The sequence below is a fragment of the Platichthys flesus genome, chromosome 2, assembly GCF_949316205.1.
Source record: "Platichthys flesus chromosome 2, fPlaFle2.1, whole genome shotgun sequence".
Taxonomy (NCBI): Eukaryota; Metazoa; Chordata; class Actinopteri; order Pleuronectiformes; family Pleuronectidae; genus Platichthys; species Platichthys flesus.
In genome coordinates this window covers 7020431-7092334 of record NC_084946.1, presented here as the reverse complement: position 1 = coordinate 7092334, position 71904 = coordinate 7020431, and the positions used below count along the sequence as shown (strand labels likewise).

Sequence of the window (71904 nt, the reverse complement as noted above, 5' to 3'; positions counted from 1 at the left end):
CAGTTCGATCAATGTTAATGTCATGGTGGTGGCTACATAGGAAAACCCAAGGGATCCCAAAGTAATTGGGATGAATCCTCTGGGCACCTCGAATGTCTGGAACTATCATGGAGGGATCTACGGATCACTATCTCTCGAGTCACACCACTACTGTGGTCACACTAGGAATAGCAATCCACTGCTTGGGGGTGGAGGGGATCACCCACTAACAAAAGATGCAGCAGTTCGATCCCAGTCGCAACCCCACAATTACTGTACATACACTGTGTGTGAGATGGCAAAAAAACTGTATAGAGCTTTGAGTTTTCATCAAGACGAGAAAAGTTCTACATAAATAGAAACCATTGATCATGTAATAGAGACAACCATGAGTTTTTAGAGAAATGTCCCTTTAATGACTTGTCTCTGCTACTCAACATTGACTTTCTATATTTCACTGGATCATTTCCACAATGGGTTCTCAACACAGTACTGTTACCACAGGGACTAAGCACAATGCTTTGATGTTTGTTCTCACACTTGGTGTCAAGATATATCGTGTTGAGAGGACGTCTCAGTGGACGTCGGGCTCTTTATCTGCTGACCGAAAGCTCTTGAGACTGATGTACAGGGAGCTGACCATGGTGGCCTCCTCCTGGATGGAGTCCTTCCGCTCCGACTGTCGCATGCACATCATAGCCACCAGTCTCTTGGGCAGCTTCCCGCTGAACAGCAGGTAGATGCAGGGGTTGGCACAGCTGTTCAGACTGGCCAGCAACATCAGGATGCTGAAGATTGCAGCTGGAAACACACAGAGATTCACAGCAGTTCCATTTTATTTATGTTTTTATTTAGTCTTACCTCTTGAATAAAGAGAATCTACTCTTGGTTACACATACTGTTTGCCCAGATTAAAAAATGTAGTTCCTTTGTGTCTTAAGGAAGTACTTTATCTCGTACTATGCCTTCTCATATAGTTTAATGTACTATTTCTTGAAATGTAATATCTTGCACTATTTCTCTTCATCTAGTACTTTGTACCTGGGTAGTTTCTTGTCCTATTTCTCTTAATGTAGTATTTATCTATGAATTATCTTGTACCATTTCTCTTCATGTAATATATTGTACTATTTAACTTCATGTAATACACAATTTGTACTAACTCTCTTTCGTACTATTACCAATTGCATGAGTGGATGTATTATGATTATCGATATTACTAAATGTGTTTTCATTAAAAAAGTCCACAGGGATCTTACATTGAGTGGGCGCCTGCACGTCCCACACAGACCACAGCTGCACTGTGAAGAAGGGCGTCCAGCAGATGATGTATGTGAGCACGATGACCACGGTCATCTTCACGGTCTTCGCCCTGGCTTTGGACACCCCAGTCACGCTGCTGGCCCTGGAGGACAGTGCCTTGGTGTGCGCCTCTCCGACGTGCTGCGTCTTCATGTGGAAGTTGATGTGCACGGTGCGGCAGATGCGCACCTGGCACACGATCACAGTGAGAATGGGCAGCACAAATATCACAAGAGTGGTCCAGGTCACGTAGGCTCTCGTTCCCCACGGCTTGATGAACTGCGCCCAGCAGTCGTACACACCGGGAGCGACCTCCACCCGGGAGAAGATGAACACCTGTGGGAGGCTGCCGATGAGAGAGACGCACCAGACGGCGCACACCGGACCGTTCCAGCGCGCCCTGCGCCTCTGGAACGTCACCATGGGTTTGCAGATGGCTTGATATCGGTCTATCGTCATAGCCACTATCATGTACGTGGAGGCAAACATCCCCACCACCTGCAGGTACTTCACTGCGCGACACAGTATGTCTGGACCAACGAATCTGTCCGTGATGTCCCACATGAGCTGCGGACAAACTTGGAAGAAGGTGACCACCAGGTCTGCGACGCACAGGTGGAAAACGAAGACGCGCATCCTGGAGAGCTGCTTCCTGCGCTTCCACAGCACCAACAAGAGCCCGGAGTTCAGGATCCCCGCAGTGATGAAGATGATAGACAGAAGAACTATTTCCACCTGCGCCAAGCGCTCGTTCCGCGGATCATCCTCAGGACGCTCAGTCTCCAAAGACATGTTACTGATGTTAACACTTGACCAAGCCATGCTCTCTGCCTTAAATACAGCGGAGTTACGCACCCCCCTTATATCACCATTTCAGGTGAATCCAGTTAAAGTAGAGACATTTTTTTTTTAAGTCAAACGCCAGGAGGCAATCTGGGATTCTATTTTAGTAATCTCAGTATTTTCTATTGTGTGGTTTAAAGGATACATTTCCAATAAAAAAAAACAATTCAGTGTCCAGGCAGAAAGTGAGGTGTTGGTAGTGGAGAGTAGGGGGCTTTATAGCTTGTCTCTCTGAAAGGTTGCTCCTCCCTCCTGCTCAGAAAGCATTATTTTCCCCCAGATACACAAGTGTACTGGATTTACACATACATAGTTATCTGCACAGCAATTCAGTTTTTTTAATTAAAAATAACATTTTTAACACAACTTAGTTTCGTCACTAAAAACAAGATATTTTCTGTAACTGCAGATAAACCTAAGAGAAAAACAACAAAAATCAAAACCAAACATCGGTTTCCCTTTTTAATGTAACTGAGCTCAGGTATTAATTCACTAGCCTCATGTTTCATCTTTCCGCACCAGTGCAAGCAGTGAAAAAGTGCTGTTGGGATCAAATCTGCATCGTTATACTATCAGCTGTTAATCTGAGGGACTGACAGAAACAGCAGCTCTGTGATCACACGTATGGTGAAATCAGCTGCCGTTTTCCATATCATGTTTTCGCATAATGTGGCAGCTGCAATGCTCAGTGCATATTGTGTGTGAGCTCTTCGGATTTCGATGGCGATGCAGATGAACAAAAGAGGCCCTCCAGTAATTTAGAATGAAATTACATTCATCAATAGGTGCGCAAGTCTATGTTCTTGTGGCGTCCTCTGTCCACAATGCTTGATCAATACCAGTGATCAGCACAGTTACCGAGAGAGTCCAGACTATTTGTTAAACGAAAAAGAAAAAAAACACAGCTGTGCTTTGTCTAAGTCTGTACGTGACTGAGCAGTTCTTCTTTGTCCATCTGATAGCGGCTTTTCTTCCAGATGTCACGGAGATTCTGTAAGGTGGCCCCAATTTCCTTGCCTGACGTGATGCCCATCCTCCTCAGATCGTGACCACTGACAGGGAATCGAGGGATTGACCATCTGCGCAGCTCGGCCAGCAGCTTCTCCTCACCTTGATACGTCAGCAGCTCGCACACTTTAATCTGAGCATCCGGCTCCCGACTCTGGAAAGATGCAGCACGTGTGAGAGTTATAGATTCTGAAATGTTGTCTGTTAAATTAAATATCCATCACAATAAGCAATAATCTGAATCAAATAAAAACCTTATTTACATAATGAAACAGCTTTTCCTAAATCTGGATTGGTTCACAGATGTGACATCACATTTGTCTAGCCAATTATCATCCACTTCAGACCAGTTAAATGGGCATAACATGGAGGAAACAGTAAAATAATCACAACTGAAATCCGGCTTTCAGGACGGCTCCCATCTATTACAATAATATGTCGTACGATTCTTGACAAATATTTTCTACCGTAATAACTCTCTCCTCTTGTCTTTCTTCTTCTGTTACATCTTCTCGTTTCAACAGAATTACACTGATGCTTAATCCAGTGTTTTATGCAATTATCCTTTCAAAACCCAATTTAAAAAAATCGATTTGAATGATTGTATTGTTTTAGTATCACTATGTTTTGAGATAAGTAAAATTCTAAACAGAAATGAAACCGAAGCACATTTTTATCAAAACACAATCCCACCTACTGATTAGTAACATTTCTGAGAATGCCTGTGAGCCTCATTAGTATGGGTGGGAACATGATGCATGCAGATGGGGTGATGGATGCAGTTCAGTGGTAAGACAGGGGGAAAGGTTTGTGTATTCAAAGTAGTGCTGTCTGTATAACTACAGTCATTTTCATGGCCGTTAATGTGCTGATTATTTTTCAGATTTAGGGTTTAATTGTTAACTGCAAAAAGTCAAATTTTCACAGAGTTGAAGGTTCGGTTTTGACCTATCTTGTTTCGTCCAAAACTCAGATACACAGTAGTGTTTCTATTACAGAAGCTTGAACCTGTGTTTTGTTGATGTTCTTAAATTCTTGCCACGCTGTCATGGGCAATCACTATCTGCTTTCACCAGCACATAACATATTACCTGCTGGAGAATAATCAAAGTCTGCCCAGAACGTGGCATGTGTACTAGGAACACTCAAGGCTAAAATCAATCCGACAATTCACAGCATTCCGCTAGGAATCTCTTCAACCCTTAATTTGAAAAACAAACAGGAACTCAGTAACATCGGTTTCTTTTGACACACTAACTGGAGGAGGCTGAAACTTACATCAAAGATGAAGTCAGTGAAGGGTTTGAGACTCTGCGGCTCGTCTTTACTCTTGCACAGCTCTCGTCTATGTTTGACCAGGAACAGAGCCAGATTCTTCTCCTCCTTTGAGACCTTCAGTCGGAGGTCCATCTTTTCCACCTCCTCTGGACAGTGAAAGAGAGCAGCCATGATGGTCATGGGCTTGGGAGAGTGGTCTTTGGCATTCTGCCACACTCGCTTCATCTCTTCAACATCGCCATCTGGAGGTAAACCTGAGGAGGATCAGGGCGGAAGGGATGAGCAGCAGTACAAACAAGAGAAATTGATTTATTGGATCAGTGCTCAGCTTTGGTATCTTGTTCAAACATGTTTTACTGAATAACCTGCTGTGAAATTATTCTAATACCAGAGGTCAAAGTGCCAGAGAGGTCAAGAGGCATCATAGTCCACTTCAACTCAGGAGAGAACATTGAATCCTTCCCTGTTTAGAACCAGCTCCAAATTGTTCAGCCCTTGAGATTTAATGACTATTGATCTTTTTCCCTGAGATAATGACTTGATAGCAGTCATTATGTGCTGGAGCCTACTCCATTTTCAAGAGGCATCTGAGTCATAACAAAGACAAACACATGTTCGGCATGGGAACATTTTTCACTGAACTTAGCTACGTACATACATTTACATACATAAGCAAAGTGCTACCATGGAGCCATAATAGTTGTTAATAATGTTTTTACCTGAAATAGGAAAATAATGGACCTATTCTCTTGTTGAAGTTGAGAGTTCAAATATATAACAGTTAACCTGCGTGACCGATTGGTCAATTTAAAAAAAGAGGCCAATTACAAGGCAGGAACGATGTGAGATGCCGTTAAGTTGCATTATGGGATATGTAGGATCGAGCCTTCTTGTTTCACATGGAAGCCAATATTTCAACGACCTTATTCTGCAGGAAACATTTTGACAATTATGATGTTCAAATGAGTTGCTGATATGTGTATCACTCAACATTACGCCTTTCTACTTGTTCACAATCAAACCCAGGACATGAGTTGTGAGGCGGTTGGCAACTGTTGTGTCTAACTCGCAAGATTCTGTAAAAACTCCAAAAGGATTTTACAATGTGATTACTATGACAACTACTTAATCTGACCAAGGCCAGGATATTCCACGTCTTAGTTCAATAATTACTTTTATTGTGTATGACTTTAGTCAGATCCAGGTCATTAGAAAATGGCACATGGTTTAACTGGCAGTGTCTTATTCAGACTGTTGACTGGTTAACATCAGAATAATGTGAGCACGTAAACCTATCTTGTGTTCCAGAAACTATAAAAATATCTTTGCATCCGTCTAACCTATGTACTGGGCCAGTTCCAGCTTGTACATCAGCTCCAGTAGATGAGCAGCATGGTTACCGACCACCATCTTTTTTAGTTCCACCCAAATCCGCTCTCCTGATATCGCTGCTAGTCCTCTGCCGTTTTCCTTGATGGCTGTCAGCGTCTCAGGCTCGTGGTCATCAGGCTCCAAAGCCACTCTGCCGTAGAACCTGGGTTGAATTTAGTGGGCTACAGTTAATACACTTAGAAGAAGATTTTATTTTTCACCCTCCAAAAGGTTGTAAGTCCCTCTCCATTTTACTCGTTTTACCCAAACTAGTTTAGTTTGATTTGGTTAAGACAAAAATGAAATGAAACAGCCCACCTGAAATATCGCAGTATTCTCAAGTAATCTTCTTGGATTCTTTGCTCAGCGCTGCCAACAAACCGAACTTTACGGTTTTTCAGGTCTTCGTATCCTTTGAAATAATCATACAATGTGCCATCGAGACCTATAAAACACAGTTAGGAATTAAGAACAGAGTCTGCACTGTTTATACTGTGCATGAGGAGGCTGGTGTAAATAGGGAGCAGATTGTCTATTCTGCATTTGGTCACAGAAAATTCTGTGAAGAAGGCACAACACTGGTCAAAGATAAGAGCAGGGACTTCCTATCTTGGACCGGAAAAAAGGTGGAACAGTTACTGGCTATAACTGTTATCAGCTCTTTGCATTCAACGCTGGTTTGTCGAAACAGCACTGCTTCAATCAAGAAGCGACCACATTATTTCTTTCAAAGGCTGTTTAGGCTGTTTTTCTATGTTTTCGAACCGTAACGGCACCAGCAGCCTTTCCAAAAGTCTCTGTTCTCGGGGCTTGAAAACTCCTGTGAACGTCAGGCGTAAATATAGAGAAAGTGATGGGTTTCAAAACTAAACCTCTTCAGTGTGAACAGGGTGTGATTGAAAATCAATCAACAACACTTGCATCTCCACAACAGAAGCAAACGCAGAGTGAAGTCCTCAACAAAGTGCATATCACTGCAGAAAAACACTTACCTAAAAACAGGGAGTTGATGGTGAGGTCTCGCCGCTCTGCATCTCTTAGCCAGTCTTTGGTGAATTCCACCTCTGCATGACGTCCATCTGTCTGAACGTCCAGTCGCAAGGTGGTCACCTCAAAGTTCTCATTGTGTAGCTGTAAAAAATATACAAAGAAAACAATGATGACAGACAGGGGGCACAGCAAGACTGACCTTCTAATGCTATGAGAAAATATAGGTTTCTTATTGATCTACCCTTATCGAGCCACATGTTCCAGTCACAAACTGCAGGCTCCTCTTACATGTGATTTACTTACATATCCAAGGAATGAATACATCAAACTAGAACTTCCTATTACTGGGCTGCTTATCTCTGGAATACCAACAATCATGCAACCTTAAGACTACTTGTCTGATCAATCAGATTAACAGGACAGTGAACAAATGTCTCACCCTTGCTGTAATGGTCCCATGCTTCTCTCCTTTATTGTTGATCATCCTGATGCCAGCCACCTGGAACATGCGCTTCATCTCCTCTGGAGTGGCTGTTGTGGCAAAGTCAACATCCTCAGGCTGCTTCCCAGACAGCAGGTCCCGCACAGCCCCTCCAGCTATCCTTAGCTCATGATTATTCTTCTCAAATATCTCTGCAAAGACCAAACACATATTTAAGAGGAGTCTACTAGCCTGAGTGGCTGGAAGCACAAGAAACTTAACTCATGAGATCAACCTGGAGGGGGAAATAACTTTCCAAGATGATGAATTACATTTCCATGAATGCAAACAAAAACATTTTCTATTATTTTCTTTCATAAAAATTCTGACTGTGTCTCTCTGTCACTCAACTTTGCCTCAAACTAAAATAATGTCTGCCTCCCGTGGTAGTAACTCAGCACCACATGGAGACACGTAGGACCAGGGGAGCTTTGTCAAGTGTCTTAATATGATGATGTCTTCAGAATGGAGGTGGCTTGGAGGCTTTTCATTTTTAAACTACCCACTTTTAACAGAAAAAAAAAAAATGTCTGATGGATTCTGTGACATGTAGGCTCCTGTATTCAGTGCTTTACCTGTAACTGGGACTAAAAGTTTAACTATTTTCTCACCTGGTTGATCAATTTTCACTTTTTATTTCCTACTCAGGCCCAAAGTACATAAACATATTATAGGTGCAATGATATAAAGCTGTAGTGCCCTTGTCCCTTCAGAGGTCCAAATAAACAAAAATGTAAAACACAACATTACAACAATATTGAAAGGACTTTACAGAACAGTTATTTCCGTAGTTACATTTAAACATGACTTTACATATGGATCTGTATTTGTTTTGTAAACTCCAGTGACCAAAACTAGAATACTGATTAGTGAATTACAAGAATCAGATAAAACCAGCAAATATCCATATTTACAACCATTGTATAAATACATTACAGCTGGGAATCTGTGGGGATGTGACAAAGGCAGTGATTCTAAAGACAGATGAATCCATATCAGACTCTGCTGACATGTGAGTGGGAGACGAGGCGGAGGAGCTGGAAGTTTCTGTGTCTCACCTACGAGTCCGTTCAGCCCCTCGGTGAACAGAGAGCGGAAGTCACTTGTCTTCAGCTGCATGGTGTACAGACTCCTCCAACAGACACCAGCTCTGTCAACCAAACGAGGACTCAGCAACCTGCTCCACATCTGCACAAACAGCGCACACGTCACGGCTTCTATTTCTGACAGTTAGCTTGTAGCTAGCTAGATAACGCTGCATGCCGGCGTGCACCTGGCCTATAGTTAATACAGAAGCAGCACATGAGCAACAGCGACGTGTCAACGTGTACGTACCAGACAGCTCACACGTGGAGTGAGCACAACACAACACCTGTGTTGGAGAGTAAACTGTAGTAGTTGTTGCTTCTGTCATTAGCCGTGCTAGGCAGGAAGTGTTTCGCTAACGTGCGGCTGCTGCGACCAATAGGCTCACGAGGAGGGGCTTAAGGCAGCTCGTGCAGCCGGTTGCTTCTCGCGAGATGTAGTAGCTGTAACTCTCCATACTGGGAGAGTGGAGAAGCTGAGACAGAGTGCGATGTATGGACAGCGAGTAAAATGGCAAGAACGATGAGATTGCATAAAAAAGGATACAGTGAACCAGTTTATTATCCTGCTCCAACATGGTTATTCTCTCCTTTGTCACTATAACTTGATATTGAAGAAGATATGAAGAGAGACAAAGGGGAAACAAAAGTTTAAGGACTACACACAATACTCTGTTCGCATTGTTTCCCAAAATACATACAAATACGTTGATGAACGTCTTGTGTAACAGCTGCAGTATAGATCAGATTCTTCTTCTTTCTGCTCCTTGTGTGTTTGCATTTAAATAGTTTTGTTTGGTGGATGAATGAAATCAACTGCTAAATAATAAAAAATAAGTGTTTTAATCAGATGTAGAATTTCATTAGGAGCACAAACTTTTCTTCATAAGTACAAAGTATGGACGACATTTTGTTCACACTTTGTGTTTTGTCACCGTGACAACAGCCTCGTGCACAGCTCCATGAAGAGATGATGGTCTCACTCTGGTGCAGAGGAAGTGGACTGGACCTCAGAGCTTCAACATCTGCTGGACAGATGTTAGAGCAGTGTCTTCATGAACATGGCGTCACAGTCACATGTTACACTGACATACGTGTGTTAAGGATCATCACAAAGTCACATGATGACCTCTCCATACAGTGAGAACTTGAGAAATCCTCATGTTGAAACAAGTGTCTCCGAAAAAAACACAAACTGTTCAACACAACAGGCCCAAAATGTCTTTCTTCAGGACATCGTCTCTCAGACACTTTCTGTCACTTATCTCTGCTTCGAACCTCCTATTATCAATTATTTCCCAGAATGCTGCTTTCCCCGGAGGCCTGCTACAATCTCCCCCTTGTGGTTGTTCTGAGGTGGTGGTCGAGAACACACAACAATAATCTCCATCTACGTTTATATAAAACGTCCTCGGGTCACTTTTCTATTAAATATGGTAAAATATTTATTAGTTTCCGCAGAGATTTAAAGATGCTCTGCTCTTCATTGATTCTTGTTCATACTTTAAATGTGACATTCCCTTTTCTTCTGGTTGTTTCATTATGTGAAACTGGTGATTTTATTCTCTTACCTGCACCAAGGACGTGATGTTTCCACCTGTTTGTTTGCAAGAGGAAAGAAAACCAGAGTCATGATTCCAGTGAAGTCGGTGGAAGGATGTTTATTGTGCATTAAAGCAGAGACAACAGAACTTTTCTCTCTGAGATGTTTTTCTTCTCGTTACATCTGGTTTGTCACAGAGGAAATGATCTATGTGTTTGACTCATAGACTGAATATAGAGGCTTTGACTGGGATGTTCCACTGTTATACTACAGCGCCACCTGTGGGGCAAAAGTAGAAAATCGACCACCGCCCTGCACCTGAATCAGAAACGAAAACTTTCCATTTTTAAGTCCAGAGTTTTGATCTTTTTTTTTGTCAAAGAAAAAACTCTGATTTTTAACTCAAAGTGATTCGATTGAGTTTAACTTTGTGCTGAACTAAATCAATTTGTGACATGAATCCAGGAACTTTCAGCTCATAAACAAACAGAATGTGGTTACACACATGGAGACATACTGAGGGACAAAGGTAAACAAATAATAAAGGAAACACATATATGTGAGTCTTTATAGTGGGTTTATATATTCTGCTTGTGTTGTGTCATTTCAATAAACACATTATTCATGTGAATAAACCAAATTGGTAGTTAGGGCCGTCTAGTGGGGAGATTACATATTACAACAACCTCTTCTGATTCCTCTGGAGCTCTGTCTCAACTCTGCCTCCCAGCAACAAGGCCCAGTCAGAGCCGCTCTACACACAAGCTGTTGCTGCACTCTCACACACTGTCTCAATGTCTTTGAGGACACACACTGTCTCAATGTCTTTGAGGACACACACTGTCTCACTGTCTCTGAGGACACACACTGTCTCACTGTCTCTGAGGAAACACACTGTCTCACTGTCTCTGAGGACACACACTGTCTCACTGTCTCTGAGGACACACACTGTCTCACTGTCTCTGAGGAAACACACTGTTTCTGAGGACACACACTGTGGTGGAAACCTCTGACATCACTACTCAATAAAAATACATGGACCTATTTTGAGGAAGAGTGCATTTGGTGTATTGGTGACAAAAGGGAAAAACACCCGACCACAAACAGTTATATCAAGGCTAAGAATAGGACACACAGGACTAAATAAAACAATGCACTTAACAGGGAGACATCCATCAGGACAGTGTGCATGTGGCTTAGGGGAAACAACTGTGGAACATGTCATCTGTCACTGTCAGAAATATAACACAGAGCGAGGAAAGATACAGAAGGAGCTGGAGAGAATTAGTTCAGTATTGGGGAAGGGAAATATAAAGCCTAGTCTGAGTTTTTAAAAGAAACTGGATTAATGATAAGGATTTCAGTTTAAGTTGTTGGTGTTTTATTTTATTTTGTTTATTGTTTCTGTTTGTTTTTTATTATTGATGTATTTGCGCAGACCAAACCGACTAAACACTCTGACACACACTCCAGTATAATAGGTGGCAGTAATGCACCTTTAACGTTAGGTGCCTCCCCCCCGTTAAACTAAAAGAAGAAGAAGAAGTGCATGGATGAGAGGAGCTGCTGTCAGATCAGAAAACACACTGAGGAGTAGGCTAATGGCGAAGGTGGAGCTGACGCCGCTCAGGCCGTGGGACGACTTCTTACCCGGCTCCGAGAGATTCGCCAAACCGGATGTGAAGGATTTGACGAAGTGGAACAACAGGGTGGTCAACAACCTGCTCTACTACCAGACCAACTATCTGGCTCTGGCAGTCGTCGTCTTCCTCATTGTCGGGTCAGTAACACACGGGAAGTTAGGGTGGCAACACAGCAGCTGTGTTTGTTTATTTGGTGAGAGCATCTAAATGCTGCTCACTTTTTAGGATGTTTGTTTTCTTCTCGTCTCTGTTTGTATCTCTGGGGCTGTGGAGTGAGAGCTGGGATGTCGGCTGCCACTTTAAAGGGATTTAAAACGAGGGGACAGACTGGGTGCAGGCTGCTAACAGGAGAAAGCGCTGAAGCCAAACCCATAAGAATGAATGGACCGTTATTATTGTTTCTGCCACCACGTGACGCAATGTTATTGTTATGTTGTCAGATCTCGAAAAAAAGGAGACTATCCAGCATTCAATTCAGTTTAATTTACATAGCACCAACACATAGCACACATTTACACAGTAAGGTTGAGACTTTAGTATTGAGGAGAAACCCAACAGTTCATAAGAAAAGACTCGTTAACAGGAAGAAACTGGAGCCCGACTGATCATATGGATTTTTGGGGGTTGCTGCCGAGACTGATTAAAGAGAAAAAAGAAAAATTCTGATACAGATATTGTATCCAACATATGAATGGAGTTTCTTCACCTGAGCTTGATTTGGATTAGTTACTTTCCAAGTATCCATCCCCAAATTTCTGTCAAAGAAGAGATCAAATATAGAAGTGTATTTTAACAACTCCCTCTCCTGGATGAACTTTGAGATAACTTATTGGTTGGGGGAAAGAAAAGTCTCCACTACTGTTACAGATAATACTTTGAAATGGATGAAGTCTGCTAGTTCGGCCCCGATGTCGCAACTCACTGATATGACTCTGAGAGGCTAATATTGATCGATGATATCGGCAAACTGATCAATTGTAGATAGATACCTCAAGCAGAACTAGACTCAATGTGGTTGAATCTAGTTCCTCGACAGGTACGGGGGAGTGGAGAGAGCTAAGACTGGTTTGTTATAATGTAAATAATAATAGTGATATTTATAGATGTAGTGATATAATGATAGCAGCACAAGTTAATAATGATAATAATATTAAAGTTTGTCCTGACTCGTTCTGTACCATGAACCATATTCAGATTTCAGCCTCTGACCACTGCAAGCTTCTCCATGAACCAGTCTATTATCTGATGAGTCCATAAAAGGCAGATTCATCACAGTCTCCACGTTATGAAATATCTTGGCTTTAGTTGCCACTTTGCTCCAACTTAAGCCTGGTTTACTAAAAATAGTGATGCCCTCTGTCACAGTCTGTGAGCTGAGCTGTGTGATGACATATCGTTGCTATGGTTTGTCCTATCAGCTGCTGCACTGCAGATAGCTCAGTCATGAGAGCAGCAGCTTACTCAGCTGGATGGACCCTGTATTTTTGAGGAGGGGAAACACAAGTATTGAACATTTCATCATTGAGTCCATCCCGACTCATGAGGCAACAAGGCTGAACTTTGACATGCTCCATTTGGCTGGTTTCATTAAATCATGACATTTTAATCCAGTTTGGAAACGGCTCACCCACATCTCTGCGTTAACATGAACATTATTACTAAACTTTTTTTTACTAAAAAAGTTTTCTCAACAAACCTAACTGCACACACTGACCATTCTCTGGGTTCATCGCTGCCCTTATAACACTGCAATTGTGTCCTGTTGTTTCTGACTGATAACTTTGGTCTAAAGGTCTGAAAATGCTGTGATCACAAATTCATTTGTAGACGCAAATAAATTTGTGATAAACTCAACTTTAAATGAGTTGGTGCCTCTTAATACATTTATTTTTCTTCTTCATTCAGCTCTTACAGCAGGTTTTTCCCTGTTAGACTTAAATACAGTTAAAGTTCACAGTTAAAGTTCACAGTTCAGTGTTCAAAAATAAACCACAGGTTTATTTATTGTCAGGAGAAAATACAATTTCAATTGAATAGTTATATCCTTGAATTGTAATTCAAGTAATTGTCCACCAGAGAGCATTGGAAAGTAACTTGAACTGTTCAGAATTTAAGGATTAAAGGAATTTAAGGATTAAAGGAATTTAAGGATTAAAGGAATTTAAGGATTTAAAGGGACACGGATTCAGTGTTTTCTTATTTTTTTCTTAAAACATTTAACTGTGGTGAGTATATTGATATACAATTAAGGAAACTTTATCCAGTTAACCAGGATCACGACTGTTAATGTGAGGCTTTAAACCTCAAAGAGTGGCAGAGTAACTGTGAGACAGGCCTTCGATCACGCACTAAGGTCATGAACTTGACCTGATCAGGGCCATCACTGCCGCCCGTATTTTCTTATTATTATATAGTCATAATAGTTTCAGATTAATCTTCTGCTAAGGAACTAATAAATAAATTCACTTCTGTTAAAAAATGTTCTTTCAGTTGAGAAAAAATAATCTGTGATACTTTAAGGGGTGCTGTTGTTGTATTGACAGCATCTAAACACTAGGTGGAGCCAGTGACCACACACATGAACCCTGCCTTTGCTCATGCTGTAGACTGACCCCCTGCTCTCTGCGGCGTCTCGTGTTGCCACCCTGCAGGTTCCTGAACCCTCTGGGGATGTTCACAGCGATGGCCGTGGTGACTGGGGTGTTCCTGGGCTCCGTGTGGACCGGGGAGAACCGAGCAGTGATCAACAACTTCAAGAGGCAGAACCCAACAGCGTTTTTGATCGCTGTCATGTTTGCCAGCTACCTCCTCATCTCCATGCTGGGGAGTGTCATGGTGTTCATGACGGCAATCACTTTACCTTTGGCATGTAAGTTCAAGACAGGAATGCTTGAAGGTCACATCTTTATTTTATACCATAAATGACACATAAAGTTAATATATGCATGTTACTGCAATATCATTTCAGGCATTAAAGTGATGAGAGACTAAAAATAATTTAATAGCTGAATAAAAGCCTTTTATGTCTGGGTAAATGTCTTTAATTATAAAATGATCTTAGCTCTTTTTAAATGAGTCAAAGGTGCTGTCACAGATTCTCACAGACTGATCATAGTTTGAAAAGTTTATTGGTTTGTTTTTGCCAAACGTTTCAACTGTAACCAGTCCCTCTCCCATCTGTCTTTCAGTGATATTTGCACACTCTTCATTTCGCCTGCGCAACATGAAGAATAAACTGGAGAACAAGATCGAGGGCGCCGGCCTGAAGAGGTCACCCATGGGTATTTTGCTGGAGGCCCTGGGTCAACAAGAGGAGAACTTTCAGAAGATCCAGAGCTTCCTGGAGGGAAAACTGAAGGATTGAATGGACTTGGAACAGAGCCACACAAATATGCACCAATCCACACAAACGTCCATCTTTTTGGCCAAAGATTTTGACTTGTTTCTTAGATTTAACAAATGTCTGTATCCTTTTGTTTAAACCTCTTAAATGTTTGTTTCCTACATAGTGGTTTTACTCGAGTCTTTTTTGCAAAGCAGCGTTGTTATCTATGCCTCTGGGTTATCTGTCTCTCCACATAGAACTTGTCAGGGCAGTTTTTCTGAAAGACAGCGATGAGTGCACCTCTACGCTGCCTCACATCTGTGCAATGCAGTGTGTCAGTACTGCACACGGCTGCAGACTCCTCTCCTTGGTACAGAGATCTGTGTTTAATCAGAGCGTCAGCACTGCCTGTTAACCCTCGATTAAAATTGTAAAAGCGCTGCAAGTGTTGCCTTTTTAACAAAGAATTCAAAAGTGCACAGTCAACACACATCACTGCCAAGGCACAGAGGGCTGGGTTGTCTGCTCACATAAAATGTAACAGTTTACTCGAGCACGGAAACAGAGCGACCTCATGTTCACGCTAATAAAGAGAGCGAGACAGAAGAGAGAAGGGAGTGAGTAGCAATATTTAAAATGAAAACTTCAAAGCATTGTGACGTCTTCACCCGCACCCATCAGTATTCCTCCCGCGCCTCTCTCTGTTTAATCTTGACAGTGCCCCCTGGGTGATGGATTGGCCAACTTTGCTTTCCTCTCCACTTACCCCCAATGCTAATCAATGGGCTGCAGTAGATTATAGTGTGGAGAGCTGAACACGCCGCGCGGTGACAAAGTGCATCTGCAGTCACTCTCCTCCAAATCCGAGTTAGTTTTTGCAGCGTCAGCTGCTTTGGCTGTTTCATATTGGATTCCATTTAAAATTGACTGCAGATAGCGAGAATCCATCTGGAACATAACGTGCTGTTATTTGGTTTTAAGGGGCAGAGTGAGGATGTGAGGGGAAACGTGAAGATAAGAATGATGGGCATTAAAAAGAGAAAGCTGTGTTCATGTTAACCCTTTGCCTTGTAGGGAATGTGTGATATTGTTGAAGCGAGCTCAACCGATGACCTCTGCACACTCAGGTGAAACAGTATTGCAGTGACTCTTCGAGGGTTAACCCCCCCCCGCCCCGGCTGTGCTACAGTATTGATTTATGTCCCCCACTACGGTGCCTCATCTTCATCCATATTTTGGAACTTGGAGGAGTGAGCACGAGCACTGGTGGTGATAAACTAGAACAAAAGTCGTGTCCCTGAAGGCACAGTGGAGGCCCTTGTTCTCTCTGCTTCAGCTGCCCTGAGGATCGTACGGACACGTGTGTGCTGCCGCTCGCACAACAGGTGTGTGTGTTCTGTGTTTTTAGACACAGTTGCATGGTGCAAAACAACGCTCATGCTTTCTTGGTGTTGTTGCATGCGTCAGCAGCAGTTCACTAACTTGTCATTTGGAAACAAGAAGGTAGTGTGACAAATAAAGCTGTGCACTGTTTTGGCCCCAGCTGCTAAGTAACAACTCTACTCCTTATGCAGGATTTTAGGTTACAACATCCTGCACCTGTTTAGTTTCCACAACACATAGGTGTGGGTCAGGGACTCCTTTTTGCATCATATAATACGTAACTGTGTTTGGTCCCTTTGAAAACACACTGCCTTCAGGTTGACCCTGTTCAGCCCCCGCCCCTCCTCCTCGGCCTGCCTGAGAGGCTTTGGCTCTTTCCTGGCTAAGCTGGTTAACTAGCTTCAGAACTCAAGACGACTTGTCATTCAGCAGATCCGGCCGCCTGGGCCAACACTGCGGCGGCGGATCACGTGACGCGTTAACGATGACCCGCTGTGATCTTTCCGCAGTCTGCTGCATCCTCATGTGATCTCCTCAACCTTTCCCATAAACCCACATTGCTCTCCTCCACCTCCTGAGAGCTCACCCATGTTAGCAGATGAACCCGGGCCTCGGTGCATGTGACAGGGCGGCTAATCCAACCATTCAACCGGGATAACTTGTCATAGCCAGTACTGCATGGATCAAGGTGCAGAGTGCTGATCCGTGGGATGGTTTACTCTCACTCTAATCTGATTTTGGCTTTTCATCACTGACACCTACTGTAGGTGCTGTCATGACTAGACCTAGGTTTGGGTCTAGTCATGAAAGTTTTTGACCAAAGGGCAGATTTTATACCTTAGCTTCTGAGCCAGTGTCCAAAGTACATATATTTCAATATCTTACTTTGAGAAATATAGAAAAAGACTTATTTTAGGAGGCAACGCGAATACAATCCATAAACACTGAACTGAGCTCAGAAAGGCAATATGATTAACTTTCCCTGTATAAATAGCTGCTTTAAGCTTCCAGCAGTCGCAAATCAACATTAGCTTAAGCCAAAGGATTAAATGTAATTTTCATACTATCGCAACTAACTCCTGAAGGAAATATCTGGCTCCTTTCCTGCTAGACGCTATGCCTTGTTTACTGGGTATTGTTGCCAGGTTCTGCAGAACAAAACCAGCCCAATACCAGAACTCAAAATATACCCCTGCCATACCATATGTTGTGTTTAGAGTCCTTTTTACATAGCAGATCTACTCAACCCTCGGAACAAATGCAACCCACTGCAACACAAGGACAGCAGGCAACCTAGGTAATCTAGGTAGCTGCGAACATTATCTGTCCATGTGCAGTTTGGTGCTGGAACAGCAAATGGTTCATCTGAGCCTTTTTGCTCAATACAAAGACTGTTTATAAAGCTTGGCGACATGACACCTTCGCAAAAGTGAAGCCAAATCATCCGGGGTTAGCCCTCTAGTGGCTGGCTGCGGTAGAGGTCATAAATCCTACGTCATTTGGTGTCTCTACTTAGCCTAACCAAAATCTGCATGTGTTTAGACTGTGGGAGGAAACTGGATTAACGGGAGAATACCCTCGCAGACAGGGTGAACCTGCACTGAATCAGGAACCTTTTTGCGGTGTTCACCACATACATTAAAATGATAATAAATAAATGTTTTTGTCATTTTTGGTAGTTATTATCACTGTTAAGTGCTAGTTTTGGTTTCAATTAATTATTTGATGCAATAAAATTGGGTAGAGACTATTATTTACAGCTGAGTTTGATTCAGGATTGATTGTGCTGATGTATCTGCGAGACCTCTGGGTCAGCACCCAGGATATTTTGGCTTCATTTTATTTTACAGTGCGAGAGGTGGAGACTTGTTAATGTCAACTACAAATGGTGGTTGGTGATACTTAACCAGAACAACAGGATGTACCATCAAACATATTTCATACAAAATAATGATCGCTGCAGCTTTCAATCTGGGACTATTTATGATCATAAACAAGGCCTACTCCTGACCAGACATTTGATACCAGTCTCAGTATTTGAAGGTTTCCGGTACTTGGTGCTCCAAACATCAATTACTGCCATCTACCTATAAAGTTCGAGACCCAGCTCTAATCGGCTCGGTACTTTCGTCTGTAGTTAAGATGAGAGGAAAGCACATAGGAGCCCATTGTTTATGTAGTGGCGTGTCCACTGGAGCAGTCGCCCTGACGTCTGGCTGCAGCTGGTGCAAGGCAGCGCAGGAACCGAGACACAGCGAGACAGCTGGATGCAAAACACTCCGGCCCCATCTCACCGCCTCGGGTACAGCCGAGGAGCTGGGAAGTATCCGAGACTTCCCCCGAGCTCCCTCAACAAGCACAACACCGAGAGGCACTGCGAGCAAGTGGAGCTGCTCGACTGCGGCCTTCTGAAGAGGCGAGTGGTGGCATGATACACACTTTCAAGTGGGGAAAAGTGGGGAAAGGGAGGGAGGGAAACGAGGTGAAGGGTTACAGCATTATCTCTAGGAGGGTGGAGGAAGCTCAATGCATGTCTACAGCAGACTTGTGTTGCCTGGATGCCTGGAGGGAGGGTTTGGTGCAATAAACACTGGCTTGTCATTCACAGGGAGGACAGAGGAGGAGGGTTTAGCTCAGGGAGGGTGTGACGGCTTTTAAAGACTGGTTTGGTCGGTTTATGGCCCTAAGACACATAGCCCAAAAATCTGCCTGGCTGCACTGCAAAGGCGGTGAGAAAACCGAGTCACAGAGCTCTGCAGCAGGGGAGCAATTTCAAAAACAGTTCATTTATTCATAATGAGCTATCATTGTGACTGATTGCTGCTCCGCTTTCATTCTTACGGGCTCCAAAAAACGTAAGAAATGCTGGGATGTAGCCAGTTATCTGTTAAACTATAATCTGTTTCGTTGAGTGTTCCCCACATGATCCATTTCTTAACTGTTCGTACGTAGAGAATGAAGCTGTCCAGGTTCAGTGACACAGGCTGCTCTTTCAGACTTAAGGTTATTCGGCTGTTTTTTCCTCTTGAGCGGTGCCACTTTTCAAGCCCTCATTTCATTAATTGAAGTGGATCAACAGACGTTCACTTATCTAATTTAAGGGATTTGGATTTAAACCCTGAATTTCCTGCACTGAGAGAAGGGATGAGGATTTTGACATATCCTGAGACGCTTTAAGTCTCTGTGACTTTATAAGTATCACCTTCAAACCACACAAATCATTCAAAAGCTGATTTTTTTTATTCAAACAAACGCAATTATACAAATGACTAAGAACCAGCTTAACAACAGTTGTTTACTATATATTACATGCTTTTCAAATACATAAAATGTCTAAAAAAGAAAGGGAAAAAAGACAGACCCAGTGTATTTACAATACCAACATTTATACACAACTTCAATCTCTGAGAGAAATTGGGAGCACCAGTCCATGATTTCCAGCATGGAGGAAATATCATGTTTAAAAAAAAATTAAATACAGAAAAGATAAGATAAACAAAATGAACTGTCTTCTTGCAGTGACTGATCAGATGTGGCAGTAATATTAAAGTTTACTTCGAGTAATACTCAAGTGGTGTGACGTAGTAGAAGTACTTGGCTCAATTGTATGGTTAAGTACTGACAGTGAGATGTACTTAATACTCAGTAAATGACACACAGGATGACAGGAAGCACAGTGGCAGTTTGAAACAACGCTGTTTGTTAAAACTGGCTCTTGCGACTGTACATCGTTCCAGGAAGTAGCCATCTGTTCTGACTCATTTTTAATGAGCTCATTCCTTCATTTTGACGATGTCCTCATCAAGCCATGTCTGATCCTTCATGGTAACAGTATTCATACATGCGTGTAAATAGGAGAACATCAGCAAAGCAGTAGTCTTTTCTCCTTGTTCATAACGGCTCAGTATCCTCTTACAGAGACAGTCTTAGTCCTTGGTTAGGGAAGTCGGCATCTCCTCAGAGAAACACTGGAGAGTTTCAGTCCACAGCAGGTCCATGTAAAGTTTCAGTGCACAACCGCCATCACCACAAACACTCACAATTCCGCACATGTAGACGCTCCTCCTCGGTTTTGTTATGAATTAAAACACAAGGATGTGGGTCGGTTTGGCAACTGTGTTTGTGACAAACAAGTTCCTTCATTCTTTGGACCCCATTTACAGAAACATGGTTAAGTGCAGTCTAAGGCACAATGACAACGTGTCAAGGTGAGAGATTCGTACAGCGCGACGACAAGTGAGGCAACTACACTATTGTTCCCGGTTTTGATTCCTCGTGCCATTGAATTTGGTCGTCTGGTTCCATGTTTGTTTGCATTTGGCTGCTGACATCTATGTAGGATCTGGAAGAGGCACAGGAGATTGAAAGACATTAGACAGCTGGCAAAATGAATGTGACTGGTGAAGAATGGGTTTAGAATGAATTAACCCCAGGCTGTGATTATCCAACCCAATACCATGTTCAGGAGCTCCACTTTAAGTAGGAATGTAAAAACACACACAAATGTAAAATCTGCTCAAGGTGGAGTAAGAGATTCTAATCCAATAGACTTTTCATCCCATTCAGTGATCATCTCCTCATGGTCCACAAGCATTAGCAGAGCCAGTGATGTGCTCCTGGCAGTAAATGGAAAACCATCATAGTAGCCTGGGTTGAACCACACTAATATGATTCCATTCTGTCGGCAACAGGTGGCATTTGTGGTTGTCCACAGGACAATGAAAAGAGGTAAAAAAAAATTGAAGGGGACAAAACTTGCTGACGGAGAGTGGATTACCAGGGGTGGGGGAGGGGGAGGGGGAGGGATTGAGAAAGAGCAATGTACCCTTCCATCACCATCAGACCTTGAGTTTGTGATAGTATTGATTGAAGACGAGGGACCGGCGGCGATGGTGAGTAAAGTGTGTCGTGACGGCAGTATGGAATATAACCACACTGTCAAGAAAGAAGGATGGTAAAGCCGAAGAGGACGTCAGAAGAACAAAGTTCTTTGATAAGGAAATAGTGAAGAGCATCGGTGAGGTTTTCCAACAATGGTGTCTGCACCTTCAGACTAAGTAGAAAATTCAGCCCAGGCCCAGTTCATTAAATTGAAAAGACCTGCCAAGGGACATCTGACCTTTTTAGCTTGACGAGATATTTGATCAGTGTTATATTAGTTACAATAGCTTGACAGTTAATTATCGTGGTCTGCAGTTGTTGTTCTGAAACCGGGTAAAAGTCAGATAGCCGATGCACGTTGTCTCTGCAGCAACTGCAACAACAGCTTGACATCTTGCTGTTTGCTCTACATCATGATGTTTGTCCGCGTATGTTAATTTTTATAGCCACAAACAACTATATACACAAGTTTGCGTGCACAGTGGGATCATTTGGATGATGCAATAACTAAAATACTCTTCCAGGTAATATTAATTATTTTTTAGCTTGCAGCCACTAAACTACTGACTTCTTTGTCTTGCTAGTTTTTAGTCGGATGTTTTGAATGTTTGTTTGTATCTATGGAATAGAGTTCTTTTCATTTTCACACCATGAGACTGTCTCATTGCACCCAAGAGTTTAGGAGGTGCAGACATTCTGGATGAGCACTGAAGGGGGTGGGTGGGTGTGTGTGTGTTTGGGGGGGGGTCGTAGTATTGGCACATGGTTAACATGTCAGAACCAGACGGGTTCCTCTGTAACAAATCAAAACAATCTTTATATTGTCTTGTTCAGAGCCATTTTCTGCTTTAATGTTGTTTTACGTTTTTTTTGCACTTACTCCACCTTTAAAGTTAAACTCAGTTTCCAATCCAGGTTCAAACATTCTCACGCAGCAATGCAGCAGATGCAAACAGAAATTAAAAACACGCACAGCCTTCAAATGCGACAATGATCAGAGGTCACATTTTCCCTCTGCCACACAAGTGCTCTCCCACCACCAAAAGAAACCCGAAATGATGAAGGTAAAAATGATTTGGAGTTTTTTGTGATGCCCTGCCACTTTTCAAAAAAGATCCCCATCACCATGATAACCAAGTGGGGTAGTTTTACATTCTCGTCTCTCACCCTTTCCTCTGTGCTGCAACTTTGATTATTGTGGGGAAAAGATTAATTTTCCTGGTCAGTAGCATAGGCTGCAGCACCACACCTCTCTAAAGGCCCAACAGGGCGCGCCATCCTATTACCGCTCCGCCACTCAAACTCTGTGGGACATCTGCACATGAGAGGGGGCAAAGGTGAAGGGTGAATGGCAGCTCATGGGCAGGGAGCCTCTGCATGAGCCAGGACGGCAAACAGCAGAGGAGAAATAACAAACTACAAAAAAGAGAAATGTGACCACTGGATAGCAATATGCTTGCCAGAAGAGGAAGTAGGGCAGGCATGTTTTAATAGAAGCCATGCAGTTACCTTATCATACACGATAATGCACAATAAAACATCTCAAAAATGCAAAGTTCACTTCAACATGGACGAGCAGACTATAATTTACACTGCAGACAAACCCAAAGAAGCAAACGCACAGGCTCCAGTTGTCGCTGTTTACTTACTATGAACTACCTTTAGCAAAGGACACCTTACTGAGCCTGTGCCCTCTGGAGGATTGAGGCTGCACAGGGCTGGAGGCCACCTGTCTGGCCCGACAGCCAGGGGAGAAGGAGGAGGAGGGAAAGGAGGAGGAGGGCAGGGAAGAGGTGGAGGAGGAAGCTGAGGAGGAAGAACTATCAGGGAAAAAGGCACAGCGCCTCCGACCGTCAGGGCTGTGCCAGGAGGCCTTTAAAAGCTGTGAGGCGCCATATCTATAAGAAAGCAGGGCCCAGTGGAGAGTTAAGGAGAAGAATAGAACCATTCTGAAGTTCTGAGGAGGATGTGATAGCCGGCCCCTACGTAGAGTCTATTATCCTGCTGCTGAACCAGGCTGTAACATTAAATACATACATAACATGAAGGTGAAGTTAAAGAAAAGGTAACACTGGCTTCACAAGTGTTGTGTGTAAGGGATAACCATTCCAGGTAATTAAATACTGTGCTTAGCTCTGGGGATAAGGAGGATCAGGGAGTGTCTTATTGGATAAGGAGCTGAGTTGAGGCCAAGTTTTTCGTTCTCACCTGCTGTGGGCAGAGTGGCTGTATGGGGCTGTGCTGTAAGAGTAGGACTGCGGCGGTGGGGCATGCATAGGCATGTCATATTCCGACATGCCACCACTCATGTGGCTGTGCCAGTTTCCAGTAGAGGATGCTGAGGACGCTGTAGAAAACAAATGGTGCAATTTAGTAATGATTGACCTTCGTGTGAAAATTGTGTTAACATTATTTGCTAGAGACAGTGTTTACACGGTGCAGTGTTCTGACCTGATGAGAACATGTTTCTGTTGTTGTGGCTGTAGGGTGCAGGCATGGTCTGATAGCCCAGGCTCTGCTGTGAGCCTCTGTCGAACTCGTAGTATGGAGCTTGTTTGTGTGCGGCGCTGCGATGGTACCAGCCTTTCAAGTGCTCAGCCACCAAGGCCTTTTGGATGTTCTTGGTGACATGCTCGTTTCTGTGGGCCACCTGGCGGTTTCTTGGTGGCCTGAGTGTAGCATATGGGTGCTGTGACATGCCGTCTATCTCGTCGTTTCCATAGTGACTGTGCACGTCGTGATAATCTGTCGGGGTGGGGTGGTAGGAGGGGTTGACATTGTAGTGTCCCTCCATCTCGTTATACATGTAGTGTCCGTTGGAGTAAGGCTCTGGGTCTGCGTAGCTGGGGTAACCTGTGACATAATAAGCTGTTGTGGTGGGTCGGGCCCGAGGCTGGTAGGCGTAGCCGCGGGTATCTGGCTGAGCCAGGTTGGGCATGCTGCCTGTGTTGGCGTACAGGTCTTTTCTGTGGCGACCACGGGTTCTGCGTTTGTGGGTGTGGTTACCAGGAACACTGTACTCCACACTGGACTGGCTTGTGTAGGAGGAGCCGTCATCGAGGACCTCTGTGCTGTTGCTCCGCCGGGCTGGGTTGAAGGTGAAGGTTGGCACGGGAGGTTCAGGCTCTGTCTGGAACTGAGACTGGGACTCCAGACTCCCGCTACGCTGGCGGAAATGTTGTGGAGCATCCTCTGTCCTACAAGGGTAAAACATGATTTGATATATATATATATACATGTACAGCAAAAGACACAAGAGCTGCTGCTGAAAGAAAATATAGGAACAAACAGTCCCTCTATAAGGCCTCACCTTAGCTGAGTGCTGCTGTAGGCGTTGCGGGTGAGCAGAGGGGTAGGGGGCATGCTGCGGGCGTCACGTGGTTGTCTGGAAGCCGGTTTAAAAGGGCTGCTGTGGCTTGATAAGGCATCACGGTGACTGTAATGGAGAGGTTCCTGGACTTGTCCATAAATTAATCTGGAACAGAAATAACAACAGTGTTTTCAGGGCATACTCCTTTTTTTTATTAAGGTAAACACCTCTACCCTTGCTCACAAAACTGAAGAAGAAGAAAAAAAACATCTCCTTCCATCTGAATGGCTGTAATTTTAGAGTCCATTGATCTTTCTTTTCATGCAACAGTAAGCATTGTGACCATTCAAAATGAGCCGACATCCCTACAGCAACACATTGCTTCTATCATTTTGTAAACAGAGGTGAAGTGGCTGCCATCTAAACTGAGTTTCCAGAGCCACTTTCCTGTTTCTTTTCCTCTCAACTTGGACTTGTTGACTGCTCCTTCACAGGCAGTGACACGTTTTTTCTACATCTATTTTTAAAGCAAGTGCATTTGGGCTGATAAGAGGGAGATTGCTGGAGAGGCAGAAGAAAGACGGAGGAGATTACTGGCAGGAATGTAGCCCTGGATCTGCTTTACAGGTCTGAACTCGCTCCTTGCACAGTCAAACACACACACACTGGAAAATCATAAACATAAATACACTCCATTCGTGTCAGTGCTAGCTGTGTACCTGCTGTCTGCATGCTGCTCGTTGGCAGATACACGTCTCTCCTGGTTGTAGTGGAGGTCCAGGGTTTCTGCGTGGTGCGGCCGTGGAGAATACTGCACTGATCTGGAGCGCTGCCTCTGGGAAGAAAACTCATCATCTGGGAGATAAAAGCAACAACTTGGTTATAACTCATATATAATGGAGGATTGTGAGGAGAGTGTAAATACACGTACACTGAGCATTATCACGCTTGGACACTTACCATCATCCAGAGTAAGGCTGTCAGATAGGGAACTGAGGTCTGATGGGTTGACATCATCTGATAACAGAGGAGAGGAATGGTCCTTTACAAATGCTTCTTCTCATAGACAACGTGTTAATGGATTTGTAGTCGTTTGTGATATCTGAGTGTGAATCATTTCTATGAACAGAATCTACATGTCAATGTGCAAAATCTTTAGGCGAAGGACACGCTTTGGGGCCAGAAGCCTTGTGGTGTCCGTTTCTAGTTTGAGCAATCACGTTTGATAAAGCTGTGTGAATACCTGCTAAGATCAGTGAAGCTCTCTGGGTTGGCTGCTTTCCTTTCTTGATCCTGTAGGCGTTGATCTCCCTCTCAATATCCTCCAGCTTCCTCCTTGAGTCCAGGAAGTTATTTCTCCTCTTCTTCCTAACTGTCTTGCAGAGGTCGCCCTCGCTGGCTAACTTGATGGCTGCTTCTACAATCTTCTGCTGTAGCGCAAACATGCTCTCCAGATTCCTCAAATGTGGGTCCTGTAGTCACACACACAGATGTCAGAAGCTGTCAGCAGTTCTCCGAACAGAGAAACATACTTTAAATATCTCCTTGTTCAAAAACACAATTTATTAGAAACAGATAAAACATTCATTTTCAATGTGTTCACATTTTCTCGTTCATATTCAGTTTTCCGCATTGACTTGTAGATGTAAGCCAGCTACGTCCCACAACAACAGTTTAATTCAAAACATGCTATGTAAGCCTCGAAGCACATGTTCAACTTTTTCTCCTCATTTCAAAAAGTCCAATGAGCTGAACGATCTCCAGGCAATCAAACTCTCTTTTAGCAAAATAGCAGGAAAGGTAGTAATAAATCAAAACCATAGCTTTACTAACCGCATCATAGGGGAAAAGGTTGTCCAGCTTGAAGGTCGTACCAACACGGCGACGGATTTGGGGAGCCTTCTCACCCGTGGCCAGGGGATACTCCTGAGGTAATCTGCCTGTAAGCTCCTTCAAATAAGAACAACCACCCGTCAGTTGAGTTAAAAAACTTCACATCTTGAAGAAATCTGACTGAGCGAGACACTCACTGCTTCTCTCAAGCAGATCTTCTTCAGTTCCTCAAGTTTCTTTGTAAGCTTGTCATTAAGGTCTTTTTCTTTCTTCTTTAGCTCTGCAATCTTCTCTTTCTTCTGCTCCTCACTGACTTCTGAATCAGCAGAACCTGGAATAAGCACACATCTGATTAGCTTAAAAAAAAGACTACAGCTATAAATCATCGTTCTCATCAATCTGATGTGGAAGAGAAGCCATTAGCTGATCAACTCTCTGCTTACCGGCTGAGATGAGGCTCCCACTGCTGGCCATGATGAGCTGGTCTTTGATCTCGATGCTGGAAAGTTTAGTGATCCGCGGGGCGCAGATCTCTGTGAGGTCGACAGCGATGTCTCCTGAACTCCTGGTTTTGGCCATATTCGACTTTAGGGGACAAAATAAGGGGACAGTTAGGAGAAGGAAAAAAGAAAGAGTGGTGTAGGAAGGTTTGGGAGAAATAGATTTTTATGATAGCGCACTGGGAGAGTAGTGGCTCCATTTGCATACTCTGTTCTCACAGCTCGCTGCTCTCTCATCAATCAGTGTGGGCTCTATTCCTGGATGGACACTGACACACCATCTGCCTTTGAGCAAGACATGGGATGAATAACCTCATCTGACTGCAGACACACACACTCATCAATCTCCACCACGAAATGCACATCACAGCCCACTAATACTTTCTAATAGCTCTGATGCTCAGCAAATATGCACCATAAACAAAAACCCATTAAGCACTGACTGTCTTCGGGGCACTGGGACAAGTTTTAACACTATACAAGAACCTGCGCTGTAAACACACTGTGCCTTCTCCTATTCTCATTGGCACAGTCATAAAACACATGTATCCCTATAGAACTATAACACTTTAGCGCTTTTCCCATCAAGCCACAGACAAAGCAAAAACAGCCATAATAATATGAATTGCTCTGACTGTATCATTCTTAATATACTAATAAACACCCTACGAGCAGTTATGAGCATTTAAATCTGTGACTTTCAGTAGGTTACAATAGTTTTATTTATATTAAACGAGAGCCTTACAGCACAACATACGGTGACTAGCATCACGGGACCCATTGCTATTAAAGCTGTCATATCCCTTTGTCAAACTATTTACACAAGTCATAAACATGGGACAGGGATCAGGCAGTACATCACACGATGAACAGTCACAGGTGCACTAGTCTTGGCACTTTACAATAACTTCTCTCAGTCAATGTACAAACTATATAAACTCTGTGGGTTTTGATAATGTTGAGCTTAATCTCATACGAGGGTTTAATAAACAGTTTAAAGACCATAGAACACGCAGCATGTGTCCGCCAGTCATTAACTCTTCCATTGTGGGCTTTTTTCCACTCACTGACCCTGATCTGTAGGTGGGTCACCAGACACAAGACAAGCTCTCTCTACAAAGTCAAGCATCAGTGTAAGTATTGGCCAGTTTGATTGTGTTGGTGGGAAATGTGAACAACGTGACACAAGAAAACAGAGACTTACTTTGCTTTGCTTTCTATCCAGGTAGAACTGGTGCTGACTGATGGCCATCACCCAGATGGTTTTAATCAGAGAGTGGCTGGCATACCATGTGTGAATAACCAGACCAGTCTGTCCAAAGGTTCGCTTGGTCACTGTTCTTCTATGGAAGATAATAAACAGACATTAAGTACTTATACTGATGCAGAAGGAAAATCTTTTCAGCTACGTAGGTTGATGGTAGATAAACAAGGTTATCATTAATATAAAATATCTTAGTAAGCAGGGACTTGGAAAGAGAAAATATTTATACAATTGAACTTGCAAGGCTTTGTGCAGTAAATTTACTGAAGAGGAGACAAGCAGTGACATCACATTTGAAACAGATGTGGGATTTAATGACAGCTCTGAAGGCTGAGAGTAGCACATTAACGCTGTGAGAGGAGCAGAGGTCTATAACAACCATAGAATAATAAAGTGGCCCTTGACCAGTAGGAAGCAGTCATTTAACAGGCAGGCTACAGCCATTAACATGGTGTCCTCAATGCACCAAGGGCTGCAGATGCCCTTCACTATTTGTAAGTTGTAGGTTAAGGACAAGAGTGGTGAGAAAGCAGCAGCTAAAATGGGAACACTTTAAAAACTGATATGAAAAATAAGGTTGTTTGCTTTCTCTGACCTGTGTGGGTCGTTCACTTCCACTGCAAATTTCTTCTCCCGGAAATACAAATTCTCCAACTGCTTCCACTGAAACAACTGCAGAGAGAATGAGACAGAAAAGGGGGAGGGATGGGTATTGAGAAATTACACCCCTGAGTACACAAGCCAACACTGGACTTGAAATGTTGATTTACAGTAAATGAACAGAGGGATCACTTGATAAACAAAAGGCTGTACAAATACACATTTGTATAAGTTTGGTAAGAAAGCTACAATCTTCCCCACAGAACACAATGGCCCGGCAAGTATTAAAACAACTGGCTTTGTTTCTGCCAAAGCACCCTGCCTTTAAGCAAAGTTTTTGACTGACTGACTTGCAACATTAGCAGAAAGACCATATAACCGCTGAAGCCATGAATTTGACTCAGAAGGCCAGCCAGTCAGGTGTAAGTCCAGGCTAACACAGGAGCAATTATAATGCTGCTGCAACTGCAGGGAGTAAAATCGTGCCAGGCGTCGGGCCAGCTTCTCATTTCATTCTACCGTGGAGGGGAACAGAGGCAGAACTTCTCTGTGTCAGAAAGGAACATCTGCTGCACGGATAGTACGCTCATTTAACAGATCTGGAGCCACTTGCCTGAGTACAACTCCTCCCTGCTCTGATTAAAGAAAATACTAGAAGTGGCAGAACATTAAAAAACCTATATTTTTTGAATAAGCTGATGCTTTGTGGAAGATATCCCAAAAACCGATATTACTCCAATTCCATGAGGACAAACATACTTTGTTCTAAGCAAACCAAATACAGAACATTTCTTATCTTCCTGTACAGCAGTGACTCCCACATTGACTGCTTGTATCTTGATCTCAGAAGGCAGATACAGCACCACACCAGACAGATCATTTACAAGAGGACATAAGGAAAACGAAACATAAAGCCCTATTGAAAAGAACAGGTAATAGGTGGACGTTATACAAGGTCTTACCGTGAAGTTTTTTTTAGCTCTTATCAAATCCCTGGTAGGATTCTCTTGGGTTTGTATTGAATCCTTTGACGGTGTTTCCCACAGGGCTGCAGCCTGCTCGAACAATACTCTCTTGTCTGTTCTCAGGGAGCCAGATAGGTGTTGCAAGAGTTTCAGCTGAGCTGACCACGCCTCTTTAACCAGCCCCTCCTTCCCCTGACATCACTGACACCTCACACTGCCTTCCAGGCTCTAACCTGCTCTGCACTACTCTCCCTCACTCCCTCCCACACACACACAAAGCTCACATCCTTTTTAGCCAGACCAGATCAGCAGGTTGTTTACAACTATTTGCACTTTGCTTTCCGTCCCTCACAGATAAGCCATCAAACCTATACAGACTTTGAATAATTCACTCGAATCTGGGAAGTTCTCTGCGTTTCATGTTATAAATACCACACAAAGCCCTGTTGTGTAGCTGAATTCACTATGACCATCCCCGCCCCCTCGCGCAAACATGATAGGAATCTGTCACTATGGTCTAATCATTCATAGCAGGAGCCTCTAACCAGGTAGAAAGCTTGTACTATATGGTCTAATAGAAGCTAACAAGCATGATAAACCAGAGGAAATCTAATTTTACATGGATTAAAATTCCCTTCTCTACCATACTGCTATTGTTCCTTATTATACTACTCTAGCTCATTAAAATAAATGCACAGGTTTCTAGTATAAAAATTAAATTTTTGGATGTGGGCATGGCGGAGCACTCCACATACCATTCTTGCCAATATTGCACTCATTATCAATCACACAGTCTGTCTGGCAGTGAAACAAAGAGCACGGCATTTAAGGAACAATAGGAACCAGCCAACAGGCCAATCCAAAACCTCATCCCATTGTGGAGGGAACCCCACACCATCCAGCAAGTCGCTATCACTTAGCACCATTTACATTGTAACAAAAGATAACAAGAGCCGAGGCAATAAACACTTTCACTGGATCATGCCTGCTGTTAGAGAAACTCCACACCTGAGAGACAGCAAACAGATGAAACTAAGACATGGAGACAAAATATGTCAGGGATGTGACACACCTTAAACTCAATCACAAGACTACAGTAGTCAACCACTCCAAAAAAATCATTCTCGATCTTCAGTATTTACAAGCAAGTGGATATTTCCCAGAAATGCCTGTGGTTTTCAGATGGGATCAGGGTGTTCAGATCCAGCTCACACCGACAACTCAATGTTCCCTACAGCCATGAGTCCACAGGAAAAAAAACATGGAGGAAAATGTGTCAAAGGCTCTGACTCACACGCCTGTGCAGAAAAAGATCTGCCCCACCCTTTACGTAACATATCACATACCGGCACTGGCAGATTGGCAACACTGTACGTTTCCACAACATGACACATGGCTTAAAGTTGTAATGACATGATAACAGGAAAACAGCTGAAGGAACTGCATCCTATTTTGATTTATGATAGAGTGAGTTTAATTAAAAGATAAATCACCGGGGGGTGGATGTGTTCAGTTTTCATTTCAACTTACTTTTAACTTTGATTTATTTTCACAAAGAAACTTTACAATCCCTTCATATCTTATATCATGTTGTTATTAACCCAAAGCAGAAACTGTCACCCACAATCAATTGAACATTTATTTTGGTTCTGTTGGCTCATCATATATGAAGACCAGCATGTGGTCTTAAAGAGTGTCCTGTTACCTGCTGGGAGAGAGCCCCAGTGACACAGAGACAGAACAGTTTCCCAGTTTAATTCAATTAATTAAGTGTTGACTTGCCATCTGCTTCAGTCCCATTGCATGACCTGGAAACCCAGCTTAATAGTTTGTAATGAGCAAATCTTCTCCTCTAAATACAACACTTCTTTTAGCATTGCTCTTCCTAGTCCCCTCTAGATCTGTGAAATACATATGATCCCTCTTATGTTTAGATCACATACAAACACTGTGTCTATACATAAGGCTAATGATAGTTCAATTAAATGACCACAAATGGCACTTCTCTCAAACACAGCTGAGCTTTTCGGTTTCAGGATATTCAATGAGTGATGAAACTGGCATGCATGCAGAGAAGATAATAATATATAATAATGATAATAATATTAATAACAGGACACTATACTATTGTAGTTACTTTAGACAAACGTCTTATGTTTAACATTGTTAAACATATCTTTTGAAAACTTGTTTCCACCTTCATATTACTTGTATCTGTACAAATTATAATATCCCGTTTATGTACACCCTGTACTGTGGAATTTCAAATTCCGATCATACTGTATACTATTGTTAACCTACACCCATTTATATATGCACAGACATTTTTATATAGTTATACTATATATAGTATTCTGCATCTGTGAAATACATTATATATATATATATCATTGACTTTGATTCATTCCTTTGAAACTTACTTTATCCATAACTACTACTTGCCTTATCCGTACCCTCAGACTAACCTAAACCTTACCTTACCTAAATCCAAGCATGTCTTCACCTTAATTTCTTATGAAATAGGTCTAAGAGATTTGCTTATGTCTCCACAAGAAAGACAAGCCCCATAACATGACTGTGTGAAAAGATTTAGGACTCCTACATGAAGTCCTAGACCACACACACACACAGCGGTATGCTGAGAGGGATTGCAGAGGGAAGGGAGGGATGGGCTGGGTTGAAAGCAGGGACTATGAACCAAGAAAGGAAACACTATCAATATTTACCAGATACAGAGAACTCCCTCCAAGGCAAAGGGAAAGTATCCAAACACTTCCAACTATCAGCAAGAGTGACAAAAAAGGTCATTTAGAAAGGCAACATTTTTTCCCAGAGCAGGAAGCTCTTGTCAGGTTCCCATGTGACAGTCCCCCCTTGTGTGGAGGAGTTGGGGAAGGCAGAGTCTAATTTTATTGAACCCCAACACCTTCATAGCTTTCTCCCAACTCTGAACATGCACCCACCCACCCAGCTGGCAGAGTGCCAACCCAAATCCCTGAGGCCCACAGCTTCCCACAGAGCACCATAATTACACCTTCCACTACGAGGGGCCAGGCAGAGACACACTGCGGCTGTGCCTATTAATGCCTCTGTATTCACTATAACAGCACACCCTGCTATGTCAACAGGTTCCTGCCTTACAACCCCAGCTATGACAAGTTCAATGAAAGAGGTTGAGGAGAAATCCACACTTTGGGTCACTACTAAATAACACTGTTCCAACAAAAGAGATGGTAATCACAGACACAAGTGCACTTGCAGTATTTATTTGTCTATTTTCCCTCCAAATGTGTTAGCCTTGTTGTTTATAGTACCTAACATTCAATTCCATTGTTTTTAATATTGGTTTGTTACTGTATTTGCTGTGAAACATTCAGCCTTGACTGCACACAGCACGTGCTGTACTGAAACTCCAAAGTATTTTCCCATCTGTGTCCCTCTTTCTCCTGACCAGCATGGGAAACAGGGTCCTAATTACACCTATTTACTGTTTGAGTGGATCATTAACTAGCTAACAAAAAGCGCAGGGCTGAAAAGTGGTTAAGTTATGTATTGCAATAGAACTTAACATAGGGGTGTAAACTCATCAGAGGTGAAAAAGGAGACAGAGATGTTATTAGTGAGTCTGACATTTGCTTTTTTTCCAGATATAATTAGTCTACTGTGATAAGTAATTAGCTTAACTCCATGATAAGGACCACAGGTCAGTTTAATCCTTATTTCTTCACTCTTGTCTCATGAATTAGTTTCATGTTCCAATACAAATGTGATTTCAGTAGAAACTAAGTTTTCATCACTCATTGATAAGAAATACATCCACAAAAATATTTTAAAATAAATTGCTTTAGTTCGTGTGTAAGAAAACCAATTATAATTATATAAAGCCTGCTCACTCACGTTAGTTCCAGAGGGTTTTACATGAACATTATACCAAACCCTGTATCCTTAGATATTGGACAAGGATATAGAAAGACTAAGATAGGAAATAAGAAATATGAGTCAACCAGTATACTTGCTACGAAATACTAACATCGCAAATCAAAGCTACATTAGTAAATGAAAAAAGAGCAGATGTAAAAAGAGTTCAGTCTACCTTTCTTGGTTTCAGCTTGTCCTGCAAATCGTACTGGCCAATGCCTTTGTAGCTGACTCCTAGCCACCACGGTAGTCCTTGCTTATCCTGCATGAAAACATGAACACAGACACACACACCAGCACTCATTAGAGCAGGAAGAGGTAGCTTTATTGGTTGGAGTAAAAAAAAGATATATATATACAACAATAAACAGAGGCCTGTTACTGCGGCAATTACCCCATTTGGTTCACAGCAAAGAAGAGATCAGATACATTTAAGGCCTTAAAATCTCTGAGTTATTTTAACATCACTGTTTGATCTCCCCAGACACCTTGATTTAATAGTGTTTGTTAGAGAAAGTTAGCAAAGGAAAACTGGAGGAATCACTTAAATAATGCTATGCTAAACATTTGCAGTAATGATTGAGTGCACTCCTTATCCCACCCAGGCAGACTCAGAACAGGTCTGTGTATTTCCACAGTAATGTACATGTGTGGCTGCTTTAGCTACAGGACATATTTTAAACAGGGAATTGTCTCGTGAAAAATCCTCAAGCAAAGCTTTTAAAATTAAGCGAATACAGGTAATATTGAGAAATCATTAAATTAAGAAAAAGAGATGAAGACAATATATTGATAGACTAATCAGGGCACCACACTTACCTTCACTGGGTAATAATGGACTCCGTATGTCGGCAATGACTCCACCAGGGCAAGATACCTTTAGAGGAAGAGGAACAGTTTAACAGAAATGCAGCCACTGTCACTTCATCACTGTCAATCGCTGGCTCTTGTAAAACAGACAGAGTGGGATTTAAGCTACAGTGAATGAGAAGCCACAGTCATTTGCAGTGACAAGTTGATCGATTTGTTTCAGGGCCGTGACAGAGCAAGAGAGATAGTCTATTGATCAGTTCAAGGACACAAATCATCCCAGTGTAAATGACCCAGGGATGCACTGAGATACAGTGCCGGGAAATATACAGTGGAGGATTGTGATCCTCCCCCTGCTGGCCGGCTGCCTAAACTAAGAGCACCTCCTCTAATTAATGACACATTCTGGCAAGGTGACAGCAGCCACCTCTTATAACAACAGCCGCCACTGAGCAGGCACACAAGGTTAAAGAGGAAGCCTGGTGTAGAGCACTGTGGAATCAGAGGCAGTAATGTCTAATGGAGGGTACATTTTGAAAACTAATTTTAAAAACCAAAAAGATAGTGTATCAATATTTCGCAACTTACTGCACAACTGCTTGTCCTCTGGTCAGTCCCTTCAATTTCTTGTAATTTTCAATCACCTTGTCCTCACTGCAAATAAACAAATAAAATTTGAAAGGAATAATCCATCAAGTGCTACACATTCCTGCCACAGAGGGATTGTTGTGAGAGGGCCCTTTCTTTGACACACATTGTGTCTGCTCATGCAGAAAATGCAGTCTGGCCTACTGGCCTGTTGATGGCTCTCATCCTCCTCTCCTGCAGATGCATCCCATTTACTTGCCACTGTAATCATCACTTTTAATTGCATAGCTCTGCAGCAAACTTACAACAGGCAGAAAGAGGCAGAGAGAGAGAGAGAGAGAGAGAGAGAGAGAGAGAGAAACATGGTGGCAAATATGTGCTCACGCATGCACTGTAAGACTGTCATTTTACTTTGGATATTAAACACAATGCATCTGCTTCCGAAGCTTCAGCTACCTCAGACGACTTTCAAAGCAGAGGAGGAGGGGCAGGAAGAGGAGCAAAAACAGCAGTGTGGAGGGAAGAAACAGAAAGACAGCAATCCTTCACACAGTCAGTGTCTGTCAGCACCTCCTTGTGCACTCTCAGGGCTAATGGGCAAACATAATTAACAGAACCCAGGCATTAATTAGTCACCTCATTAGAGGCAAAACACGTATGCCAAGAACCAGGAAGGGGGTGCTCTTACATACACTTTGTACAACCAGGAAATCTGGCAGCAAAATTTAAAGTGTATTAATAGAAAAGGGTGTTTCTTCTCCCCAACCCGCCACAACAACAGATATCTTACCAGAAATTGAGAGATGGGTGCTCCCTTAAAACTCTTGTTGGCAGAACTGGGAGCTGCTTCAGGTCTGATCTGGCAGTATCAGCACTAAAAAAGAAATCATACACAAGATTACCAGCAGCAAATACAGGCATTCAAAATAATAGTCCTTCTAAGAGGCATTTTGATCTCAGAACAGATTTAGCTTGCTCTTACTCTTTACCCAGTGTATGTGTGAACGCCAGTTTCCCATTAATTACCTAGACTGTGGCAGCTCGTAATAGTCGTATTTGTCCCACAACGTCTTGGTAACGAGCCGATACACTTTTTACACTTCTTACATAAAAAAAAGATCTCTTAGGGTTTTTTACTATTGCTTCATTGTAGAGTTGTGTGTAACCTTCTCTCTGTCTCTTTCTCGCAAACACATTGACACATCTGTCAGGCACGCATCAGTCAGCATAAAAATCTGTAGTTTCCACTTTAGCTGTGCGTGTTACAGCGATGGGCAGGCTGGTCTCAGAGGAACAACTATCTGTTCCTATCTTGTATGAGTGCATGACAGCTTACTTTGTGCATGTTCACAGTTATCAACCCCCATCAACCTGAATTTTCCCTAGCTACTACCACAACACAATCTCATTCTGTGGTTGACAGAAAGAAAAGAAGTTGAGCCGGTATTGAAACAGATATTTACCCCTCCAAGTTCCCTAGCAAAAGTCAGTGTAACATATCTTTTGCTTCCGCATCCTAAAGTAACCCTAATGTTTTTTTTTTTGCCTTTTTTTCAAAGAGTGTGGTCTTTCAATTTATGACAAGGACTTTTTTATTTTATGTTCTGATTTCACTCTGACCTTGCGCTCGCACTAATGCTTAGATTTGCTTAGGAGACCTTATATAGCAATAGAAAATTAAATACTACTGTGTGTTTAAAATGAATGTTCCATACTAGCATGTGGGCCATAAGGAAGGTAAGGTAAATGTTTACACAAGAATCTCAATCCAAGGTTGAAAAGTATGTAGAGAACAGTTCACCATGTTTTTAGTACTTTCACAGTGTGGTTTGAATTCAGTCACGGCAGCAATAACTTATATTTAGAAACCTTTAGAGAAGGCGCACTGTCAGGATATTATTTCCATATCTCTTATCTATAAAGAGTATTGCTGCTTGCCAAGACTAAACTCAAGCTTCACATATGTCTTATATAAATTCATTTAAAAAAGCCGGGACGGGGCCTTTAACTTAAAGAAAGTCTCTTGAAAGACATGAAAAAAATCTATTTAACAATATGAAATCCATTTCATGCAGCTTCTCAACAGCACATATCAGCTATCTGATGTTCTGCAGATAAAATACAGTATACTGATTCATCTTCACAGCACAGCCAGTGATCCAACCATGACAGATGCAGCAGGTACTGTTCTATTACACAGAGACTTCAGGTGTCACAATAAACACAGCAATGGTCCATGTTATCTGTACAGACAAACTGTGGTGTTTGTCACTGTCAAGGTCTGGCAGTGACCTAAGAGTCCCTTCAGCATCATGTAGGAGGGAACACAGGGTCTTCAGTTTCTACTGGACAGAAAGAGCTCTGGCTTGCTGGGCCAGTCCACTAGAGACCTGAACAAAAGCCATTTACAAACACTTGGCAGCGTCTGTCCGTGAGGAAAAGTACTGTACGAGCCCCACAGCTGTTAGAAATCACTGAAACATAACTCAGATGTGAAGGTCAGACCCTAGTTAGTATTAAAGTAATTACAACATATGCAATTAGTGTACCAGCTAAGTATTTGACAGTATCCTCTACATAAGAAAATAAGTATATAAGCCAATTTTAGGTCAAAAGCCATTTGACCTTATGTTTCCTTTTACTCAATTTAACTCTAATGGCATTTCACTGCCAGTAACATGGTAGTACAAAAGCATAATGATCCAGTTACTTGAAACAGCTTACTAAACAAAAACAAAGGTGAGCCACTGCCGGCTCAAGGGCAGAGGCACTTGAATCGCTCTCCCCCGTTGCTACCTCTCCTAGCTTCACTGGGTTTTGCTGCCATGGCACCTCGCTGTGTGTTTGATGGCATACATTTTATAGGGAACCGGGGCCTCGTGCTGTCGGGGTGATCTACTCTGCAGCCGTGCTGCCCCGTCAGCAATCTGGAATTCATTACTACGTCTGTTATCTCCCAGCAGCCTGCAGCGTGGGGCAAATCCAACACCCAGTACAGCCCAGCCCAACACGGCCTACTCAGTGTGGGAGAGATAATACTCATGTGTCAGCTATTCCACAGGGCCGAGACGTGGTGACTATGGGGGGAGCAAAATGATAGCCTGTTGCTGTGAATGAACCACTAACTAGAGGCTACACCTGCAAATAGAACTGAAGTCTAAAACTGTCTGGGTGTAATATGGGATCATATGGATACAATTAAAACACAAATGGGTAAATCAAACTTAAATTTAAAATTACCACCTGTAAAGATACAACAGCCGGAACATTTTAAGCTTATTGATGAAGCTGTTGACAACTGAGCAGCAGTAAAAACTCCCCTCGGTTACTCTTAAAACAGCTAGAGATCTTTAAAAATGTCACTCATTTCGGTGATTTCCTGTTTTCCAACACCCCTTTCATCAACTTGAGAAAACTTGGCTGTTAGTTATACCTGCAGGTGATGAGAACAACAGCAATAGTGTGCGAATCAATACATTAAAAGAAGATGCAATGTGAAAAAGGCAAAGGGAATTCAGATACACTCCAAGTACAATGTGAAACCTGATGGTGCATTAATTCAACGCACAGCAGGGGGTTGGCCTGCACCACCACAATAACACGATTGCAGAGAGTCTTCCCGACGCCAAGTTGTCTACCATTGGACAGTTTGTCTGGCTCATCCTTCTTAAGGAGGAGGAGGTCTCCCTAACTCCTCAACAGCTAATCTCACTACTCCACTGCCCCTATGGTGATACAGTGTAGAAGAGACACATTTATATTGTTTGAGTATATGAGGGGATTCTCTAAAAGAAGCAGAAATGAAGGACATCATTCAAAGAAATGAAAAAGTGTGGCCACAGGACAGCGGGGGATGCACCAGGACAAAAACACTTAAATCCTGGAGCCAGACATTTGAGGATAATGCCATTTATACACATTTCTCAAAAATAGAAAACACATAAACCAATTTTTTTTCAACTGACACAATACAAATGCTCCAAATATCCTACAACTTATTATAAATTAGATTGAAAAGGGGGAAAATAGTATCTTTGCAAACAAGAAAACAGATTTTGACACACACCCATTCATCCTGATTTTACCAGATTTGTTGGCAGGTTGTCACTTATTGTGCTTTCACAGTCAAGACAAAGTACAGCCCATCCCCACACCCACATGTACTGCACTACACTTCAGGGTGAAGTAATTTAGACACTTGAGGCTTAAATCTGAACCAAATCTGTAATAGATCATAATTAACATGTATCAGGTCAATGGTGCGGCCGATTAATGAGCACACGCAGACACGGCCAAGTTTTGCTTTCCACTTTTTTTGCAAGAGAACAATGGCGTGGGATGACAAGAGGTTACGCTTTATTGCATATTTTACCATTCAAACCACACACACACACACACACACACACACACACACAATTCCTTACAGAGCACAAATCTTTGTGTTCACATAAAAGCTAGAGATAGAGAGAGAGAGAGGGACAACACACAGGTTGTTCAGCTTCAACCTGCTCTGCCACTCACTCCAACAAGTAATGTTAACAAATGGCAGCCCTTCACTCCCGTGGCTGGTAAAAAAAAGAACATACCTTACCAGCAGGTAAAGCCTCTGAGAGCAAGGTCCACTATCAAAACATCATCTTATCTATTGAAAAGATTATGAAGCTTTAGTGCGTAATCTCCAAGTGACCAGATTGTGTAGTATTTCGTGTCACATGGGCAGCTTTTGTTAAGTGGTGTGACATTTATGAGAGATAACACAATCACCACAATAGTGAAAGAACGGCATTGGTAAAGTTTTCGAGTTTTAAACTGTGAATACGCTTTCTGCCTTCACCAGCAAGTGTGAGACAAAATAACAAGTGTTCTGATTTTAAACACAACCTTTAAACCGAGTGGATGGCAGCAAGCCAGCAGGGGTTCAGTTCAATGTCACAAGAGCAAAATAAAAAAGGAAATTATTAACCAAGGGAAGTCCAGTGTAAAATATACTTTCTGAACCTGATAAGTTGAGCATTAACTGGCTGTACACAGTGAATATTTACTCAGTGAGCACTGACCAAACAGCAAGACAAGTCGAACTCTGCTTCCTTGTCAGAGTAAAGCGACATACTCTCTGTAGATTGTCTAGTGTACATACAACTGCAGACGCTAGTTCTTAACACCAATACAGCAAAAATATTAAGATATATCCTGGTGCACGTATCTTTAAAGAACAAAAAATATATGTGTGTATACTCTCTACAGCTAAAAATCCTCCTGTAAATTCAAATTGTGTTTTAAATGATGTGTTTGAGATGGTGATGTGTGCGTTCAACTGTAGAATGAAGATCATTCAAATGTGCATGCATGCTATTGAAGAAACTTAGTGTAATATAAACTTTGTGTGTACATTCTCCCTCTCCAGTTAAAAGTGATCCTGTGACTTAAAGTTGGTTTCAAATTAAATATTTTCTTTAACTGCAGAATCTAGACCATTAACATTGTGTATGCATGTTTCTGTATATCAAAATAGCAGAACTATGAAAATTAGCTAGTGCATGTATCTTTTAAGAAAACAAAAACATTGTATGTGCAGAGTCTCATCAGGTAAACATGATTCTGAAGCTCAAAATGTGTACTTGATTTGACAAAGAATATAGATCGTGTTGTTTGCACTCAACTGCAGAATCTAGTTCATTAAAATGTTTATGCATGTATTGTATAACAATACAGCAAAAAACAAACAAGATATGCTAGTGAAGAGGCAAAAGCTTGGTGTAAGTGGATTTTACAGAGCTAAATTTATCCTATAACTTAAAATGTGTTGTAAAAAATAAATAAAGGTGCCCCTGATATGACGAAGACCTTTCAGATTAATCAGTTTTTCCTTCATTCACTACAATAACTTTAAGGTATTAATAAAAATGACTTCTTACCTGGTGTAAACTCCTTTAGCCTCCTGAAAAGGAGAAAATGATGCCGTTGGTAAAAGCAAATGAAACAACCCTATATTTACTAAGCGTGCTAATGTTAGCTATCTGCACAAAGTTGGACGATTAACACAGTTCGTGTGACCCCACGTTAATTTATACCACTTATTTGAAGCACAAGCTGACTGTTAGAGGACAATATGAATAATAAAGGGTCACATACATACAATGGCTGCGACTAAAACAGCCCCCCCCCCCAGGGACTACTGTTTTCAAATGTTGCGTGTCCCGGTCCGTCTGCACCCGCGTTCGGGCTGAGAGGCGACATTACAGAGGGGAAAGCGTGAGACAAGAACTCTTTCTTACCTGCAATGCGAATGCGGCTAACTTGAAAACATTCCCACTCTCCACTTCGATGGTCTCCTGCGGGAGAAAGAGGTGAATGAGCGTGTTTCCTCCGGAGAGCCCTCCTCACACACAGACTCGAGCCTGACTGAGCCGCACACCGAACACTTGACTTCAGAGGAAATCCTCGTACCTCGGCCCCACCGTTACCGACTCAACCACCGCCGCTCGCACGACACGGTGTTTCAAACTCCACGCGGCGTGTTTTTAACTATCTTTTCCAGCCGCAAGGTTATCGCCGTGGTTTCTACAAACGGGACAAATCCACAGCGGTGCGTGGAGACCCGAGCTGCAGGTCCTGCGGGAGGTGACGGCCCCTCTCGCTGATAGTGGTACGGTCCGACAGCAGGTTCAACAGTCTCCGTATCCCATGGCGACCAGTCTGCTCCCCGCGCGAAAAAAACCTGCACTGCAACGTCTGATCACGTGCTGCGTTCACCGCCCCCCGTAAATGTCCGTGTCCTCGTTTAGCATCTATCTGACCAGTGTAGTAAAACAGTCTGTGGTAGTAACCCGCACCTTGAAGTGTATTATCCGACCAAACGTAAAACACCATTCATAACCACATTCCTAATGGTCAATATCCGATCAATACCATGCAAAGATCTCCTCAACAAGGTCTAGGGACTGCGGGTTGTTGATGCTTTACTTACGCGATTTATATATATATATAATAATAATATATATATTTATATAATACATCCATAAACTTCAAGTCAGTGTCTATAACATTTGACTAAACTGTGAATTCTGTTTGTCATTTGAGTTATGTTGTAGAATTCCCAACAGCACCTGAAAGCAGCATTCTGAAAGTACGAGTGGGCTCATTAAAAAGTTTTTAACATGTAAATATTGTAAGTAGCAGATATTCTTCAGAATTCAAGAAATGTAGAAACGCATAAATGAAAAGCATATTAATAAAATCTTGCATGAATGTAGAATAAATAAGATAAAAGTGGGTGTATTAAAATAACTCTACGTTGAGGTAATATACTTGTATGTTATGTGCTACAACAATGTAGATTCAAATATTGCTTTAGTAAGTCTTGCATAACATAGGCCCAACTACAAAGTTATAAAACGTGTGAATCTTATATGAACAACAACATGCATACAACATATCGACCATCAAGTTGATTGAAATCTGAGGCTGATCAATAGTTGGAGTGGGAGTCTGCTCATAAGGGAATCAATGACTGGGTGCCATGATCTGGAGTTAGAGGAAAAGCCATATTTTATTTATGAGATTCAAAAAGAAAAATATGAGACACGCCTTTAGAAAATAAATGCTTAAAACAGACTTACGTTAAACACTAAAGATTTTGCGTTGAGGAAGAAGAGCTCCACTGTGGTGTTCTCTTTCAGGAAGGTGATCTTCTCAATGTAAAACCTGTAGACAGTTTAACAGCAAGGTTCAATTGGAATGTGATGTCAATGCATTTTGTATTTTTATTTCAACAGCATTATCAGTAGACTTCATCATGTGTCATCTAATGCATGGTAGTCACTCAGCAGTGTTCCATCACTGCCACCTGCTGGCCAAAACAAGCCATGCAACTTTTGACAACAACTTTGCTTCCATCATTTAATCATTCAGACCACAGTTTTTCATGTAAAACACGGAGAGTTTAGATAATATAGACTGATGTGCATGGATGAAGCACACCAGTATTCCAGATCTGGAAAGCTTTAACAGCAAGAGAACTTACCTCACAAGAAATTTGAGCTCCAAAGGCCCCGAGGTCTTGGAGAAGTCATGATCAAGGACTTTACGATCCAGCTGCAGCCAGTTATTCTGGCCACTGAGCAGGAATAAACAAATAAATCGCAAGTTGAAATGTAATTCTGATACTGCTACCTTTCTCTTATTTTATCTACTTTCTAAAGGCTTCTCTCTCCGTCTGTAAACAAGGATTGGTTCTAAATCAACAAATCATATTTTTAAAAATAACATAAGACAGTATCACAAATTTGAAGTCTTTAATATGAGTGTCCAATATTAGGAAATATACTTACGTGTCATCTATGAAGCTCAATCCAAAATATTCTTTCTCCTTCAGGTTAAAGTGTGACGACACCAAATCTAACAGCTCTCGGGACAACAGCTTGGGCTGCAGAGTTTAGAGAGACACACACGACTGGAGTTGAGATCACTTGCTTGAAACAAAAGTAAAGAAGGAGGAACACGTGACAGGAACGGACAAACTACCTGCACCAGGAGCTCCAGATTCCTGCCGTCAAGGAGGTGAACCTGGCAAAGACGTCCTTCGGTCATCTAGAGGAAAAAACACCACATGAGACGTCAGCTGCTGCAAAAGTGAGAGTACACAGCCTCCACCTCTACCTGTGCCTCCCCACACGCACAGCCGTCCTTCCACTGTTTTAGCCCCCGGGATAAAATGGCTGCATCTTTGGAATGACTCACCTCGGTGTCATGTTTGACTTTGTGCTGAATGAATAGGTAAAGAGAGGTACCAGGGAAATGTCCATTTGGGAGGCATGTCCCAAAACATCAAAGTCATTGAAAGTTGATCATCCCTATAAAGTGTATTTTAGTCAAAGCGGAGAAGAACCATAAATAAGCTGTGATTTACACCGTGTGCTGCATGAATCATAAACAAAGAATGTCAGGTTCTTTTGTCCCATACACACACACTTTGTCTTTTTCACTCTTCCATATCCTTCCTCTGCATCAACACAGGTCTGTTGATAATCCCTGAAATGTCATCATCAGCCCTCGTCTTCCTCTCCAGCACAGTAATCAAACTGAAGGACAATGAAGTGCTGCTGCATAGTTTAATTGAATTTCCATTCCATTGTTTAAGATGAATAGTTTTAAGAGTCAATCTGTTGCAGTCAGCAGAACTGCCTTTCACACAGGACAAGGTAGGAATATTTTGTGTGGTGATGAACAATATTCAAATCATATTTCAGTCTGTTAAGCTGTAGCCAACATTCAGGTCGATGCTCAGCTACAATAAAACATGTTAGATTCCTTGTACACATTCTGATCACCCTCTGTGTAAAGAATCTGTTAAATAAAGAACCATTAAGAATTATTAATCATCAATTAAATGATTATAATTCCTGATTTTGCAGCCATAATTTTTGTCATAATAACTGGCCAATCACATTGAGATCTCACACAAAGTGGCTTTAAATGTGTTTAAATGACTTTTGCTCCTTTGTATTTTAGCACAAAGGCAGAAAAAGGGGCGCTCTCATTCCATTAGAAAGCGTCTTCTTTATTCCATCGCTGTGATGTTCATGTGATGGAAGCAACAAAAATGATCTTACTACTGTTAAATTGCAGACACACGATTGCAGAACCTCATTGGCAGGAGTGTGTGTTAGTGTTTACTTGATGCTTTTTAGCTACTCAGGAATGTGTCCCTGCACGTTCATTCTCTGTGACTTCAATGAAAAACATGTGGTATCCAACTGTTTGGCCTCTGTGCTGGAAAAGTGAGGGTTGTGTTGACGTCCAGCGTGACCGCAGGCGGAGAAGACGTTCTCCGGCAAGGCATTTAACTTCAGGACACATTGTCCTCGGCGCCACAACAGAGCCCTCATTTCACTTTTATACTGTACAAGCTGCTTTTACACTGTGTTGTTTTTCCAACTCCCTGAACCTCAGGGAGATTTACGGCTCTGTGGGCTTTACTCCTCAACAAATGGTTTTATTTGCAGTAACACTAGTTTGGTCTGAAACCATGAATTTGAACGCCATATCCACTCCTACTGTGCATCCAGGTAGGATGTGAGTGGCACAGCAGAAACCTTTTACAGCTCCATATCTAAGTGGTCCAGAAGAGGCAAGAAGAAGCGATCAGGGATTAATATCTATAGTAGCCTCAAGCGTTGTGACTTGTCCAGGGAACAAACCTTCTTTCAATCAATGCTGCATTGTTGTTAACCACCACAAAAGAACAAAGGCCTTTAGTTTACAGTCTGATTTCCAGCTCACAGACAGACAATTACTTTTATATTCACCATTAAAATCTTTGCATCTGACTCAAAATCGTTTATCTCTGTCTTTTCTCCTCGTGTCAACACATTACCAGCTTCAAATATGTTCACAAACATCTAAAGAGCATCCCCTTATGCGTATATAAAGTGACAAAGTATTCGGTATTTAGTATTTAAAGGACAGTTTTATCCAGACAGAAACTGCTCTCTGTCCACAGCGAGGACCTGAGTGATGTCGCTGAGAGGTCACATCTGTGTCAGGGAGGTCGTTCCCCCCCCTGCAGCCCTGTCATTATGGGCACGGAGCTCATAATGGCGCACTCTTCACATGACCTTCAGCCACCGACCTTCTCATGCTGGGACGGGCCCACCCTGCCGCTTTGATCAGGTCGACAACTACTTCAACCGTTAAGCAGAGGTAAACCACAAGCTACAGGCTGAACAGCAATAAATCACACAGTGGTGGAAAGTAACAAATTACCTTGGCTTTAATACTTTGTGGCAGCAGACATATTCCATTCATAATTCTTCATACGTCTTAAGTAAACGTTTTATCACTCGATACTTTTCAAATCAGGACTTTTATCAAAAAAAATATGATCATATTATAGAGAAAGAAATAAACTGCATTGTTACAATTAGCTTTCACACCAACCTACAACATTAATTTCCCCTTAAATATTGAATAAGATACAATTACATAATAACACAATTTACCATACCATGAAATAAGTTGTTGGACCAGCTTAAAAAATTGGTATCACACAAATAAATAAAGTTTGTTCTACTGAATGTAACACTTTATATTACACAAATTGATGTGGGATAATCACAAAAAAATACTTAATTCATTGGTGTATTACGAATTGAGGGAATTCAGCAATGTTCTATTTTCCATGTAATAAGTACTTAAAGTGTAAATGTGAGGCAGGGTTTTCACTTGACTTGTTATAAATAAGCTTTGATACTCTGAGGGGAAAAAACAGCATCCTGGTATATTGCTTACAAATTCAAAGGCTCCGATACTTTCTAACAGATACTACAGCTTGTTAGAGAGAACACGTCAGCGCCAGGTGTTTTTATGCACTTTGAAAAGGTTTCACAGAGGGACCACTGTGTTGGCTGAATGACTAAATGCTGACTGACTCTAAATACCTTATCTGGAGGATACGCTCACCCAACAGACAGCACACAGGTGCTCCGGCAACAATTCATTTCAAAGACCAACTCTGAAAGTTCTCCTCCTCGGCCAGTGAGATCAAACAGCCGGTCATGCTGCTTTCTAATGGCTGCCACATGTGCAGGGAGAGAGACCCTTGTTAAAAAAAACTGGCTTTGTGACTCACTAAGAGGCAGCTTGAGACTCTTCACAGGCGCACAAATAAACACGAGCATACGCAAACGAGCCAAGTGAGAGAAATTACCCACTCACCTCACACGGAGCAAAGTTCCCGTGAGATTATAGTTAATATAAGCCACACACACAACAATTCAACCAAAGAAATCCATCTGCCATCCAGGAATTAATCACACGTGCTGTCGAGAAAGCGATCAATAAAACTCCTTTTTAATTAAAGCATTTATGCTTCCGCTGCTAAAGAGCTGCCGTACCTGGTAGCATTTCCCAATCCTGAACCAGGCTTCTAGGAAGCGTCTGCACGGCATCACCCCACGGTTGTACCACCTCCTCAAGGTCTGATGTGCCAGGCCCCAGACGAGCTGGCTGCTTGATGTCACCAGGTCCTCCATTCCACGTATGATGCGCACGGCCATGACTGAGGGCTCTTTTCTACTGCTACTGATGACACCTCACAGATTCAGAGCCGGGAGACGAGATGAACTGCAGACCACTTTGTTTTGCTTCAGAGCAACAAGCTGAAAGCTGAATCTACACATGCACAAACGTCTACTATGTCTACCCAGCTGATGTGATGTCAGTGAGAGTCGGCGCTGTGGAGAGGCTGGAGCAGAGCAGCATGCCTCAGGCTCGGTCCTGGGCCTGGGTCCAAAACACTGCCTCATAGTGTGCACGAGGGGAGGGCAGGACAGAACCAGGAGGCCCCTGCTGCAGAGGCTCCAACTCTCCTCCACATAAACACTCTTGTATACAAACACAGAAACCAGCTCCGGCTGGCCACTCAACCTCTAAAGTCAGAAATACACAGCTCTGTGACTCATAGTGGTAAAATTGTTTTGCTTGGCAGGTTTCTTTTCCTCCATTGTAATATAATTTTGCCACGCTAAGGCGAATGTCATCTTTTATCATTTTTATTATTATTTCAGCAAGTTTTGTAATTCCATTGTCGGAAAATAGGGGTGTGGGAATGGTGTGACACTTTGTCTGGGATGTGGGAGCAATTTCCTGAGGAGACCAGACTTCTCCACCCTCTATATTACGCAGGAACACTAAAGATAATTGGTTGTGTTTGTCTGACACAGCCAAACTAAAAGTGAAGCTGCGTGGGAAATCCTTTTAAGAAAGTTTTTTATTTAAAAATAAAATATGTGGACTTAAGTGTGCCTGTGTCTCCGGCCAGACGCCTTCCCTTATACAGCTGCACACACAGGCCGTACACCTAACTCAGATAAACAAAGGAGAGAAAAAGAAAAGCTGGAGAAAAGATGAGTTGAGCAGCTCTCAGCAGCGACGTGTTGCAGTTAAGCTGGAAACAATATCACGCTGTTTGTTTATGTGACCCCGGTCTCCCAGAATGCTCAACATAATTTTCTCAGAGCAGAGCAGGAACACTATGACCTTCACATCTACAGGAATAATAATTATTAAATTAAAAAACAAAACATATAGAGTAAATCATGAATGTTATTTTGTTTATGTGCTGTGCTACATGCAATATCTATTGCACTTCTTTTTTTATCCCTGTAAAACGTTTTTGGGGGTGGTTTTTCCTCACTCTAGTCAAAGTTTAAGGGCATAGGATGTTGCACCTCTATGTTTCTGTCTGTCTGTCTGTGTCTCCATTCATCCATCCATCAATCCATCCAGTTGACAAATAATCAACAGAAATCTGCCTTATTATCAGTCAGGCATGTGTCAGTCAGTGTGTGCAGTTGCATGAATGTGTCTGAAACACACATATTGGCTATAATCACTTAATTTACTGCATGTAGAGTAGACAGGCAGTGAACCGGCTATACTAAGCATGAGCAGCGGCAGACAGCTGTGAGAATGGGCTTTTATAGAAAATTGGATTATGTGCAATTATCAGGGGTTTGTGTAACTGTAAGTCTTCATTCTGGCACTAAAAGATCCACGCTGTTTAGTAAACAGCGTGGAACTTTTGTAGTGTAAACAGTGTTTACACTACAGTTTGAGTTGAGCATTCAGGGACATTGATTGGACTGAGCCAGGTTATAGTGTTTCCCTGTGCTTCCAGTTTATATACTAATATATCTAACCAACAGCTAACTTCCAATTCATATTTATCACTTACCAACAAAAGACTTCATCCAGGAAGTGCTATACAGAAATTGCTGTGAGTGGATTGTACCATAAATTTGTTAATTAAATATGAATTAATCTGTTACTTTAATGCATTTAAATTGGTTGACTGAAACTGATAATGCTCATATTTTGATGCTTGGGTAGGACTGCATTACTCTGACTGTAGATATGATCAAGGTATGGATCATAACTATTACTATAATGTATACTAAATAATATTTAGATATTATTTATTTTATTTGATCTGCATGGACATATGTATATGTTTATACTTGTATGTTAATGTCTATAACTCTCTTCTTTGTTATAACTATTGTTGTATTTGTAAGACCCTGCACTGGGGGCAGAGGATGGGGTGGGGTTGGTTTATTGTTGTTAAAAGAATACATGTATTCTTATTTCAAGACGCTATGTTTTGAAAATGGGAAAAACCATAATGATAAAAAAAGAGTTGAATCAGACTATTCTGGGCAAGAAAAGACGACAGTGGGAAATAAATAGCAAGCTCTTTGTGGTCAGCGGTCATTTCATGCTCTTTAGACAATCACAGCTTCTTGACACATATGAAATTTAGATAAAATAATGACACGAGGGAGAAAATTCAATTGCTCTCCTCTCATTTCCATGTGTCCTAACAGGATTACACACTAGGGACGTTGTAATCCACCAATGCATGAACCAGAAGGTTCTATTTCTGGAGGGCAGGATTCATCATCTGAGACCCATTTGGAGGTTTATAGATGCACCGTGACCAGCTTACCATGATAAACATGGACAGGCGTGTGAGGCCATGCACGGCTGTCTGGAATGACAGCGGGCAGGACAGCCAAGCATATGGTGGACACAAGCCGCTGTTCACACACACATGATCGCCACATGTGTATAAAGGAGAGCAGCGTGTTCTGGTCCACGTATTGTAACAGTACACAGGGCACAGGGCTACTGAGGCATGCGTGGCACTTATTTCAGAGGTGCAAGCACGTTAACTATCCACTTACTTCAGAAAACAAGTTGCCACCTTTCTTAAAATATTGTAAAACTAAAACATAAATTAACAATAAATTGTGTTGTTATTTATTATTCAGTAGCTTACCAGATCATAACCACTACTTACTATGGAGCACCAGTCAGCATTGGTTATTTTTCAATGTAAAAGCATGCAGGCATTGTGTCTACTGGGAGCCACACACATACACATTTGTGAAAACTCACACACACATATACACACAAACACATGTGGAACGCCTGCAGGCAACTAATAATCCCAGTTGATTTCCACACTCTACGCTTGGGGTTCACTGAGGTGAAGATGCAGAAGGAGGTAACAACCTCAGTGAGAATCAATCTGTGGGAGTCTCGGGGGCGTCCCAGGGGAAAGTGGTAATTAATTGTCTGCGAGATGTTATATACATCGGAGCGATATACAATAAGCAGCCTGAACTGATCCGAACATATATCTCAGTAGTAGCTTTCATTAATAATATGGATAATAAATGTAAAGCACTAACATGCATACAGAGATTTGTTTGGTCATTTGGAGACAGTGGAACAAGCTGTAAACACGACATCTGGTATATAATCACTTGTTAGATGTTTATACACCTAATGTGAGCAAACAGTATCTTATTTACACATCCAGCAGACATCAAACAACCATAGACTGTATAGAGATGTGGATGACGTGTCGCAACTTCCTGCCTCTATCCAGCAAGGAAGCTAAAAAATCCAAGAATCGAACTCTGGAGCCAGAGTCTGCGCAGTAGCGAAACTTGACCAATCCGGAGTCAGCCTGAGTTTTAAACTAATTAAAAAACTAAATAAAACTTACGGGAGGTGATAACACTTGAACATTCATCAGTGTGATAAAATTGGCATTTGTGATCCATACTTCAGTCAGCCACCAGGTAGCGATAGAGACACTTTGGCTTCACTTTTGAGGAGCAGTCCTGTCGTCATTCTTTATCTACAGTGTATGGGAGCAACAGTAGCATTAAATTGTTGTGTTTCCATTAACTAGGTAAGTTTCCCAAATGAACATGGATTTTAGTCTTCATATGGTTTCTACCACCTCCCATTGGAAACATCTGGCTCTTTAGCAGCTAAACGCTCCATCGTGTTCACTAGCTAGAGTTTCTGACTAAGGCTCTGGTGTTTGGAATGTACGACAGAGGGTTTATTAGTGTTTCTTCTTAAAAAAGCCCCTTGCTGGCACAACTGGAAATGATGCTGAGATGATGAGAGTGAAACAAAACACATGGTTGTTAAAACCAAAACATTGAGCTGAAAGGTGCTAAAATGCTCTATATAGCTGCAAGGAACTGCAGACTGAAGTGAAACGCCCATTTGTGTTAGGTAATGTGATCTGCTGATACTTAAAAAAATATTAATTATAGCAGCAACAAACTCTGTGTATTAAATAATTAACTCAATAACCTCACAATTGGGTCAATAGGACAGGGTCAGAATCACATGCTGTCAACAGATGTTTTTTCTATTTCAGAGGGTAACATACCATTCTATTTTCACTCTGATATAACATCTTTTCACCAGCAACTTCCTCTTGCCTGGTTAACCTAACAACGTCAGCATAACTGTTGTCTAACAGTCTCCGCCTCTCCCTGTCTCCAGCCTGGCACCACAGACGCACACACCATGATTTCACACCGTCACCCTCTCTGATGTCACTCTGGTGTCCATTTCTCTACACCTGTCATGCGCTGCACAAAAGACTCTGTTCACTTTAAGGCTCACTCTTTTCAATCTGTCGTTACACTTTGTCCCTCAAGCCGTGAACAATCGACTGTAGTGGGAGTGCGACAGCAGAGGCTGACATATTTAGTCTTCACGCTGCAATGCTGCTTTGAGACCAGCAGATGGGGAAATTGCATGGCACCAAAGCCCTGAGGAATAAAGAGAGGAAATACATTTAGTCCTGGAAATTGTGTGGTAAATTATGCTGTCTGGAGGACTTTCCTATTACCTTTATGCCAATGTCATGTCCTTTGTCCTAAGATAAGGGCCTCATTTCATTGGTGAAGGCTAGATCGAAAGTTTAATAAGAATCCAGACAGACAGGCTGTTACAATTTAGCCCCCTGCTCGGCTCAGTCCCAGAAGTTCAGTATTAATAGGCTTGAATCTGTTGAGAATACACGGCAGGGCATGATTGGGGCAGCCGCGCTGCCAAGATCGTCAAGGCTCCCCTTCCCCCGGCTCATTTCAACACGGGATAGCAATTACCGTGTACAGTAAGTGGTAGATTAATTGTCTGAAGGGGAAGGCCTCCTTGTGGATGTGACAGAGCCGGAGCGGAGCAGGCAAACAGCTGTCCTCCACATGGGCCTGCAGATGACGAGCTATGCCCCATACTGAGTCTGCAGCTGACACATCCAGTATGCAGTACGCCCGGCCTACTCACACATGCTGGATGGTTAACTTATAATGTCCTGGCCTCAAGGGACCCTGCCCACACGCTCATGTAGCTTCATGACCGTCAGTCTTGGTTAGAAATGGAGCAGGTGGACACAGCTGTCAGAATTCATGACACTTGATATGAGGGCAATTTGTCATCATGCATCATACATGAAGAGATTAAGTTCATAAAACATGAAAGAGGGACATCTCTGGTCATGCAAAGAGTATGCCCCACTTTTTAATGGTCTTTGCAATCTTCGTGTCTCACACACAATATGAGTGAAAGGAAAATCAAATAATCAAATCATTTGTTCTTTCTTTGTCTTTGAGTTGTTTATTCTCCTCTTAACATACCGCCTGCTTTTCTTTATGTTCCATTTGTAAATTACAACAAGAAGAACTGCAATGAAATAAACTGAACGTCTGCCCTCAGGCCTTCAGATTTCACAATCATCCCAGTAAGTGAGAGGCGGCCATTATCCTTCATGACTGAAATTGTCACTGCATCTGTTAAGCAACCACAAGACATTTTAATTACAGCCAATTAACACCATGTGATAAAGCTCCATTTGGCAAATGAATGGAAAGACAGAGAAGCTTTTTGTGTGTGTTTAGGCGGCGCAGTCAAGCCCCGCTTTGTTTGGCCAGGCAGGGGGTATGGAAAAAAACAGAAAGAGAAAGAAGGCATGGAAAGCGGGCTCAGGGCTTCATGCTGCCACCATCCACCTATTGGCTTGTCAGGCTGTGTCTAGGGATTTGGGGCCAGCTCCTCTTGCTGAATGGGACAGCGCTCAGGGCCACCCTGGAGGCCACAGGCTGTGACAAACCATGTGTGCGTATAACCCAGATGCTACGGAGAGGAGGAGGTCAGACCGGGGTAGTTGTGTGGGAGGCAGAGGCTGTGGTGTCAGTCAGCAGCCCTGCACTGTCTGCTGCTATAAAATATTGCCCTGAGGGATTGTGGGTCTCTCGATTTGCCCAGACGTTTCTCAGAAGAAGGATAAAGCGCCTCTGTTATTAGTTTTCAATATCATAGTCAAGCTATGGAAAACATGAATGGCCACTGTGGACATCTCCACAGGCATCGTAATGAAACAAAGAGAGAGCAACAAAGATAAGGGGGAGTGTGTGTGTGTATACTATAAGTGAGGGGCTGTTATGAGCCTCAAGGCAACGGAAGGGATTCAATAATTGCACGGAAGATAAAATACAGTAATTTAACATGGTTTGGCTTTAAGATATGTAAACAAATATATAATTATAATATGATTAATTAATTAATTAATTAATCTAATCCACATGATTATTTTCTATGACTTATAATAATGATCTGTCAGGCAACAATCAATCAGTTCAGTTATAGTTCACACAGTGGATGTGCATGAAGTTGTCTTCATCAGCTCAGAGCTATGCTGGGAATTACACCAGACCTTGCTCTGTGAACATACAAGACTTATTGGCCATGCAGGAAACATATAAATGAGTTAAGACAATTACGTGTTCAGTTTCCATCCATAATTGTGAAAATTGCTCATGTGGAGAAGCAGGAAAAGGTCACAGTTCCTAATAAGCTTTTTAATATCATTGTTAAAGAGCCGTGCATCCGAAACCTCAACCTTTATCTGAAAAAAGACCAATTCTAGCAAAACTGTTACCATGGATAATAACCGAATACTGTCTGTGTGCTTCACCCAATTTTTTTTTACATCCCATTAGTGGATCTTCACTTCATTTCTGACAGGTTGCTCAGTGACGATTGTTATCTTGTTTTAGATCTTGAGAAATCTGACCCCTATAATGTACAGTATAATAATCTGGTTTAATCTCTCTCCATCCATCCTCTGCCATTCAGGGCTTGGGTTGCAGAAGTTGCTGGCCAATAAGGGTATCCCAGTATTCCATCTCCCTAGCCACGCTTTTCAGCTCTTCCTGGGGGATCTCGAGGCGTTCGCATGCCACTGAAGTCGGGGTCTCCCTCAAGGGCTCCTCCGGGTTTGGCATGCCCGGTAAACCTGCAAAGGAGGGCGCCCATGGGAGGTCTCCTGACTAGATGCCGGAACCACCTCAACAGTCCGCTATCTACATGAAAGAGCAACGGTTCTACTCCAAACTCCGAGTTTAATCTGAAATTGTGCAGCATGTGGTGCCATTAACTCTTATGAGCATTGGTTTATGAGTCTAAATCCATTTTGTGGCAACAAAAGGCTGATTTCTGTTGGCTGATGTCTGCATTAAATGATTTACAGTTTGGTTTATCACTCTAGATCCACATAACTAACCTGATAATAAGATCAGTTACATGGCTCTATTTGACCAGACAACACTTGCCTGGTAGAACACAACTGATTCAGACATACTGAATGCAGAAAACCGCTGTCTGCACCACGCTAACATCCAGCGTGCAGACAAACAGAAGAACCTGTGTGGCTCAAACAGGCGTCACAAAGCCAGTGGCCATAAAGGGATACTGCTGCTGTCTTTCAGTATCAAATCGAAAATATGTCTTTTTTCATCCTGATGTATAAATACAAAAGCTCTCAATGGGCTAAAAGCTCTTAAAGATTCCAGCTCTGTCAGAGTGATTTAAAGAGGTGCTGTGATTTGAAGAGAGGGGGCCTTCACTCAGAGTCAAATGGGAACTTATAAGAAGGTGGAGCCTGTGGAGCAAAGAGCTGGGCATCTGTTCCAGGTTTGCTGCTATGTCTTATTCAATACGTTTAACTCATCAGATATTCTGAAACAGCTGCTACACTGCAGAAGGAAAACATGCCTCATTACTGCATCCAACACATGGACTAATACATTTTTAACCGAGCAAATATCCTCAGAGTTACTGTGGAGAGAAACAATCTCAGTGGCTGAAGTCAAGTATTTTGAAGGAACAAAAAAAGAGGCACAATGTTTTTGCCCACTACACCACCTGGACGGCAGGTGACAGAGACACAGTCAGGGAGTTTAAATAGTAGGGAACTCCTAGCAAAACGATTATTCAAGGAGTCTGAGGAGACCAATGAGGAGTCCAATGTCTCACGAATGTTTGGGCAAATGATTGCTAACATATTTATTTTTGTGTCATATTACTATTAACATGCCATATTACTGACTGACATATTACTGTTAGTCAGTGTTGTGTTTACAGTTTAAGATAAAAATGTAATATAAGGTAAAGAAGTCTAACTTTATGACATGAGCTCACTTCTGCTTTTTTTGTGTTTTTCTCTTTACCGCTGCAGTTCAGATTTCAAACTAGAGATTTTAGAGAGACGTAGCCCCAGCTAGAAAACTTAAGCTACTACTGAGAGTAAAACATTTCCTTTTCTACAACACAATTACTGATTTTCCTATTTTTTTTAGTGGTAGCCTAGCAATAGACATCTTTCTCTTCAGATCAGTATTCCATGCACTATAAAAGCTGTATGGATGTTTTAAGTATTACCAGGGAATGCCTGTAATTTTATTTTTACCATGCGCACAGATCATCAGTCACTGGACAGCTAAATAAATTAACGGGGTTCCATGCCATATCAACAGATGTGGCACACTATGCAGAACACAGTGCGGTGATGAGGCTTAATCGATTTCAAAAGGGATTTACATAACAACTGAAATTAATAGGCTACTTTTCAGCAACATGTGAAATGTCTCTAAATTTAGATTTTTATGTGACAGTGATAATCTACATGTATTCTCAATATTACATAATTTATTGAGAACTCTTTTTAATTAATTTACTAGTCATTTAGTCCTTCACAGTTAGGACATTTAAAAAAAAACACTTAATTTTTCAAGGCCAAGGTCTAAAAGGTATTAGTTTTGTCTGTCCAGCAGTCCAAAAACCAGATATATTCAAGGAACAATTCATTCAAACAGAAAATAAGCAGTAAACTTTCAAACATTTTAAATAATCAAAACAGTTTAGCAATTTGCTTGAGAACTGACTTCATTGATAAGTCATATGTCAAACTTTGTTAAACCAATAATGAACTAATACTTTCAGCCCTACTGTCAGACAGATGTAGGCTCTACATAAATGTATTAGCACACATGCTTACACCACCTTTCATTTCCCCCAGTCTAACAACCATTGCCCTCCCCTGGGGATACACTATCATCTTTCCTCCCACTGTGCCTGACACCTGTTACAACTGTGCTCTGCACACTAACAGAGGATCAACTTTCTACCAGGCCACAGTGTCACCAAAAACTGTCCTGACCTCACTTCTGTCCAGAGACTATAGCTGAAGAAGCTAATGTTGCTGATAGACAACACAGCCCATTGTTTGATGCTTTTGTAAATATTTGCAAATCTATGAGGCGTGATGCTGCAGTAGAGTATAGTAGTGAAAAAGACGTACACATGCTCAGGTGGAACAACAATCATGTTTGAAAAGGAAGTATGAGCCTCTAAGCAACACAATGGACCTTTGAAAAGGCTTAAATCAAGGGCAGCTCTTTCTATTGAGTTACTGGGGTTCTTTCCTCGTCACTTAATCACCATGCACCCACATCTTCTCTGTATTTACTGCTAACACGTCTCTCACCGCTGCTCTCTCTCCCTGTCACAGAGCTCAGCCTGGCCTGTCTGAGTGGACCAGCAGGGTGCTCGGTTTTGGTCTACGGCGCAGGTGATCACTTCCCTCGCCTCTCCCTCCTCCCCCCACTCCCCTCAATCCTCCTCATGCCGAGCTGCAGCGGTGAAGGTGACTGCAGCTGGATGATTTCTTTCTTTCTAAACTGCAGGGGATTTTGAGTTGGAAGGTGTATGGTGCCTGGGATTTGGTGTGTATGTGTGTGTCTGTGTGTATGTGTAAGAGAGGCGGGGGGGTATTGGTTGCCATTATTAACCCAGTAAAAGAAGAGTCTCACATAACACTCCATTAATGATGAATGCTAAGCTCTAATGGGTGCAGCCCCTATACATCCTCCATCTCCATTGTCGAGCAGGCTGCACCACCATGGCTCCAAAACTACAAATTTAACAGACAATAGAACCCAAAATGAATTAATGCACGAGGAAAGGTTTGAAAAAAAAGGAAAAATTGAGCACAGCCGCTCAACAGGAAATTACTTTGTGGGGGGCTGGTGAAATCCAAAGCATCACATATTCAGTCTTTTCTCATATTCAAGTCTCCTGTGTGTCTCCTTGCCGTGCCCCCACCCCTTCTGGCACTGAACATGTGAAACACTCACATGGGTGTTTTTTAAGCATTGAGCAGTATTGATCACTGTAGATCCAAGGCCGTAAGGCACATCTGCTGTAGGAGCATTGGTTGTTTTTGTTTTTTGTGTGTGTGTGGGTTTTTTTCTAAACTCGACATCATGTACCTCTGTTTGCGCCCGAGAGGCTAATAATAGCAGCTCAGGTCCACTCCGTCCACCTCCCCCCTCCTTTACCTCATCCACACTCACGGTGATTGGAGTCTCATTCTGGTCATTATCGTGCAGGCTTTCAAACATCCTCTCAACATCATCACCTCAGAGATGTGTGTGTGTGTGCGTGTGTGTGTGTCTGTGTGTGTGTGTGTGTGTGTGTGTGTGTGTGTGTGTGTGTGTGTGTGTGTGTGTGTCTGTGTGTGTGTGCATGTAGGGGAAAGAGAGTTAATGTGATCTCTGCATTGTGTATATAAGAGGAAAATGGGAAGAAATGGAGAGTGATCACAAAAGAGGCATGGATGGATGGATGGATTGATGGAGAGAGTCACACAAGCAGCATAATTAGGATAAGGACTACCCCCCCCCTCCGAAACCCACCACCACCCACCACTCATTCTCTCCAAAAACCTCCAAGGCAAGCCAACAGCAGCACAGACGGAGACGAAGGTGGTAGAAGCCTTTTCTTTGTTGTTATTTTCATTTTTCTCAGCCTAACAGCAATTACATCCCAGTCTGAGAGACGCATGAGGAGGAGGAGGAGGAGGAGGAGGAGGTAAACACAGACAGAAAGGAGGAATATTCCTATCTGGAATGTAACGCTGCACAAATCCGTTGGCTTTAAGGCCCCCTCCATTGCCATAAGAAGAAAGACCCTCCTGGCTACATCTCACCTGCCCACATGTGCAGCAGTGTAGGCCTACAAGATTTTGAGTGTGTGAGGAATACTTAGAGCTAGGTGAACAAAGACATTTATGGGCTCACAATTTCTAAATGTTTCTAAACATTTTACTTGGGGGCTGGGAGGAAAGGTTCTGAAAAATTATGTGAGCAAGTGACTTTTGCATTCTCACATACAGCCACTCGGCTTTTCTGCATGTCTGAAAGCAGCACTACAGTTTTAAGTTGCAGCTTCTTCTTAACCTTGTTTGTTGTGACTGTGGCACGTGAAAACCCATAACAGGTGCTTTACAGAATATACACAAAGCAAAAGGCATCATAGCAACGATTGAGATGCAATGTGATGTAAACAAGGACCAAACAGGAACCATTTCCGTCCTAAAAGTCTTCCAGAATGCTGATTTTGCTAATGCTTTCAAAAATAGACAATATTTCAATTTCCTCATATATATCTTTGTCACCTATTAACATAATTTCACTGTGAGGCAACTAAAGAGTGATTGAATCATGATTAGCGCCTTCATCTGCCAATTACCTTCTTGATTGATGACTCGATTTCTTTGTCTATAAAACAATTCAATCTATTTAAATGCTGGGCAGGAAATGTAACATCTTAGAAGTTGAGACTTTCAAACCTTTTGTGCTAGAAAGTTGTATTAAATGATCAATTAATTATCAAGATAGATAGTTGAAGCTCAAAAGTGTCTGTATGATGGATACACTTGGCATCCACACTACTTGGAACCGCTAAAATTTTGTAATTTGGAAACGCTGCTAGCCCCATTTTAGTTTAGTCTGGAAAGGGATAAATTGATTGGTTGGTAAAGATGACTTAGACACTCACGGGCGCTTGCTGATTGGCTCTTTTCGGTCACTACGTAGCCTTAACGGATTCATCTGGCTCCTATCACATGACCCTCCACCTGAAGAAAACCGGCATTATGGCACTGTCACATACACAAATGCAAGGCAAATATCACTCATACGGACAGAGATCAATTTAGTTTGAAAACGTAGTAGGCTCTGAGGGTTGGTAGAAACAGAGCGACTGGCACTAGAGAGTGAAACATAGTTAAAACAGTTGCTTTCTGTCCAGATTTCTCATTAAAACAGTGGTCTTCATGGGGGGGAAATAATGATGTATCACCGACCAACTGTGCACCATGCACCTTTGGAATTGTGATTAATTTCCCACTAACATCCCCCAGAGACAGGGGGCTTTCACTCTGAAGTGCAGTGAAGTCAATAGCCACGGATATACATGGGTAACCTATAAATCTATCCTAGTGTCCATTCTTTAAATAATTCATAAGTAGGTGAGCTTAAGCGCTGCACTTTGAGGGGGAATGTCCACAACCTGGCCAGTGCCTGTCCTTAAACAGATTGGGCTTGTTTTAACGTAGTCGCATTCATTTAAATGACAAACTGGCTCCCAGAGGAATTCCCAACCAGCTGAGAGGCACTCTCCAGGGCTGCTGTCAGTGTTCTGCTTTAATCTGAGGGAAATAAACAGCGAATATTTAACATTACCACATTAAAGGACCCAAATCCCTCAGAAATCAAAAATATATATTTTTTTTTTTTGTCGCCCGTAACCTCTTTGCGCGCAATATTTCCCGTAATCAGGAACCATAAATATGGGATGTTTCACAATTTCTAGCGGTTTAAATGTGAAACTAAAGTCTAGACTCTTTGTTTTACTCAGGATGTCCTGTCTGAGGGGACAAAGCAGACGTGAAACAAGGAAAAGAGATGTAGTGCCTGCTGAGCTGGTCCACAGCCGAGGCACAGATTCCTGTTGACATTTACAGCAATCGTGGCACGACTGATTTGGGGAAGAACATTTTTTTAATGGACTAAATCATTCTCACTAACGCCTCTTTATGCGGATGTCCCCTCTCCCTTTGGGATCTAAATTGATTTACACTGTAAAGCCTATAGATTACTGTTGACCCACAAACACATTTACTAGAAAACACTCCAGTGTCTGCCCCTGAATTAGGCCTCCAGCGGCAAGCCTGTTTACCATAGCTATATTAAAGTGCTAATCCACAACATCCATGTTTTTCTAAATGTGACATCAGCTAAGCACACTTTGCCCGGCTGCTTTTTTTGCTTTTCCCAATCAAATGTCGATTAAGTAATGTGACATGTTTCTTTCTTCGCTGAATAAAGTGAGACTTTGAAAATGTTATGTGTTCTGTATCAGTTCCATATACTCAGAGCTTTTGCTGTTAAGGCCTAACACTCGGATGTCAATCAGGACACTTCACCCTCTTTTAATATAATTGAACCCAAACTTACCAGAAAGTGAGATGTTGGACATGATAAGATCTACCTAAAAGAACATAAACCATCTTGAAAAAAATAGAATTAACGTGAACGTTGACTTTTTAGGTTGGTCCATGTCCCATCCTCTAACATGTATGCGCTGAGGTTTAAGAGCTATTCTGCAGCCAGCCACCAGGCGATGATCAAGACACTTTGGCTTCACTTTTGGGGGGCAGTCATTGTACACCTGCACAGTCCATCGTAATCGAATTTTGGCTTAGCTTGTAGCTGAAATGCTAGATTTCCTATTTTATAGGTAAAAATAGGTTAGGAGTCTTTGAAAGGACAATCCACCTTACTCCTGAGTCTTTCTCTGTCTTATTATACCCTGAAGTTAGTCTTTAAAAAAAACAGTATTATAGAATGTAGTGTTATTGTGCTTTACTCATGCAAATTCGAGACAGACTGACCACTTTCCACCCATGAAACACCAACCAGACGTTGACAGTTTGTTTTCTTCATATTCTATATAACTCATGCTGTCACCTGGAAATAAACGCAGCACAATGCCTGGATTTAACTTGCAAACATTCACATTTACATTCCCACCTGTCACGAGCCACGAATCTGACTGGGATCTTTCAGCGTGGCGATAATCTGTTGTCAGGACCAGTCAGGCAGGAACTTGTTTTCTAGCAGAAGTGTTAAATTATACGAGCCTGCATGACAACAGTATCACGTAACCTAACCAACAAATGCTGTCATTCAAATCTGTGCACAGAGCGTTATAATAAAGACGTGTGGGAAAAAGAAAGAAAAATGCTGATGAACCACTTTTTACACAAAACAGGGCCTCAGATGAGTGTGGTGGGAACGCATCATCACATCAGGTCACACTCCCCAGGTGGACTGGATGTGCTGTTTAAATCTTGTTTACACTTGCAAAGACACGGATAAGGTCTGTTAATGGCCCCTGATTGGCAAATATACTCCTATTTGTGGCGAACAGCGGCGTTGGAAATCTCTGTGACGGTTAATAGCTTTATTGAATCAGAAGCGCTGACCCCATTAAAAAGCAGCTGAACATCCTGGACTAAAGTCAACACAAAGCTGCGCTGCCTTTGCACTTTGTGTGTGCGCGTGTGTGTGTGTCACAGAGAGAGAAAGAGGCAGCACATGTTTCTCTCGTGAGGCACAAATTCAGTGTGGTCACCCTGTGCCTTTGTTATCACTCACGTCCTGTCACTGGGTTTCCTCATGTCAGACCTGCTGTGTGACAACAAATGAGTGACACTGAAGATCACAGGACTTCTTAAATATGCCTGACATTTAGGAGATCTGTTCAAATGTAGTCATTCCCCTTTTGTTGTGGGGTTTTTCATGGTGTGAGGTGACACAAGACCTACACAGGAAATCACATGCCTGCCTGCCCATTGTGTGTCTGGTCCCGGAAACAGGATATTCACACAGAGGACAGCACACCAGCTGACCACAGACTCAGAGAGAATGTAGAGTGTGTAGTGTGTAATAAAGTAAACTACAATACATGCTCTTTAAGGTGCATTATAGGTATCACTGAAGTGACCACACCCCAGGTTACTGTGTTAAATCTTTCCTGAGCCACTCCACTACACCTTTCTGACAAGCAGGGTCGCCCACTCATGTTGACATGTCAACAGCTCAGAAACCAGCTGACATTCACTCAGCTTCAATAAAATACTGTGGCTCCATGTTGAGTTAAGGGTTGGCTGGGATTAATTGATACTCAAACAAATATATGCACTTTCTAACTGATGTGATGATGTTACTTGTTTCCATGCGGGGATTGTGCGTAAAATAGCGCATTTATAGCCCCAAATGCTCTGTGAAATAGCGAATGAGCGCAAAAGCGCATGTTATTGTTAATGCATGATAACAAAACAAACTGGCGAGGCTGTGTACAGGTGATCACACGAATATATTAGTGTTATTGTTTGTTCTACTTTTAGAAATAAAAAGGCACTTAGGAAACTAATGAAACGGTTCTCACCTTGTGTTGTCTTTTGTTGTGATCTGATTGTTCCCACTTTTATTGTCTGTCCGCAGAGCGTCTCCGCCGGCGTTCACATAAATCCCCCTCTGTCCCCGCAATACCAGAGCTGCTTTTTGTTCCAATGAATGGAGAGTTGCTTCTGCAGGGCTCTGATGAAAAGTCAAGCGAGGGAAGCTGCTGCTGCCTGTTCGGCATTAGTAACCCTGTGTCCACGCACTGAGCGTCAGTCCGGTCCGGGTCCCCGCCTCCTCTGCTCTCCTCTACCTTCCACAGATTCGGGATGGGACAGATGGATCTCCCCCTGCTGCTGCTGCCTCCGTGTACCGTGTTTGGCCACTGGAGGAGCGCTCCCTGCTGTACAGCTGAGCAGAGACCTGAACTGAACTAGCATGGCTCCAAAGCAGAGCGCATACATTCAATCAAGCGTCACTTACTCATCGTTATCAGTTCCCTAAATATGTGTGACTTTATCTCATCAAGATTCATGAGTTGTGAAAATGTCCTAAAAAAAGGAAAATGCAGAGAAATCTTGCAATGGCCAATATCTATCTACTTATTCCACAATCTTTCTGTGGAACACATATCTCAAGATCCATTCATCTTATCAGCTTCACACTGGGTATGTGTATTATATATCAACCCCAGTGCTGAATGTGGTTCTTTTTGGTCCTGGGATACATTTAATATTTTTGTGATATTATTTTTAAGTTGATTTACAACATCTCTGGGACTCTGCTTCCACATTTACAACAAACAACCTAGTTACCTTCAAAGGTTTGATGGGAATTCCAGGTAATAATAACACAAATTATGCCATGTATTGATAATAACATATCCCTGGACATTGTTTTTGTTAGTATGCATTAATATTTACTATTTTTTCTACCAACCAACCAACAAGGCAGCCAATCAAACCAACCAAACCAAAACAAACCAGACAAACATCCTGGTGGATGAACCTTAAGGGGCAGTTGTTGTGTGTTAAAGTTTTACATTTATATTGCATTCAATGTACTGTACGCATTTCAACAGCCTTAGCTCATGTGTGGATTATTATGTGTGGATCAGGGGGTAAATTTGTTTGCACAAATACTCCAATGCAAATATATAGCTTGGTCCAACTGTGGGTTTTTTGCCTGAGCACGTCTAATGTCCTCCTCATTTGACAGTTGCTGTATGTAGGCTACATTGAATTGCCAGCAGCAGCAGCACTGCCCTGAGGTCCATTACATAAGAAGATAATATTGGTTTGAGAAGCTGGCCTAGTTGCCCAAAATCTGCCATAAACCCTCTTACAGAACAAGCTTTACAGTGTTTTCACAGTTAATTAACAATGAGTGTGCTATATATAGTGTCAAACCCTAAAAATAAAAAAACTGGAGTTTCCCTCATTTTTATATTTTCTGGGCAGCAGCTTAAATGTTTTTTATGTTTCTCTCTAACAGTGTCATGTCAAGCACTAGCTTCAAGTCATTCCCCAACAAACCCACTGTGCGTTACTTACACTAGCACCAAACAGCAGATAGATCACATGATTTACAGGCCGCTGAAAACAGTAGAGTATTAGCAGCTAAAGCAAGTACACTGATGAAGGGAAGTTGAACGCTGGAATTAACCAGTCAAGACTGTATATGTAGACTTTTGTTGCTCTGAGTCTGCTAGATGTGTTTGGAAATACATTCATTTAAAAAATGACTATGTTAACAGTATGATAGTGATGGGTGTGTTGAATTGCAGTATTATCCCGTGTTCTTTACATCTTCAGCCAAATAGACCTCCTGTGAGTCTATAGTCAATGTAACATTACTGTGACTTTAAAAGCTAAAAGCAAACTTGCTGTGAGCTACAAATAATATAATTAATGAACCCTTTCCCATATCTATCTGATTTTACAAAACTTAATGTTAAAAAATTTCTAGTTATAAGCTATTATTTTTACTTTGAAGTAGAAATAATAGAAAATGGACATGCTGATGATAGTGCAAAGGTTTGTGGGAACATTACATGTCACTTCTCGGAGATGTTGTAGATTTTCCTATGACTCCAGTGTGAGGGGAAGGAAAGGAGTGCCACCCTGTTGTGGCTCGGTGGCAGGCCGAACAATGGAAAGGCCCACAAAAACTGCAGGGGCCAAGGAAATGGGAGGGATGAAAACTGTCCAGTTTATTATAAAACCGGTTGAACCAAGTGTCAGGTCTCGTCTACGGGGTGACACTCCCTCGTCTATCTCCGCTGTGCATACACACAGAGCAGAAAAAGAAAGAATATAAAAGACACACAAAAGATGAGTCTTTGTGTCGAGGCAAAGGCCGGTTGTGTTACAGGAGGGAAAATGCTTTCTTCAAAGACTAAATGAGTCACCGCAGGGACGGCCCCCATCCCCCTCCCCATTTGTGAGGATTTCTGTGAGGCCGTGATTAGGCTCACCCCAGTGCCATGTGTGCACCAAGCACCCCCCACCCACCCACCTCATCCCCTTCAATCTCTGCCTCTCTGCCTTGCTTTAGCTCCCAATGAGATTAGCCCACAAGCTATTGTTCTGATGACACTTCATAAGCTGTACTCTCATTATCATAATACAAACACAGAAATGCATGACTTGGTGACTTTAAAGAATGAAATGTGCGAAGCAAACGCTTAGATTTGGTTTATATGATGGATTCAAACAATAAAACAGTACAGAAAAATAAGCAAAACAAAAACTCCAGCCAAGATCCACATGAAGCAACCCTTTATATATGTATCTCCAAGATGCGATGTGATGTTTTATATCTCAGAAGTCATTTAGTGCCCTCACTTATTCATTATTAACATGACACCTCAGGTTTAAATCTTGAGTTAAACAACTGAAAAGAGAACAAAGAATGCAACCAGCCTGTGAGGAGGGAGGAAACTATGAATTTTAAGGACAAGGGGATTATGTTGTTCTCATGGAACAGATGTTAACATGGAGAGGTTGATCCTCCTGAGAGCGGCCCCTCACACACACACTGTCCTGCAGCCGCTGGCCCATTGTCAATGTGCATCCTCTCTTCTCAGTCTTTGGTTGCATATCGCTCTCACCCCACCCCACCCCCATCCAAGACAGACTTACTCTACCCCATGCCATCAGCTTTGACCTTGATGGGCTCCTAATGTCATCCATTTTTGTGCTTTGACAGACGTGAGCTCTTGCCAACTTTCATGCTTCCTCCTGAAGCAACCTCCACCCATTCATGATTAGTGTGGATGACAAAAAGTACCAGTAACAATAAGTGAGCACTGACTCCTCCGTCTCAGCTCATCCTCTCATCAGACCTGTAAGCAGGTCAGCTGTTGTGCGACCAGCCTTCATTCTTCTTGATAGCTTGGTCATTTCACCGGGTCTTTAGTATTTTCCAGGTCAGGGTGAATGGATTCAGAAGTTCAATTCACTGGTCCTTATTCCTCCCCCACATTTTCTTCCAAACCTGAGAATGTGTTGATATGTAAAATATTATGGATACATCTCACAAGCCTTGTGCAATGTAAATGTAAAACGAATAATCACTGCAAAATAATTACTCACCCCTTCATTGTAAGGGTGGTAACTATGGATTTGCTAAATCATTTGCATATATTCTATAATTGACTGTGCAATTTTCAGATCTATCTTTTCTGTTTTATACTGACTAGAGTTAGCATGCTAACCAGCTAGCCATAGTATATGAAGGACTAAAAACACGAAAGTATAAAAAAGAAATAGACAGATGTAAATAATTAAATGAAAAAAATGAAGCAATAAATACAGCTTGTGATTAAACAGACCCTAAACCTATATCTGCATTCATAGATTTATTTAATTATTAGTTTATTTATTTATTTCTACATCTATTTACTTATTCATTCATTTATTTATTTACTGCCTAATAGAGACTACTATATACATTAATAAATACAGAAATAACTTGGCTAATGGATAATGTATTTAGTAATAATTTCTGCATTTCTTTATGAATTTATATTGATAACATTTTTTTGTGCATCATAGTGACCTGAAAAATCTCGTAATACCACTTTGTGCCCCCAGAGGCAATGTTGAGTCATTTAAGGCGTATTAGGAGGGAAGTATGATTTTGCTCTAAATCTTAGTCCCTTCATTCCTCCACTCTGTCCTCCAGCTCAGTTTTTGTTGCTGCTGTACAAGTTTCTCTCCTTTTCCCTCGTGTGCCTCGACCTCACTTCCTGTCAACGCTACATGTTCCCTGTCTCTCTGACAGGACAGACAGGTCTAACAAATACATGCAAATGCAGGGAGAACTTTATTTCCGAACCCATGCAGATCTGGCTAACTGTCATCAGCTGTTTGATTGTAATTTACCAATGATACCCTTCTGACATGTTTATATTTATGGCAAAAGAAAATGTACTCCGAATCTTACAGGATAATAAATAGAAATTGCCTGTACACATTTAATTGGCTCTTTCCTTCGTTACATGAAACACTAAATCTATTTTACATAATCTAAAATGTCATGAGCTATATTTCACTCACAGTGTGTCATCAGTGATAAGTAAAACTTTCATTAGGAGCTTTTGTAGTACCACTATGTTGACCAGTCCATGTTATTACTGCAGAGAGGAGAGCTTCACAAAGTTGTAGCTATTTTTCTCTCTTATAACTTATTCTGAAAAAGTTCTTTGTTTTAACATTTTAGCCACTTTAACATTATCGAGAATACGCAATATCTCAGGTATGTTTTTTCTTCAAGATAAATTTTGGTCAATACCTTTTGCTCCATACATTAATGGGAAAAAAATAAAAGTTAAACAATTTTACTGGCAGTTATTACTAAAAGAGAACAGATAATTCACACATGATCCTCATTTTAATTAAATAAACATATGAATTGAGTTAACTCTGATGGTCATCTGGCTTGTCATTTGTCTTTAGCGCCGTCTGGTGAACTTTTTTAGCTACTGCAATAGCAATCTTGAAAAAGCCACACAAGTCTTACTGACTGTGTTGTTGAAGAAATCCCAACACGATATGTGATTGTGTCTCTTCACACAAAGGAAGTTTTCTGTGGAGTGGCCAAGAAGCCACACATACTTCAACTTGATCACATGGCTTCAAGCCAGGCACTGCAGAGATGCCCTTCAGCTTCATGGTAGTCTGTCAACTGTATGGGGCTCACACTTTGCACTCAAATTTATGTTTTTCCTTTAACAAGGAACATTGCTTCACTTTGCAAAGTTACTTCAACACTGACGCTGCCACTCGCTGTTTATTATGCCTGCAGGAGATGACCATATCAAATTATACTATAAAACCAGATTTAGTTATACGGGAATACTCGTGATTTTAGTCCAGACTCACAAAGACTTTAGACTTTGAAGAGATATTGTTGTGAAGTGGGCTTATTCACAACGAGCTGGCCTGGATGTGGTTATAGCTTCAGTGCATCAGGAACTAGGATCCTACAATGCAACAGAGGAAGTTTTTCTTACCACAGGTCGTACATTAAGTGAATTGGACAGTTATATCTTTGGTGTGATGAGTTTGATCCATGGAAACACCAATGGGATTCACAGCAATCACAAATAGTGAATCTAATCAAAATAATGTAATATTTGATTTGTTTTCCAGGCATAACAACAATTTTGTGACTTGATAATCATAGAGAATATTCAAGTACTTTTTCTATGAATTTATAATTTGGAAAAATACTGTCTGACCACCTTCTTTTTATATATATATACAGTGCTGTGCAAAAAATGCTGTTAACTAAGAATGCTTTGAAAAATATAAATAATAATTGTTTATTTTTATCAATTTACAAAATGCAAAGTGAGCAAACATGAGTGTCTGGAGGCAACAGTGAAGCATGGTGGAGGTTCCTTGCAAGTTTTGGGCTGCATTTCTGCAAATGGATTTGGAGATTTGGTTAGGATTAATGATTTACATTTTACATTTACATTTTTCATTTAGCTGACGCTTTTATCCAAAGCGACTTACAATAAGTGCATTCAAACCCGAGGGTACATACCAAGGACGACAAGAATCAAGAAAATACAATTTCTTCAAATAAAGCAAAACTACAAAGTGCTATAAGTAAGTGCCATTTAAGTGCTACTAAAGTGTTAGTTTCAAAAATGATATCCTCAATGCTGAGAAATACAGGCAGATAATTATCCATCATGCAATACCATCAGGGAGGCATATGATTGGCACCAAATTTATTCTGCAGCAGGACAACGACCCCAAACATACAGCCAATGTCATTAAGAACTATCTTCAGCGTAAAGAAGAACAAGAAGTCCTGGAAGTGATGGCATGGCCCCACAGAGTCCTGATTTCAACATCATCGAGTCTGTCTGAGATTACATGAAGTGACAGAAGGATTTGAGGAAGCCTACATCCACAGAACATCTGTGGTTAGTTCTCCAAGATGTTTGGAACAACCTACCAGCCGAGTTCCTTCAAAAACTGTATGTAAGTCTACCTAGACAAATTTATGCTGCTTTGAAGGCAAAGCCTGGTCACACCAAATATTGATTTGATTTAGATACCTCTTCTGTTCATTCACTGCATTTTGTTAATTGATGAAAATAAACTGTTAACACTTCCATTTTTGATAGCAATCTTAATTAACAGCCTTTTTTTCACACCTGCCTAAACCTTTTGCACAGTTCTGTATATATATATTTATGAAGGTTTTATTCACCCTACAATGTCCCTAATAAGATGTTGCATGTTCGACATCTTCACATCTTCTCTGTCATATACAGTATACATATGCAGAGTGAATAGCAGCGTGTCAAAATATAACTGACATCTATTCTACAATTTCATGCTCATTCAAAAGTCAAAGGAAACAGCAGAACTTTTTATTTGTGGAAAATTAAATAAAAAATGATGGCCTCAGTGACATCAAAAATTTGTTCTAAACAAACCTGACAGTAACATAAGTTAAATATATCTTTTTTTAATAATTTTCGCATGAAGATTATTTTTTTAACAATAGTCTTTAGTAATTAAGCAGACACAAGGCAGATAATACGTAAAGAAAAACCTACTTGGCTTTCTTTCAACTTCTGAAGGTTGATTTTCCTGAGCTTTTTACTGTGAAATGAAACATCAACCAATCACTCTAGACTATGTTAATAAGGATTTACAAGAATGTCCCTCAGCTTTCTTGAATAAAAAATTAGCATCCCACTGACAAACTCAATAATTGTAACATCAACTGCTGGAAAGAACACACACAAAAAAAAAGTGGAATGATTTCTATATTGTTACATATTAGGGCTGGGTAAAATTGTGAAGAATACTTAAATCTAGTTGTGGGGATTTACAATTTTTATAGACTTTTCTCATAAGAATATAGGAAGACCAAATCACAACTAAGACATTCTGTTTTTCAAGTTTGCACTCGCTTGAGTCCATACATCCACAATCCAACACATAACAGCTTTGTTCATTTAGTAGAAATATAAAAATGGAAGTGGCCTAAATGCCTTATTTGTTATAAAATGTAATTCTAAACTTTTGACATAGAATCCAATACATCATATATGTGACTCTTCTGGTCGGTCAAGAGAAATAAGAGTAACACAGAATAGTGATGCAACTGGAAAGTAACTTTATTAAAAACAAACAACAGTTGTGGAACAAATAAGATTAAAATAACTAAAGAACTGAAGCAGTTGGCCTTTTATAATAAGTATCAAGGAAAACACAAACTAAGCAACATCATCAGTGAAATATAATTTCATACAATCATCTTTATTATACATTTTATATAAAGAACATTCACTTTTTATTGACACCCTTATTATACAATCAATAGACTCAGTTAATAGAAAATATAATATGGTGAAACATTACACTTCACACAAATGAAGAATGATTGAATAAACACATTTACAACTATTGCCTGATACATTAACCCAAATGTTACCAAAAATACCCTATTTAATGGGAAGTGAAAGAAATTCTTGGAGCCTCCCGTTAATTTGCATCCAAACAAAAACTTAATGGGTTGGCTCTGGCCCGTCTCTCCACTAAATTTGATGGGAAGGATTTTTTTTTTGCGTAGTCTGCTGTTAGATCACCAACAATCATTAAAAACATAACCACCTTAACAGAGGTAATTAAAGATCTGCTCCACACATAACAAGAATGCAGATTATCCAATTCAGCTCCATCAGCAATAGATACATCACTTAAAAAGAGTACTCAAAACAGCTGATGTTGACAGTTATCATCTATAATTTTTTCTTTAAAATTGCCTTTTTGTGGACATAAAAAAAGACTATGTACACATCACGCAAAAACTACATTTCACGAATGTTTTAATATATAACAACAAATGATTTATTGTATCAAACGTCTCAGCCAGTCCCTGACATCCAGGCCCAAGAAGTAATTTACTGAATGTGTTTTATTAATTTTGCTTGATGAAAAGAATGGGACCAAGCAGAGAAGCCTGAGGGACCCCACAACATGTGAGGGTTGATGATGGAGTATATAATGCAGGGTCTGTTGGACAAAGAAAAATTAAATCATTTTTTTGGTTTATTTAACTTGAATAGTTCTGTCAGTAAGACACAAGGGCCACCTGTGTCACATGAATTACTGAAAGGTTGCAAATATACTTTAGAGTCTCAGCTGGCAACACTGTGCATTCCTAGACCACATACTTATGGGTTTGATAATAGGGGGAATTAATTATTATTTGTACTATTCTGTAACAGATCCTGTGAATAACTCATTATCCTGGGGAAAGAACACAAGATATTGCTTTGAATTGTCCTTTTGTGTGCAGCCAACTGGCCTTGTAATAAGTTGCATCCTCGCACATCAACCAGAATAATACATTTTTCTGCCTAACCCCGTCATGGAGTTGAGAGACACAAAGGGAGTCTCTTCCACTGAGTCCTCCATGAAGCAAAACACTTTAACATTTTCTTACTTCACACAGTCTTTGTCAGGCAATACTGTTATTTGATGAGCTAAGTTGTGATTTTTGCTGGTAATTAGAAAAAAGGACTAATGATTCATTACATATAAAAATCTGAAAACACAGATTCTCTAATTCCCTTCACAACATTTGCGACACTCCATGACGACAACATGACACAGTAAAAGAAGACTAGTACAAGATATGAATTAATTGAAATCTCTAAACATAATTCCCATAAAACATTCATATCAGTCTGATATGTGAACGCGAACAAGCTCTTATAACCAGAGACGAAACAAAGGCCTCCATTGAGAAGGAGGTGAATGAGGATAATGACCCTGTGGAGTAATTATCACAGTTTGCTCTCTGCTCCAGAGCAGCTTTCACCACTGTGAAACAAAACTTTGTGTCAACACTCAGCAGACACAAAAGTAGATCCAGCGATAACATTTATTGTGCTTTTCAGTTTCAGTTTAGTAATTCCAGTAAGTGTGTCAAGTCCTCACACTGATTCTGTTTGGGAATATTAACATTTTGTGATCAATACCTCTTGTGCTTAATGCT

The 71904-nt window shown here is 41.5% G+C and overlaps 4 protein-coding genes across 7 annotated transcripts in view; 1 reads left to right on the top strand and 3 right to left on the bottom strand.

Annotated features, from left to right (window-relative positions):
• avpr2b.1 (arginine vasopressin receptor 2b, tandem duplicate, 1) overlaps positions 1–2299 on the bottom strand; it is a 3759-nt gene extending 1460 nt beyond the window's left edge. Inside the window, exons 1-2 of the mRNA XM_062395369.1 lie at positions 1239–2299; positions 1–780 (exon numbers count right to left, since the gene is read on the bottom strand). The exon at positions 1–780 is cut by the window's left edge and continues 1460 nt beyond it. Coding sequence (XP_062251353.1) covers positions 554–780; positions 1239–2103 — 1092 coding nt within the window. The 5' untranslated portion in view covers positions 2104–2299 and the 3' untranslated portion in view covers positions 1–553. The remainder of the gene's footprint in view (positions 781–1238) is intronic.
• Positions 2300–2448: 149 nt separating this feature from the next.
• On the bottom strand, positions 2449–8728 carry trnt1 (tRNA nucleotidyl transferase, CCA-adding, 1). Its single transcript, XM_062395356.1, has 8 exons — positions 8588–8728; positions 8311–8440; positions 7211–7404; positions 6774–6912; positions 6100–6226; positions 5751–5944; positions 4411–4664; positions 2449–3286 (listed from the first exon to the last, which is right to left on the bottom strand). Exons 2-8 carry the CDS (start codon positions 8438–8440, stop codon positions 3041–3043), a joined length of 1284 nt encoding a protein of 427 aa, XP_062251340.1. The 5' UTR covers positions 8588–8728; the 3' UTR covers positions 2449–3040.
• A 2671-nt stretch (positions 8729–11399) lies between these two features.
• arl6ip5a (ADP-ribosylation factor-like 6 interacting protein 5a) lies at positions 11400–15029 on the top strand. The gene is made up of 3 exons (XM_062395344.1): positions 11400–11660; positions 14175–14392; positions 14712–15029. Exons 1-3 carry the CDS (start codon positions 11434–11436, stop codon positions 14885–14887), a joined length of 621 nt encoding a protein of 206 aa, XP_062251328.1. The 5' UTR covers positions 11400–11433; the 3' UTR covers positions 14888–15029.
• A 4423-nt stretch (positions 15030–19452) lies between these two features.
• Positions 19453–62570, bottom strand: frmd4ba (FERM domain containing 4Ba). Of its 4 annotated transcripts, none has more exons than XM_062395306.1 (24): positions 62411–62570; positions 43424–43489; positions 43231–43325; positions 42924–43016; positions 42520–42604; positions 41176–41232; positions 40816–40838; positions 35691–35774; positions 34901–34966; positions 34322–34379; positions 33678–33764; positions 28615–28691; positions 27960–28098; positions 26699–26840; positions 26453–26586; positions 26256–26372; positions 25666–25894; positions 25383–25439; positions 25142–25277; positions 24423–24587; positions 23564–24309; positions 23321–23459; positions 22762–23010; positions 19453–20573 (listed from the first exon to the last, which is right to left on the bottom strand). In XM_062395306.1, coding segments are annotated over exons 2-24 (3045 nt in total). In that variant the 5' UTR covers positions 62411–62570; the 3' UTR covers positions 19453–20572. The 4 variants fall into 4 exon arrangements, with proteins under 4 accessions (XP_062251290.1, XP_062251307.1, XP_062251298.1 ...); XM_062395323.1 differs by lacking the exon at positions 22762–23010 and adding an exon at positions 22280–22427; XM_062395314.1 differs by lacking the exon at positions 22762–23010 and adding an exon at positions 22362–22427 and having other exon boundaries at positions 62411–62568.
• Between the last annotated feature and the right edge of the window lie 9334 nt (positions 62571–71904).

Excerpts from the sequence above, each read along its gene's own strand:
- trnt1 (XM_062395356.1), bottom strand. The coding sequence starts at position 8,440 with ATGTGGAGCAGGTTGCTGAGTCCTCGTTTGGTTGACAGAGCTGGTGTC. Across the intron at positions 7,405-8,310 it reads GGGGCTGAACGGACTCGTAG|AGATATTTGAGAAGAATAAT; the intron begins GTGAGACACAGA and ends TGGTCTTTGCAG. Across the intron at positions 6,227-6,773 it reads CATCAACTCCCTGTTTTTAG|GTCTCGATGGCACATTGTAT; the intron begins GTAAGTGTTTTT and ends TGTGTTTTATAG.
- arl6ip5a (XM_062395344.1), top strand. The coding sequence starts at position 11,434 with ATGAGAGGAGCTGCTGTCAGATCAGAAAACACACTGAGGAGTAGGCTA. Across the intron at positions 11,661-14,174 it reads GTCGTCTTCCTCATTGTCGG|GTTCCTGAACCCTCTGGGGA; the intron begins GTCAGTAACACA and ends GCCACCCTGCAG. Across the intron at positions 14,393-14,711 it reads AATCACTTTACCTTTGGCAT|TGATATTTGCACACTCTTCA; the intron begins GTAAGTTCAAGA and ends TCTGTCTTTCAG.
- frmd4ba (XM_062395306.1), bottom strand. The coding sequence starts at position 43,489 with ATGACCGAAGGACGTCTTTGCCAGGTTCACCTCCTTGACGGCAGGAAT. Across the intron at positions 43,326-43,423 it reads ATCTGGAGCTCCTGGTGCAG|CCCAAGCTGTTGTCCCGAGA; the intron begins GTAGTTTGTCCG and ends TAAACTCTGCAG. Across the intron at positions 25,278-25,382 it reads CAGCCTTACTCTGGATGATG|ATGATGAGTTTTCTTCCCAG; the intron begins GTAAGTGTCCAA and ends TTTATCTCCCAG.